Raw genomic sequence first — 72,089 nt, forward strand, 5'->3', positions numbered from 1 at the left:
CAAAATAAGACAAAAAAGGGAAGGTAAATAAAATGCCAACGATGTCAGACAGTTCAAATTCTGCCCGATTCGAACTTTAAGATACGTCAATTTTTTTTTTCTGGCTGCAATTTTGCCCAGGGTGAATTTGCCAATGTCGGTGTCGGTGATTAGATGTGTCAGTGTCAAAAGTAACATTTTTGTTTGCCGAAACGTCACATTTGACACAGACATATCTCATCCATACCGTTTCTAGATCTAGAGTCGGACCAAGAAAAGTCTGCAGCGGATTTGATAGCCCCTGCAGTGCAAGTGTTATTTATACGTCATAATTTCATAGAAGTTTGACGTTTAAAATAACAATGGCCCTGCGTGGGCTATCAAATCCGCTGCAGACTTTTCTTGGTCCGACTCTATTAATTGACGTATCTTAAAGTTCGAATCGGGTCGTAAGTCCCTAAAAACAAATTCGTCGCAAATTTTCAAGGTTTAAAAAGTCCCTTAACGACTTTTTAAGGGCCTGAAGTTTGAGGTCCCTTAGTCCCTATTCTACCCGTTATCGGCGACCTAGCTTATCTTAAAGCCTAACCAACTTAATCATAACCAGAGACAAGAAAATAGTATAGAATGTATCAATACTTTGTAAATGGGATTTTTTCTTGACATTTGAAAAGTTACTAGTTTTTAGAGTATAGAGTATCCTGTCCAGCGTGCCCGCATGCCTGCTCTGAGCAGGACCTCCGTGTGCGACAGACAGGGCGATCAGTATTGCCACCTTCTGGTCCTGCACAGTCTGAAACCATCGACACGAGAAGAACAAGAGAAAATCCAAATGTTAGTCAAGAGAAAAGGAGAATCTAGTGAGACGAGTAGGTACTTTTTATACATTTTTAAGTAAGTATCACATCTTTATAAAAATTTAATATTTTTTTATAAAATAATAGCATCAATAACAATTACTATCTAGATGATATTTGTGCTAATTTGAATGTGCTCGTTGCTAGGCTTACATAAATATATAGATATCATTTTGATTTTGAATGGAAAGAAAATCGATACGTACAAACAAAAACACATGTACTTAACGAAAATAATTTACGTAACTTAGGTTTCATTTAATGTCTGAGGATCGTAATCACCATAATTTCCTTATATTTTTTCTCTTCTGTGAAAACGGTGTGTAGGTACTGTTAACTGGTCTCTGGTAATAACAAAGGATTTCGTTATATGTATCCCCTAGTGAGCTATTGGTCTCGCGATGACATTGTGATATGAAAGATTATCTTCACTCTGACCGCCATCTTCATGAAAGCTGTCTGTACTGTTAACTGGTCTGTGGTAATAACGAAGCATTTCGTTCTATCCCCTAGTGAGCTATTGGTCTCGCGATGACATTGTGAAATGAACGATGAAAGATGGAGCATTATTGGATTTAGATGAGGATATGGGATATTATTTTACGTTAAAATTAATATCTATCTAGGTATCTAATCTAATATAATTATCTATCTAATCTAATACCTTTAAACGAGCAATTCTAGTATATTTATTTATAAATATATATATATATATATATTTCGGAGACCTCGGAAACGGCTCTAACGATTTCGATGAAATTAGCTCTATGGGGGTTTTAGGGGGCGGAAAAGCGATCTAGATAGGTCTTATCTCTGGTAAAACGCTCATTTTTGAGTTTTTATATATTTTCCGAGCAAAGCTCGGTCTCCCAGATATTAATCCCTATACGTTTAATTTGCATGTACTTTTTTAATGTCACTTATATTATTAAGGAAATAAAATGCTAAAATAAATAAATGTCACACATTTAACAACATTGAATTTAGTATGCAATAATAACTTTCATTATAAATGTTAGGATACACTCTATCTCTCTTATATACTCTCTTCCACGCTCGTTCGCTAGGTAGCGACAGCGATTGGCATATGTTGTCTACGGGGTCAGGTATTCAAAATTACTTTAACGCGACTTTATTGTTAAGAGAATAAGAGCGTGTCACGGTAATTGAACACCTGGCCCGCTTAGCAAGTTCTGCTGCTAACTGTACCTATAGTTTCGGCTTGCGTGTGAAATACGGTCAGAAAATTAATTAAAGTTTTCTAAGTCTATATTATATACCTGGGCATTTATATCGCCATATTTGAATCATGTTATTTAGTTATCGTGCATTTCGCTCATACTTGGACATGTATCCATTGACGCGAGCGAGGGGCACGATAACTAAATAACACGTTTCTAAATCGAATTTAAACTGTTGTGAGACATACTAACATTAATAACGGTTTAGACTCACTTGTAAGGCATGTACGACAGGTGTTAGAAAGGAATGGGTATGGTTGGAGACAGAGCCAGCGTGCAGCAGGTTCGTCGTCGGTTCGAAAGCCTGCTTACCTTGCTTTACTGTACGGTAGTACATTAAGGGAGTGACGGACGAAATTGGACGCCTATTACGCCGGAGGTTTAGCATTAGGACAATCTTCCGTCCTCATGTAAAAATTTGAAGTGTGCTGCGCTCTCCAAAGGACAAGGATCCGCTGGGTAACCCGGGCGTCTACGAGATACCATGCGATTGCGGTAAGTCCTACATTTGAGAAACCGGACGCAACGTGTCCACTAGACTCGTAGAACACATACGAAGTGTAAAGAAGATGGACTGCAGCATATCCGCCGTGGCAGAGCACGCCCTGGGTACAGGCACGTCGCACTATCTTCGATTCGACAAGGCGAGATTACTGGTACGTGGAAAATGCTACATACCACGTAAGATACGTGAAGCGATCGAGACAGTGTACATATTAGTGAGTTCGTGCTGTGTGTCGCTATAAGTGTTATGTGACCCATGCCCAAACACCACTATGCCCGCCTACAATGACAGCGGAAGACCTCCCCCAACCGGTTTACTCGGCGCGCGCGCAGCGTGCGACGCGGCGTGCCGTAGCACACGATACACGGCCGTCGTGAACGCTGCTCGCACATGTTAGTGCTTGAGAAACGAGACCTAGGCTCTCCGAAACATGTCGCGCGAGTGACTTAAAACAAGTGAGTCTAAACCGTAAAATTATTCAACGTTTCTAAATTTTAATTCTAATGTCAGTGTACAGTCGCCATCGCCATCAGATTTATCGGAGCGACCGAGGTGCTAAAAATATCTGAACACGGACTCTAGCGCCTTGACAATAGAGGCGTGTTCAGATATTTGTGAGCACCTTCGCCACTCCTATATATCTGATGGCGACTGTACTTTCGATTGACCTGTCGCTTTGAATATAGATCTTTCTGAACTTATTAAATAATTCATAAGAAAACGCTCAGTGATTTAATTCCACCAGGGGCGATAAACAACGGGCTGCATTTAGCGCCATCTATTATTCAACACATTAACGACGCTATGCTTTTAGCACTTTGGATTTATACACCGTATGCTGCAATAACCGCTAGCGTCCCACTAGGGAGTGCTCCCGGTACCGGTTTTCTATACAAATTAATTCCCGGTTCTCGCCATACAAACTCAGTACCGGGAGCATACCCTACGTCCCACTGTCCTAATACTCCTAATACTAGTATAACCTCCAATGAAATTTGAATAGTACCAGGCGTGGCTCACTCCGCGATTTCGTCGCGTCGCTCCAAGTACCTACAAGTACATGAGGCCCACACCAATTTTGGTGTCTAGCCCTATGCGGCGGCGGCTCGCGGCAACTACTATTAGTTGCCGCGAACCGCTACGGAATGGACGTCTGCTTGCGCTTGCGCCTCCTATCGGTCATATCTGTCATTAAACGCGTTTTGTTAGAGAGTGAATCTTCTGTACATAGTACTATTATTTATTCTGTGATAGTAAAGTATCAAAATGTGGCGCTCGAACCGGAAATCCTTTCTTTGTTAAAAAGTGTTATACAAAGAAAATAGAGCGAGTACAAGCCACCAAAAAAGTCATTTTCGACACACACAGACATATCTACCTATCTAAACAAATCCAGATCAAATAAATACATAACCTGTTATTACAAACTGAAATAGATGTCATACATTAAAGAAAAAAGTGTCGAAGCCCTCCAGTGGTAAAGGCCGGATTCGAACCGGCGTCTTTAGCAATCCGGGCTAACGCCTTGAACCCAGTTTGAACCCCTTGGCCACTCCGCCACGGTGGAACCCGTCCCAATTTCTGGACTATATGCCACCTTACTAAGACTAGGCGTCTTTGACCAACTCTAAGGGTAAGCAATATGCGCTTGCACCTCCTATACGAATTACGATATAGCAAGGGAGACTGGTGCTGCCATCTCTAAAAGAAAAAGTGATGTCATATATTGAAGAAAAAGTGATTAAAGACGCCGGTTCTAATCCGGCCTTCACCACTGGAGGGCTTCGTCACTTTTTCTTTAATACGATTTATTTCACTTTATAACTTAATATCTGGGTGACCGAGTTTCGCTCGGAAAACATATAAAAACTCGAAAATGTGCGTTTTCCCAGAGATAAGACCTAGCTAGATCGATTTTTCGCCCCCGAAAACCCCCATATAGCAAATTTCATCGAAATCGTTAGAGCCGTTTCCGAGATCCCCGAAATATATAAATATATATATAAATAAACAAGAATTGCTCGTTTAAAGGTATTAGAATCTGATTAGAATATATATAATAGTGTGACTAGGTACTTAAAAAACACAAATCAAAATATTTAATAAAAATAATTTGATTTGTTCCCAAAGCTGTTATTACAATCAAAATACGCTTCCAGACAAGAAAATTGTTAATGCCGAACTGATTTCCGTTTTCGATCAAATAATGGCGCCTTCCGTAACTTCAAAGGGTATCCTTTTCAGTTTGGGCTTTGGGCCTTGTTAACTTCACCTACCTGTGAGGATATTTGAGGGTTTATTGATACGAATGATTGGAGATTTTGTATCGGTGTATATACATATATGTGTGTGTTTAATATACAGATGTAGCGTCTGTTCGGAAAGAGAAGAGTCGTGGAATGTATTGGGCCGCATACATTCCACGACTCTTCTCTTTCCGCACAGACTCTAGTGCATGATTATTTTCACGGAAACGTACGAACGCGTCTTGCTATTTCAGTCAGTCTCGGTACAAAAAGTACTGAGGTTGACTGAAGTAGCATGACAAATACTAACGTTTCCTAGAAAATACGATGGAAAACAATTATGCACTACATTTGTAGTCGAGCTTTTTTAAGATAATTAAAGAGGATATTTGTTAAGTTACGATTAAAAACGCGATTTTAATATCCTAAATCGAATAATTTTCCGAAAATCGCCCAGAAAATCGGACGTCCAGGCGCGGGGAGCGAATGCACCCGTTCGTGGTTAACATCCCATTTGTCCGCACAAAACGATTTGCCTCGTCTTTTTTGGTAAGGACGGCTAAGGAATGGAATGCGCTCCCGTCATCCGTATTCCCTGAGAAATATGACCTCGGTATCTTTAAAGCTAGAGTGAATAGGCTATTACTGAACCGGTGAGCTCCATCTTAGGCTCTGTCTTCACTTTCCATCAGGTGTGTCTAGAGCCAATCGCCGTTCAGTTTAACATAAAAAAAAAAAAAAAAAAAAAAAATGTTCAGTTAATATCCTACAATCGGAAAACCTTTGGTTTTATAACCGCACAATTGCTTTTTTTGCCTAATGGTACCTACCTTCCCATGTAGACAATAATATCATACCATACCACATAATATACCATCAAAACATACCATATAATCATAGAATCAGTCTCTTATGCCGATACCACAGAAATAACTTTTAAATACTAGTCCTTCTGCGTCCAAAGTTAAAACGGCCGTTTTTGTTTTGAGTTCATAGATTGACGAATCCAGCAACATATAAACTAGTTTGATGTATTCAAAAGGTACTTTAATACAAGATACAGTACGTAGCGGCCCCCTTTTTTAAATATATTTCGTTAAATTTAAATAATCACGATTATTTAGCAGTGGCGCTAGTGTGCACGTTGATGGGCTCTTAATGAGCGCGAAAGAGGCAAACCACAAAGGAGGAAGAAAAGTTGGTTGCCAAGAGAAATTCAGAGAATATAAAAGTTGGACGAAACGCCAGAACACCATATTCGTTGAATAATCAGCAAAGCCAAGAATTTCAACAAAAACCTCCAACATTCGTACATTTTCAAAACAACTCAACACTAAAAAGGTAAGTACCCACCGTTATCATCGCGGTCCACAGCATATGAAACCGTCCACCACTAGACACTTCAATTTCGCAGTTTAACAAAATTAGAAACTTAATTTCCTTATCCATTGCGGAGTGAACGCTTAAAAAAGAAAAAGGTACGAAGTCAAAGCGGTAATGGAACGGGTATATGCGTGTTTCTCGTTAGTAAGTGGGAGTAAATATTAAGTCAGTTGTCGGAAAAGGGGTGAAAATATTGTACAAGCTGTTGTAGAGTAAATAAAACAGAGGGTTTAATGTTGAGTGTTTTTATTTATTTAGGGTAAGTGAAGTATCTGTTTTTGTTTTTGTCGTGAATTGTAGTATTTATTGTGTTAGAAAACCAGCTTTCAGACAGTTTCCATATTGCCTTCTGTATTAATTAGATTAGTATGTTATTTTATTATTCTCTTTTACATTATAAAGTTAATTCATAGTTTTTTTTTTATATAATTTGTTTCCCGCTCGTAACTTTATTAATGAATTAATCGAATATATTCGAACGAAGGCATAAAGCCATGATTAATATGCAATAAATTGTAGGTATAATAGCCAGGGAGGAAAATGGGGACTACTCGTACGTTTGAATGGAAAAGCGGTATTCTACTATCCTTTTAAGGGTTTTTTGTTGATAAGTACATTATATTATTAATATTATGGACATTTAGAAACAGATTGCATACCTATACTCAGCACCATCACTTATTTTTTAGGGTTCCGTACCCAAAGGGTAAAAACGGGACCCTATTACTAAGACTCCGCTGTCCGTCCGTCCGTCCGTCCGTCTGTCACCAGGCTGTATCTCACGAACCGTGATAGCTAGACAGTTGAAATTTTCACAGATGATGTATTTCTGTTGCCGCTATAACAACAAATACTAAAAACAGAATAAAATAAAGATTTAAGTGGGGCTCCCATACAACAAACGTGATTTTTGACCGAAGTTAAGCAACGTCGGGCGGGGTCAGTACCTACTTGGATGGGTGACCGTTTTTTTTTGCTTGTTTTGCTCTATTTTTTTGTTGATGGTGCGGAACCCTCCGTGCGCGAGTGCGACTCGCACTTGGCCAGTTTATGTACATACCCATTTTCTGAGAAAAGTTTTAGAAACCGTAGTCCCACTAGAGAAAACGCTGTCATAACTTATTTCAGTACCTATTTCAACGTCCCGGCTTACTAGATTAATTTAGAAGCAAAAGCAACTACATTTGTGTCTCAAAGTGCTTTTTCAAAAGTGCCCAAGTGCCTTTGTGTCGCGAAGTGATTTTCACGTTTCTTTCTTAACGTAGTTTCAACGTAGGATCATACCTGAGAAATTTCATTTTGAACCAAGTTTGTACAGTCGCCATCAGCTATATCGGAGCGGCTAAGGCCCTCACAAATATCTAAACACGCCTCTATTGTCAAGGCGTTAGAGTGCGTGTTCAGATATTGTGAACACCATGGCCGCTCCGTTATATCTGATGGCGACTGTACTAAGTTCAGTCCAGTTTTATAGGCGAGACAGACGTCCCTTTTATTAAAATAGTAAAGTTTAGGAGAACTAATAAAAATATTGCTTCTATAAAAAAGTGAGGTACACAGGTTTAGAATGATGCTTACGTTTAACACATTCACCGCTGAGCTACGGTCGTAGTGCTATGTTGTTGCCGATAACATGAGTTTCCCAGTATGTATCGAAAATTTTATTACCTATTTAATATTTTATTTTATTAGAAAGTTGTTAGTTGCTCCGGCTCTACTCATGCGATTGCGATATGATTTATACCATTGTGTGGGATATTTCAATGCTACTTATGTCCATGTTTTTTTTTTAAACTAATGCGTTTTTTTTTAATGAAAGCTGTTTTGTATGGAGTTATAAATTGATAAGAAAAAAATGTCATTTTTTTCACAATTAAATGAATTTCGTATTGAGATCTTTAAAAATCGGACATATATTTACCCGGGTCTAATTATTCGGTTCCTTCTGCCATTTTCGATATATAATTGATAAATAATTTTATATGATAACGCACATTTTTACGTAATAAAACGGTCGAGATTCGCAATTAGCAGCAACTAAAAAATCTAATATGATTTTAAACCAATAATGATACCACATAATGGAGTCTCAATTACTGATCATCCTGGCTGATGGTTAGTATTCGGCACGTCGAAGAAAAAACTAACTATTATGCGTTTTCTAAAAATTAATTGACGTCACCTCTTTACGTACTGAAATATATATGCAATCGCATGAGTAGAGCCGGAGGGAGCAGCTAACAACTTTCGGATCAGCCCTCGTATTGGGTTGAAAATAATTGAAGAATAAAAAACGGAAGTCTTGACACATGTAGGTATACGAACATTTTATGAGTGAAAAGGCAGACTAAAATGAAAAAAACGTGACCACTCTTAAACCTCATCCCAGGTAGCAAATTGACGTCAGCGACGCACAGGCGACGTCATTTATAGGTCATAATAAGGTCGGTCATTTATTCGTCGAGAATAGACGTTTTACTGACGTCCATTTGGGGTCACTATCAGGACGTACCTTTTTGTCACAAAATTGACGTTTTAATGACGTCTATTTAGGGTCACTATCAGGACGTACTATTTTAGTCACAAAGTTGACGTTTCACTGACGTCTATTAGGGGTCACTATCAGGACGTACCTTTTTGGTCACAAACAAGACGTTTCAGTGACGTCTATTTGGGGTCACTATCAGGACGTACCTTTTTGTTCACAAATACGACGTATCACTGACGTCTATTTGGGGTCACTATCAGGACGTACTATTTTAGTCACAAAGTTGACGTTTCACTTACGTGTATTTGGGGTCACTATCAGGACGTACCTTTTTGGTCACAAATACGACGTTTCACTGTCGTCTATTTGGGGTCACTATCAGGACGTACCATTTTAGTCTAAAGTTGACGTTTCACTGACGTCTATTTGGGGTCACTGTCAGGATGTACATTTTTGGTCACAAACATGACGTTTCAGTGACGTCTATTTGGAGTCACTATCAGGACGTACCTTTCACATAATTCATTTATAGATTATGGTTATTTTTGTTGGCAATTAACTCTAAAATATTTGTAAAATTATTTGGAATAACATGTTTGTAATATTTTGCATTAAAATTCACAATTTAGCAAATGTAAAATTTTGTTGTTATAGAAAATTTATTACCAAATAAGTCAAGAGATGGCGCTTTGTTCCCAACGCGTCTGTTCTACAACGCGGTGTTAAGATTTTTCCGGGCTTATATATAAGGTTCGAGGAACCATAGGTCGTCAATTCAAAAGCATTAGTGAGTGTTGTACAGTGTACAGTAGTGTAAATAGTAAATGAAGTGGTAGTTTTATACAGTGTTATTTTTGAACCTCGTACATGGTCCTTCGAACCGGATAGTTGGCTATTCGGTCCTAGGATTCGACAGCAGAGCGCGTTACTCCAATTTCTTGGCTGCCCTAATACGTACGGCCCAGTAACGTCCCTATGAATCCAGTATATGACGTCACTCCAACGTCAGTGGCTGCCCTAATATGTACGGCCCAGTAACGTCCCTATGAAGTCAGTATATGACGTCAGTATTACGTCTGTAAACTGACGTCTTGAGGCTGTGACAAATTGACGTCATCTGCTGGGACCCCCCGACGTCAAGAAATGACGTCTCTTACGTCGAGCAGTACCGTAAACGGACGTCATAATGACGTATAAATGCTACCTGGGATAGTGGCCACCAGCGGCCGTTTGAATGTACCAAAATGTAAGAATAGGGACGGACGAACAAATGGACAGGAAAATACGAAAAGCTGTATTCAGGAGATACGGTGGGTGATTAAAATGATATTGAAGGCCAATTCTACCATACAATCTGACATTAAAATGATTTCTATGGGCTGATACAGACGGACTGCAACCCGATTGCAATTTGTATGGGAAAGTCCCTTTCTAACAAAAGCTGTCAAAAAGTGACATCCTCTTGTATTACAAGTTACAAGCTTTTGAGAAACGGGCCCCTAAAATACACCTCCCTGACTTTTGCTACTGAAATGTTAGGTACTTAACTTCATTATGAATCTCACACAAGTAACACTGATTTAAACTTTCACGATTTTTACACATTATTAACGGGGACAACGCCGTCCTCGAAACGTCGGAGGTAAATCTTAAAAACTTAGATACGCGATTAAGTCCCGTTGTACAACTCACACAAGTACTTATGCAGTCTGTGCTACGCGGCGTAGCTGGGTTACGCCGTAACTCGTAGAGGTGCTACGAAACCGCAGCCTTGAGGTTTCGCGAACATGGCTACGAAATTCCTCATTTACAAGTATACAGGGTGAAATAGTACAAGTTATAAAATTTTATATTAACACAAAATGGCTGGTCGTATGTGGATTGTGGATTCATGTAAGAATATTTAGAAATTGCAAGGTTAACATGTTTTCTAAGGGGAAGTCCCGAAAATGAACGAAATGTAACTTAAGTCAGTCGAAAAAAAATATTTTGACTATAACAATAAGTATTTTAGACACAGAATAATTAGATTTCATTATTATAAAAAAAAAACAACGGGTTGCACTCCGGGAGTGCCGACAGAAGTGAAAACTCAATGACTAGTCCAAAATGTCTGCAGCACTATGTATAATTGACCCATCCTCCTTTCTATTGAAAAACTTTAGTTCCGAAATTGCTGGTCAGTGAGCTTGTTTAAAATTCGAAATTCAAATTTGTAGCGTTAATTGTTTAAAATTCGAATAGAAATTGTAAAGTTACCTTGCAGACCTCGCATCTAAATATATTTGGTCATGATATTTTGAGTTTTATTAACCAGTACTAGAGTTCACTTTTATTAGCGATTTCATCAAGATGTAGCTTTATTGAATTATATTTGAGTGATATAAAGTTAGAATGTAACTGTGAGATCCTCGTATTTCAGCCCGTACAAGATTATAACCTTTTTCATGTAACGTCAATGAGTTTTTATTTATTGACTTAAATGCCATCTAAATGAGTGGCCATCTAAATCTTACGGTCACGTGATCGCCTTACGCTGTCTCGAGTTTATAATTTTTCCCCACCTCAAAAAGTGCCCAGCGCCGCTAAAGAAGTTTTCACTTCAAAAATATTATAAAATTATTATCGTGGCCAGATCATAAAAAGTAATCATTTCATGAAATACCAATTTAAAATTGAGTATACTTCATGAGTTAGGTTAGGTTATCCTTTTTCATGATGCGGTTATTTAAATTTCTTGATATCATGTTACATACATTGTTAACTTACGCATACACACAAGTATAACCATATACTGTGGAAACTGGATAAGTGGAATCGCAAGGGACCGGCTGTTTAGTTCCGCTTATCCAGGTTTTCCATTTATCCAGTTTTCCACTTAAGCAGGTTCAAATAAAACTTTTTCTCACTTACAGAGGCTCTCGCTAACAGAGGTTGTGGATGCTAGTAATGTCGCTTATAGAGGTCACGTATAGTATGGTCAAATAAAAGATCAAGACTTAAATAATCATCTTTTATTAAATATGTATGTATTAACAAAAAATAGGTGTGTAAGTCTGACTTTAAAAAAAGCAATAAGTAGGTACTGTAAATAATCCACAGTTCAAAATTTCAAAAACAAAATCAATTAAACAAAATCACTCCTAATATTTATTTATGCAAGAGAAACCAGTATGGTTAAATAAATCAATGTACCGATTAGGCATTGCTTATCTAACAGCACGGCACTGCACCACGGCTAAAAGAACCAAACTGAACGATGTGTGATCTCATACAAAATACGTAGTTAAAACACGAACCATAATGTTAACGAAATAAACTACCCTCCTTGTGACGGTTTATTAAAAATACAAATTTTATAACGCCGAGCTATACCACTCATAGAGGTTTCGGAGACGGCTGCTTCCAGTTACAGAGGTAAAAATAAGAAATATTCGAAAAAATGGATTCCGCTTATAGAGGTCCCAAAATTCCACTTATAGAGGTAATTTGTTGCCAAGGGACCGGAACCGAGAACTTGGGTCCACTTAAAGAGGTTTTCCACTAACCCAGGTTCCACTTATCCAGTTTCCACTGTATTAAGTATTTCCACACGTCACCACCAAAGCTTTCAAAGAAGAAACTTGGCATCATTTCTCAAGTGAACAAATATGCGAACTTTGACAAGTTATCGAGTTGACTTCACCAACAGTTATGACACTTCGAAGCTTGAAATAGGAAGTTACGTTTTTGTTTTTTATAGCTGGCACAAAGAGTATACAGGGTATTCTTTTATAGTGAACAAATTCAAAATTATTTATTTCATGTGATTTACACACATAGCTATATACAACAATAAACATACAAGAATTACACATAAACACAACATATACACATTAGAACTGACGCATAGATATAAGTAATACAGTGGTAGCCAAACTCTCAATTTTTGCTACCACTGTATCACACTTGTAGGGGAATGTAGTCCCTCACAGTGGAGTATTATGGGACAGTCTGGTTTCTCCGCTATCATTCTCAAGATGGTGTTGGGACTGTCCCTCACCCGGCGTATCAGGGATGCGGCGCGCCCACGCAAGGTCGCCTGAAAACAATCGACGCCCGCCTCAGCAAACATCCCTGATGCGCTACAGAAGCGAGGCAGTCCCATCATCACCCGGAACGCGTTATTATATTGGACTCGAAGGGCCCTATAGGCCCGTTGCGAATACTGAACCCAAAGGCTGCAGGTATACAGGGAAGTACAGAACGCTCTAAAGAGAGTGATCTTTACCTCCCCGGAGCACCCCGCAAACCTTCGTGCTATCATATTTGCCCGCACCGACAGGGCTCTTCGTTCCCGTTCAATATCCATATCGTCCTTGAGGTCGGCCGCAACAACATGACCTAGATACTTAAATTGGGTTACTCGATCCATTGGACTGCCATTCAGATAGATTGCGGGAAACTCTGAAGACCTGTTGCGGCCGCTCTCAAAGACTACATATTGGCTCTTTTTCTCATTATATTTGAGACCGTGACTCACCGCATAGTCCTCACATATCTTGAGCAGCTCACGCATGCCACAGACCGAGGCGCTCAGAAGCACCATGTCGTCCGCGTAACTGATGTTGTTTGGCATAGATATGGCATCCGACATGGATGCTGCTGAGCTCCTCGATGAGTTCGTTCACATACAGGTTGAAGAGCGTTGGTGAACTCAAACCCCCCTGCCTCACCCCGCACTCCAACCTGTACTCGTCCGATAGCGCATTTGACCATCTAACGCAGTTGACCTGGTTTCCATACCAGTACCTAAACATACGTACTGTTTCCGGCGGTATACTGGTTTTCCTTAATTTTTCCCATAGTATGTCATAGGAAACCAGGTCAAATGCCTTAGAAAGGTCCAGGAAACATGCAATCACTGGGGTCTTACTCTTGGTGTAATACTTCACATTATGCTTCAGACACAGTATTGCAGATTCTGTAGACAAACGCGGTCGAAAGCCAAATTGGTTGTCATGCAGTTTTATATGCTCACTTAGCTGTGAATTAAGCACACTGTCAAAATAAATACTTTGGCTATAATCGTTGCCAGTCATATCGGTCTGTAATTGTTTTTGTCTGCCAAGTCCCCAGTTTTGTTTTTAACTACAGGAACCACGATAGTGCGCATCATATCATTAGGCCTTCGATCAACACGGGCTTCCGACACGTCGGAAGGGATAGGCCCAAGCGATATCTTGACATACACATCATTCTGCCATTTTTCGCGGGGGGGGAACGTGCACACAGTCGCACTTCTCACACACTTAGTACAAAATCAAATCTGTAATGACAACACAAATACATACAAAATGACACCCTACACAAACAAATCTTGCACACCTCGATCTGTTTTTGTGTACGGACGAGTCACAAGTGTCACAACACGCACACTAACACATTATCGTCAAAGAATTTTATTGTTTTCTGAGAGATGAGAAGTCGGATTTGTCGCTCGACCGATCCGCAATTTGTACTGGGCGAGGAAAATCGATAAATCCAGCAATTACATGAGACTAAAATATAATAATTGTGTTTAAATGTAATTAAACCTATGATATGTAAAAAAAAATGTTACATGTGAAATGTAACACCTTCTTTTTGTAAATTTGATGTCCCCGACCTCTTTGTACAACAAAAAACCAAGCAATTAGGCATTTTTTCTGCTGCTGTGTTCACTCGCGCGTCTGGTATCGGTCTAGTTAAAAATCCGAGCGCAACTAGTTTTATTACCCGCGCTAGATCAGTTAATCTTGTATCTAGGCAGTGGGGAAATAGTGCGAATGCCGCATCCCTTCCGTGTTGATCGAAGCATTAGGCAGATATGAATGCCTCATACACACTGTAAAAAACATTGCCAATACCCTAGATATGTGAGGACCAGCGTTTTGGAGGTGCTCGATACTGAGACCGTCATGACCCGGGGATTTGCCTCTGGACATTGATTTAATTACTTTATCAATATCCTTGACCGTAAACCCCGGGCCTGGTTTTTCATTGGAGGTCTCAGTCACAAGCCCCCCCATCAGCGATGGACCTAAGGGGATTTCAAAAAGAAATGGTCTTTAAACAGGTTCGCGACACTTTTGGGTTCGCTTACGCCATCAACACTGACCGGGTGGCCAGCCATAGGCTTCATTTTGCTTGTGGATCTCCAGAAACCACGGAAATCTTTTTTAGAGTGATGAGAGGTGATTATGTTCAGTTTAATTTGGTTTTGATGACTTTGACACCATTTTAACCGTGATTTAAAGATCTTACGACTCTCCACCATCTCTTTAAAAAGACATCCGCTTTTAGGTCTCCCACCTAATGTCCATTCATGAAACCGTTGCCTGGCAACCCTATGAGCGCCACTGACAAACTTATTCCAGCCCACTACCTGTTTTTTAGTCCTAGTTCCTCTCTCAATCCTCCCTATAGTCGCCGAATTCCTTAGAGCATTAATTATGTCACTATAGAGATTGTCCAGAACTTTTTTTGCCCATTTTGACAATAGTTGTCCGCACAGCTCCTTAGTTCAGTTGACATTATTATTCTTGTTTAGAGGAGCCCCACCAGTAACTCTGGTAACTAAAATATTCAGGTCACATTCCAGAAACATAGGGAAATGGTCAGACCAGGTAACACAGTTGTCTACAAAGACATTTTGTACGGAAGACAAGGCAGCTTCAGTTACCACGCAATGGTCCAGCCAGCGCTCACACAAATGCGCGTCACTAAAAAAAGTATAGGTATTCGATGTAATCCCTAGCTTAATGACGTCTACGCAAGACCACTTTTGCTCATCACAATAATTAATTCTCGCTCGGTATAAAAACGTTCATTTGGGTGAGCATTAAAATCCCCCATTAAATAGACTGCTTCTACGCCGTAATCGTCAATCAATGCACTGACCTCAGCTAAACAATCCGTGAATTCCGCAACATTGTCACTGCAATCCGTGGGCATGTAAACACTCACCACTATAACCAGTTGATTATCAGCAGTCATTATCTTTATAGCACACAACCGCGCGTTTTCGCATTGCACCACACTCACACTTTGAAACGCAGATCGCCGCCACAACAAACCAACACCACCATATGGACGCCCGCGCAACATTCCCGCCGATGTATCCACCGCCGAGGTCCCCGTCGAACAGAAATTCTCGTCAATTGTATTTAGGTATGGTATTTCATCCCAACAGAGCCACGTCTCTTGAAGAGCTATAATGTCTGACCTTCGACACAAATCCTTAATACAATCGACTGAACGCTTTACGCTCTTACAATTGAAGGTACAAAAACGATATGCCATAATTAATATAAATAACTATGTATGTAAATAGAATTCATTAATATCTCACAATTAGGGTTTGCAATCCGGATCCGGAATGTATGAAATTATCCGGATCTGGATCCGGAGCCGCGGATCTTTCCATACATTTCGGATCCGTCGTGCAAACCCTACTCACAAGGAGGTTTTGTGTTTTTATTGCCGTGTTCAGAGTTTTCGCCGATCGTATATCTGTATTTGAAATGTATAAATTTGCGAAAGATTATTCCTTTAGGCCATATACTTTTGTCTAATAATTTTTAAGAAAAAAAACCGACTTCTATGCGGCCCGACTTGGTGCGCTATGTAGAAAAGGAGGTAAAACCACCCACTTTTCTAGTAGCATTTTGTTTCTGTAAGGCTGCGAGCCTAACCTAACCTAACCCACTTTTGTTCGGTTCTGTGAGGATAGCAGTTCAAACCTAACCTAACCTACTTAAGGGCGCATACCGCATACGGTGCGGTGTACGGGGGTTTGGCCTCATCATACTTTATACCTACATTTTATGGTAGGTAATCATAGTGGTTTATTTAGTTTAGGTATCATAGTGGTTTTCCGGGTCTGAGTCCAGGTCCGAGTCCGAGTCCGAGTCGAGGTCAGGGTCCGGGTCCGAACCGGATCCGGGTACGAGTCCGGATCTGGATCCGAGTCCGGGTCCCAGTCCAAGTCCAAGTCAAAGCCAAACGTCGTTGAAGAGTTCTGTTCTGATCATCATCAGAACAAAATGATGAAAATACAGAAAATTCTATACGTGTGCCTTTAATATTTGAGGAGTTCCCTCGATTCCTCATGGATCCCATGTTCAGAACTTGAGCTTGACATAAATATGGCTTAAAAACCTAACTTGCTTAACAAACATAGCGAAGATGAAAAATCGCCAAACGCGAAGAGTTTCGTTCTGGTCATCATCAGCAGTTACACTTCCTCAAATGTTACTTTTTTTAATGTATATGCTTGATTTGTTGATAAAAACACAACAATCACTATATGTGTGCCTTTAAGATTTGAGGAGTTCCCTCGATTCCTTATGGATCCCATCATCAGAACTCGAGCTTGACAGAAATGTGGCTTAAAAACTAAACTTGCTTAACAAACATAACGAAGAGGACAAATCGCCAAACGTGAACTATGGGTCGTTGAAGAGTTCTGTTCTGATCATCATCAGCAGTTCCACTTCATCAAATGCGACAGTTTTTAATAAAAAAGCTTGATTTTCTGATGAAAATACAAAAATCTCTATACGCACGCCTTTAAGATTTGAGGAGTTCCCTCGATTCCTCACGGATCCCATCATCAGAACTCGCGCTTGACAAAAATGTGGCTTAAAAACTTAACTTGCTTAACAAACATAACGAAGAGGACAAATCGCCAAACGTGAACTATGGGTCGTTGAAGAGTTCTGTTCTGATCATTATCAGCAGTTCCACTTCATCAAATGCGACAGTTTTTAATAAAAATGCTTGATTTTCTGATGAAAATACAAAAATCTCTATACGCACGCCTTTAAGATTTGAGGAGTTCCCTCGATTCCTGATGGATCCCATCATCAGAACTCGCGCTTGACAAAAATGTGGCTTAAAAACTTAACTTGCTTAACAAACATAACGAAGAGGACAAATCGCCAAACGTGAACTATGCGTCGTTGAAGAGTTCCATTCTGATCATCATCAGCAGTTCCACTTCATCAAATGTCACGTTTTTGAATGTATATGCTTGATTTGTTGATAAAAACACAAAAATCACTATATGTATGCCTTTAAGATTTGAGGAGTTCCCTCGATTCCTCATGGATCCCATCATCAGAACTGGGTTTTGACAAAAACGGGACCAATCTGTATGCATATACATACAATCACAAAAAGAATTTTCAAAATCGGTTCAGTAATGACGGAGATATGGAGTAACAAACATAAAAAAAAACAACCGAATTGATAACCTCCTTCTTTGAGATTTGGAAGTCGGTTAAAAATAAAGGCAATTTACTCAGACAGACAAAGAACTTGTACGCTTTATGGTTTGTTTCTTTTTTAACCCTTAAATACATGATTTTTTCGTTTTGCCCGAAATTAATATATATATCACATAATTGTTTGCCGTTTCTAGGAAAAATAGTAAAAAAAATTATATGATCGATTTTCACTGGGAAATCAGTGTTAAAAGTTGCATAGTCTAAATCATATTTTTGGAAATATATAGCTATTAGTAAGGGGTATAGGAAAAATCTTAACTAGCAACAAAGGTACACTATTTGTGATGTTCCTATGATAAAATTTGTAAATATAAAATAATTACAAACCCCGAAAAATCTGCCCAAAATCACATACTAAAAATCATCAACTTCCAGGTTTTTCCAAGTTTTCCGACATTTCGTCTATAAACAAATGTAACTTTTATAAATTAAAATACTGCGTAAATTTATGTAATAATTCGGAAAATTTATTAGTTTTACTATTGAAATAATATACAAGAACAAATAGAATTTGTTTAATAATGCATAACATTTGATGTTTATGTTGTGTTCCCTTAAATGCATCACTATGCATTTAAGGGTTAATGTCAATTCTCTCCAACGATACACACACTTGCGTTTTAGCCATAATATGTTCAATTATGTCCTCCTCACGAGTGTCCTTATGAATATTCGAGATAAACATTGGAATATTACGCTCCGCAGCTTTAAATTTCTGATTTGACTCGTTTGCTATGCCAAACTGGCCTCTATAGCGATATTTACGCTTGTCTTTTTTGTACTTCACCTCTTTCCATTCCTCTTCACCCGAATGTAAAATAGCATTTTGATTATGCTCGCTATTTAATTTTAATTTTTCATCCATAAGCGCCTCAATACCGGCCGGCGCGGGCCCGACCGGCTGATCGGTCAGCTGTTCATTGCGATGACTCATCTCGTTCGCTGTGCTAGTTACCAACCGCATATTATCATCACTCTGCGCTGTGCAGTTATTATTTTTACCCTCATTTACGCCTGACTTGCATTGCATTTCGTCGTTTGTTCGAATAGGAGACAGAGTGTCATACTTAACAGAGCCATCACTATCCCTCCTCGTCGAGTCATGTGCATTAAATAGTCCGTGCGGGCCACTATTCATACACCAGGCCCCTCGCCTATTGTTTACATTACAACTACACATCATCGACAAACGTGCAGGCGGGCCTACACTGCTTATTTTTTGCATGTCATTTCTTAATTCTTCTAGATCTTTTGACGTAGCATCTCTGTGACGGTCTCCAAATCGGTTTGTAATCGCACCAGATCTTTGAGCAACTTCGTACAATCCAGGTGGTCAAAGGTTAGCGGTGGAAGTTTTTCTAAATTCCGTGCAACGAATATAGGTATCTGGTAGGGATCCGTTGTTTTAAAAAGCTGGATAACGTCATTTATTTCACGCTGAGCCTTTCCGTCATCCTTTCGTTGAACGTTTCGTCTAGTATTCGGTAGTGATTCAAACAGTAACGTCTTTGATGTTTGAATTTCATCACTCGTGAACGATGTAGTGCATAGGCGCACTAGACTTTCTTCGCCCATTACAGAAATCTTGTTCTGTATATACGATAACATTTCATCGATAACGATATTACACTTAGTACATTTCACCGTACTCGTCATTTTTACAACACTCACGCGCCGACAGCGACACCGCACAAATCGCACAATAGCCGGAGAGCTAGCCACGGCAATAGGTATGCAATTTATAGAGCAACGAAATCCCTCTAGTTAGTATGCCATACTATCATTATTAATTAAACCGGGCGCCTGGCAGCTGTCTAGTGGTGGGTGTGGGAGTGGATGGGCAACAAAGTGGTTGTAAAATCAATTGAAGGTGTGCAATTTATAGAGCTCTGTGTTTGCTGTGATATAATAGCTAATTATGTATTTAATTCAAATATAACAATGCCAGGCGTTTTATTTGGGGGAAAAGTAGTGCCAGGTGATAAAAATCGATAAAAATACACAATTACTTGTGCGCCTGTAGGAAGATCACGAGCAAATTGCACCTGACTCACAATCTATGAGTAAAGCAATTGTGAGTACTTCCTGCAGGCGCACAAAGTGATTGTGTATTTTCATCACCTGGCACTACTTTTCCCCCAAATAAAACGCCTGGCATTGTTATATTTGAATTAAATACATAATTAGCTATTATATCACACCAAACACACAGCTCTATAAATTGCACATCTTCAATTGATTTTACAACCACTTTGTTGCCCATCCACTCCCACACCCACCGCTAGACAGCTGCCAGGCGCCCGGATTAATTAATAATGATAGTATGGCATACTAACTAGAGGGATTTCGTTGCTCTATAAATTGCATACCTATTTCCGTGGCTAGCTCTTAGACCACAAGAGAAACCGTGCGTCACCTACGGATGCACACGCGAGACTGAAATAATGAAAGTTTTATTTATTTTATTTTATTCTGTCATCCTAAAAAATCTTATAACGTAAAAGCTCAATATAAAAATAAAATTTTTCGTTGGTGTCTTAAAAATCTGACGGGACCGCGCTTAAAAAAAGTCTTAAGAGGAAAAACACCCGTGAAATAAAAGAATCGCGGGCCGATACAGAAGTATTAGGTACGTGTGAATTAGTTTAAAACGTATAAAACAGGTTTAACTTATTTTAGTAGACATCTTAACCCCTAATGTAAATTTCATTCGATAGCCTGACGTGCGTTCGCGTTATGTCTATTTTTGTATGGGATTTTGAACAATGCACCAAGCGGTACGTTTTGGAAACTCAAAATCCCATACAAAATGACACTTAACTCAAACCCGTACGTCACGTCACGCTATCGAATGAAATTTACACTAGGGGTACTGAACACGCCATGAATGTAGTGACAGCATAATCAACGCAGTACCGTCGGCACCGTAAAGCTGCAGTTGATTTATGCACTACAAATTCATCAGATGCAGCTGTGGTCAATTATACTAGACCAGTGCGGTGATTCACTGTCTCCGAATATTGTCACTGATTCACATTAATCATTGCTACGGTTTTTCGTGATTTTGATGATATCTCGACTATAGTTAAATTATAAAGACAACTAGCGACCCGCCCCGGCTTCGACAAATTAAACATAAACCTTCCTCTGCCTATAAAAAAAACCGTTGCGTAGTTTTAAAGATCTAAGCATGCATAGGGACAGACAGCGGGAAGCGACTTTGTTTTATACTATGTACAATAATTATAGTGATTTCACGAAAATACTGAAAAAATGGAGTGTCTTGAATTACACCAGTTCTTCATTATTCATTATCCTAAGTGTAAGGCCTGAGTCTACGCTCGAGTTGGGCGTACAGCGGGGCGGGGCGTGCGGCGTGCATGTTAAACAAATGCAAGCGTATAGGAGCGGCCTTAGTGCACGCCGCTGCTTAAATCACTTGCGATCCCGACGCCACGCTGCACGCCCCGCCGAACGCTCCGCTTCGAGCGTCCACTCAGGCCTTACACTAAGGCCGTAAGCAAAATGAAATATCGAGACACGATCAGTTTACGTTCATTACGAAACCAGAGGTCAATGACCCCGCGACCTGTGATGCTAACATGTTAGAGATAATTCGAGATAAATATATACTGTTTGGATAGCTGCGGTTTAAATTCATTAAAATGAAAGAAAAACTGTAAAAATGTCATTTTAATTTAAGTACGAATAAAAATTGTTGCCCGAGTTCTCTTTTTATCTGGACAAAGTCTGGTTTTACCGCTTGATTTGCCATCAGCAGCTTGAAATTGCAGTCTGCGCTAAATTTTTAGGTCAGCACAACTGGCTTTCTATGAGTAAAAAAATTGATTTCTTTTTCTTACTTACACTTCCTTACAAATCTTATCATCTTATAAATATTGTTATTTAACTTTAATATTATACAATACAAAAATAAACTTTGAATAAATGTCATATACTAAGAAAAAGTGACCAAGGCCTCCAGTGCCCCAGGCTGGAATCGAACCAGCGTCCTCTGCTATCGCGGCAGGTGCCTGAGCCATTCGGCCACCGGGCCACAGCGGCATAGGTCGAATTTTTCCAAGTATATGCACTTCTTACTGAAGGCTTATGGCGCCCCCTGGCTACCTCTAAGGTAGAACAGTATGGTTCGACCTTTCTAACTGGATCATCTCAGGTGATACCGAGTTAGTCGAGTTATTCAAAGTTTATAATTTATAGTAGTGTGTCTACTTGAAATAAAAACAAATTAAAATATTTTCTGAAAATAATTTAATTTGTTCTAATACAATACAAAAATATTTAAAAAAACTCAACGTTTTTATGACATCCTGTATTACAACCCTTGTATTTTTTACTGATTTAGAAAATAAGAACATTTTTTTTAGTTTAGTTGATACATATAACTAGATTCAAGTAGGCCAGCAATCCAGTTGCATACCTGCATTGCCGGTGAGGTCAGGGCGTTTTAATCTAGCACGCGCAGGAAATTAAAGCGCAATTTAGTTCGCGTGCACTCCGGCGGTCACTACTGCCGGCGCTATTCGACATGCTACTAAATCAAATGCTCTAGATTATACACCGAAACTATATGAGCCACAAAATCATATCTTCCACTAAGAAAGATCCAGAACTAGGTTAAACAAAGTACTTAGGCAAAATATAAATATACAGCCATATTCGAACTTTAAGAATCGTCAAATATTAGATATTGAAACGATATGGATTGGATAGGTATGTCAGTGTCAATCAAGTGTCAAAAGTGACGTTTTTGTTTGACGAAACGTCATTATTGACACTTGTTTGACTCTGACATATCCGATCCATATCGTTTCAATATCTAATATTTGACGTATCTTTAAGTTCGAATATGGCTGATAGCTTTAAAATTCCTTTGTACAACGTTTAGTGAGACGCAAAAGTTAGTATGTACTATATAAAAAAAGATGCTTAATATTCAATTGTTTTCTACTATTTACTACATTCGTTTCATGCCGCGTCGACAAACTCAAACGCATTTCATTCAAAAATGAATTCAAACTGGTTTGACATAAGATTGGCTTCAGAATATAAGGGTTGAAAGAAAATGATAAATTGTGACAGCCACTTGGCATGGGGTAGTAAAATTTGATGATATCAAGCGGCATTCAGATTTTGCAATTTGTTAAAATTTTGATATTGTTATGATACCACCCTTTAAATCATAATATTTGATAATATAATTTGATGTGTTCCCAAAGTTGTACAAGTGGTACACATTTTTCAAAAGTTTGCAAACCTCTATATCTAATATAAAACTAGAACAAACGTAAATAAAAAAATAAGTAAATAATAAAATAAATAGACATGGCTCACGACATAACCGCCATGTGGGATGTTGATTTGACGATCATTGTCCCGATAGTCGTTTTAGTGAACGGTCTAAGAGCGAAGAGTCTCGCCCGACATCTTGAGAGACTCTCGCTAGGTGGTTGGATCAAGGGCCAGATGCAGAAGGCGGTGATCTTGGACACGGCGCGGACAGTCCGCCGGTTCTTCTCTCTGCGGCCCTGACCACCGGTAGCTTGGGCCTTGCCCCGCTGCTGGCGGCACCCTAGGTTAGGTTTTTTATAATGTGTTATATGTATTTTTTATTGTTTAGTAAGTGTTTTTATATTTTACTTTTATTTTCATATTATAAATAACCTAACTTACGACGAAAAATAAATAAATATTGTAGGACATTATCACACAAATTTACTAAGTCTCACAGTAAGCTCAATAAGGCTTGTGTCGTGGGTACTTAGCGATACCAATATAATAATAATAGGTATATAAATACTTAAATATAAAGAAAACTCTCATGACTCAGAAACAAATAATAAAAAAAAATCTGTCTGAGTATCATAACCATAACAGATATAATAATCCGAACACCACCCCTCCAGGGGTAATAAAGTAGGTGTTGCTCGCGATACGGGTTGTTTGACGTGACGTGACGTCAATTCACGTCATTCGCGGGTTTATTGACGTGGGGTTGGGGACTTTGAGAAACATTGAGTTTATGTTGATTGTAGAACAGGTAGTCTAATATTTTTCTTTAGTGTAGAAGACAAAAAAAGGAATGATACTTTAGAAATACGGAAGTGCATATTTGATAAGTAGGTACAGTCAGCAAAACACACTAACGCGTAGAAATCCAAAAGAAAAGTCATGGGAAGCCTATAAGACTGACCTTGAAAACCGTCTAAAGGATGTACCAAAATATGTAAAATCACCAGACTCTCTCAACCTAACAGTCAACTTAATATCTAAAGGCATACTTAGGGCCTACGAGTACGAACAAAGCTGTCCGTTGAAAGAGACTAAAACTACTAACACAACGACGTGGTGGAACAAAAGGCTAGAAAACCTCCGTAGATCCACACGTCGCATATTCAATCACTCGACCACACCGAATGAGTGGAAAAGGTATGGTAGAGCGCTGACTGAATATAATAAACAAATCAGGAAGGCAAAAAGGAGGTCATGGAGAAGTTTTTGTGAAGAGATTGCCCAAACTCACAAAGGAGCACGAATTCACAAAATACTCTCAAAGACACCGACCAACTATCTCGGTCTTCCTAAAAGACCAGATGGCACTTTTACGAACACAGAAGAGGAAACTCTAGACTTGCTCAGAGGCACCCACTTCCCCGGTTCGTACACAACCAGTAACACACAGTTATGCGCCCAAAGGAATAATCAAATCCACAGGGCACGCAATATCGACTGGAATTTGGCAACTTATATCTTCAGACCAAACAAAATTAAATGGGCATTGGAAAAATTTAAACCATTTAAATCAGCAGGAGAAGACGGAGTGTTTCCAGCGCTTTTACAGCAAGGACAGGACCTCCTCCTCCCGCATCTGGTCAGAATATTCCGAGCAAGTTTTGCGTGGGGAATTATACCAGATCAATGGACTAGGGTCAAGGTACGCTTCATTTTTTTTTGGTATGCCATGTTGAAGTATGAAATTGTTTACAAAACATTTTGCAACCTCTGTAAAAGTTTTAGAAACAAGGGGATATGCACAAACGTATTTGGATAGTTCGCATTGTAAAATTAGAATATTGTTTATTTATTTATTGACTAACTTACATTTACAGTTAAACCAGACATGTAAGTTATTAAACATAACAAATTATTTAATTACTTAGTACTATACTATAATATACATGACTATTAAATTTAATACAAAATTATGAGGGTATAGTCGTGGGTGTGGAGATTGACTCCAAATACCGAGTTGCAGTGGCTAGGAGTCTCGGTTCCTTCTGTGAGAATATGTCTGTCTGGGGGTCGAAGAGAAGGATATTATTTATGTGGTTCAGTGCTACATACAGAGGGCTAGTGATTAAAGTTACTGTGTTGGTGCTGGGAATTATAAAAAGAAGTGTGGGGCGAGGTCGAAGAGTAGTTCTCACAAATGGCGTAGGTACTTTAAAAGTGACATATTGCAGTAACCACGGATTTGTGATTGATCCACGTATTAATCTAAGGAAGTATTTTATGACTGCAAGTTGTCTCCGTACCTCAAGACTTTGATGACCGACCATTCCTAACACAAACTGCGTAGGATACATATAGGGATAGTACCCATACTGTTTCCAGTACAAGTATCTTACGAATGATTTCTGAACCTTTTCAATCAGAAGTACGTATTTCTTTTCGTGTGGGCACCAGACAATATAGTTACTTTCCAACAGGCTACGTACAAAGGCATTATATAATAGAGTAATGACGTGGTGGTTATGAAAGTATTTGGGTTGACGTACTACGAAACCAAGAGCTTTTATATATATGAATGATTATAATTATCCTTATCTAGAGGGCCCACTATATCTAAGAATATTTTTTCAAACGCAGAGTGCGCTGTTGACGTCACGACCATAGGTTCTTTTATCTGAACCGTATATTTTTGGCGCTGGCACTTTTCACACTTACTTACGAATTCTTTAATATCGTTTTCAAGGCCAGGCCTGTAATAGTACTTTTTCAAATTGTTATACATTCTCCTTATACCCGCGTGGCCACTCGTGGGTAAAAGGTGAAAATCATTAAGTATGACTCTTTTATCGTCTTTGTCATATATTCGCTTTACTTCATTTAATATGTGTAGTTGTGGTCTGGACCAATCCACCATATTTTGTATTTCGCTAACTAATTTCTCGACAAATATATTATTATATTTATTTTTAATGAAATATATGTCTTCAACTTTTATTTTCTTACATAACTCACTAAGTTCTCTCACAAAAGCGGCTCGCGTCAGTTGTGATTGAGATACTTGTTTAATATAAATTGTCTTTCTTTCCTGGCTATAACATAATGTTTTACTCTCGTGATTAATTCGTTTTTCTCTTTTTAACCTATCTATACTTTTTATATCTAGAAATCTCAACTCTACGGAATCCTTCGGTTTGCTATGTGTTGCTACAACTCTTGGTTGATCAGACCTGTTGTCAGTAGAAACCATATCAACCGGGGATACCGCATCCATCCTTCTTTTCTGCGCTCTAGTCATCACGTTAATTACATGTTCATTCATTTCTTTCAATTCCTCTGACGTAATGCGTATCCGGGACAATGCGTCTGCAGCCACGTTGTCCGTGCCTTTCACATATTCAACCACGTAATCGTACTCTTCTAATGCCATTCTAAATTTTAATAATCTACTCGAGGGATCTTTCATATTGAATAAGTACACGAGAGGTTTATGATCGGTACATATTTTAAATTTACGCTCGTACAGATATGGCCTAAAATGTTTAACTGCCCAAACCACGGCGAGCAATTCCTTTTCCACTGTAGGGTATTGAATTTCTGCTTTATTTAAGCTCCTACTTGCGTAAGCTATGGGTAATCCATTTGAATTAGACATAATTGCACCTATTGAAAATTTGGAAGCATCTGTTTGTATAATATATTCATTTTCCTGTGAAAAATTAGGATATTGTAAAACTGGTGGTGATACCATGCAGTCTTTGAGGCATTCGAATGCTTTTTGACAGTTATCATCCCATTGAAACTTTATATTTTTTCTACATAACAAATTCAAGTAATAAGCTTTTTCGGCAAAATTTGGAATGAATTTTCGGTAATAATTTGCGAAAGCTACAAAACGTTTCACCTCGTCTGTGCTTTTAGGAACTGGATAATTCTTCATAATTTCATCTCAACGCCGTTTTTAAGTTAAACTTCTCCATCTCGGACATATTAGTATCACTACACAATTCTAAAATTTCTGCATACAATGCATCAAACTGGCTACAAAATTTCTTTATAGTTATAAGATCGTCGTTTTTTATGCTCTCTTCAATTTCTTCTAAACTATCCAAAAAAGTAGAATAATCAGCATGCACAGCTTGTGCTTCAATCAACTTATTTTGAACAATTTGTCCTACTCTTCTCTTAGGACCGATTTTAATTAAATATTGTCTTATAACAGTTAACTGCTTAATTAAATCTAATAATTCATCTGCCATACTAATTCATAATTAATATTAAAAGATATATTCGCCTTAAGCTATTGCTACGTGATATGCTAATTATATTATAAACCAATTAAGTTCTAATCTTACTCATTGTCCGGTGAGTAGGTACAGACGGCTACACATGGCACAGACGGTTACAACGCGCACTACACTTTACACTGCACTTTTTATTTCGACGCTTACATACATATACAGCTCAATGAACAACATTGAGCTGTATATAGTCCGTATTCCGCTACAAAAGTTCAAACACGCACGTAGTTAAACCTCGTTTTCCGATTTCGGCGTCCGGCGAAAAATCGAGCTCCTCAATGCGTGCCCGCGTATCTCCTCACGTATCCACCTTTTGTGGCATCTTCTATAAAAGTAGTATGCAGCACCCAAGCATATGATACCAAAGATGCATACCACCACGACGAGCAGAATATTTGTGGTATTTATACTCTTAACCACCTCGGCGCTGTTGCTGGAGCCCCCGGCAGCATTCTGGGCTATAACGACCTCTTCTTTTGTTTGCGAAGACCCCATCTTCGTTCCACACTTATAATTTCATATTTGCAATGAGTCCCATGTTGAGCACCGTCTTTAATTTTGTTTTTCACAGCCAAATATTTAGTCCTTGACAAATAAATGTAACACTTTCGCGCGCGGTAGTCACGGTCGCGGACGTCGCGATAGGCAGCGCGCAAAGCGCTGCGATGGCATGATCGCCATATGAGGATGGATGTCGGGAGGTGTATTGACACAACCAGATTCTAAATAAGACTACACTTTATTCATAAAGATCATTGATTATATAGCATTGAAATACACGTATATAAGCATCTATAGTTCTATACACTACAGCCCTAAGGAGTTTTAGAGACGAAGCAAAACTATCTCAATTAAAGATTGTCTACTACGCATTGATCGAATCCAGGTTACGATATAGCGTCAAGTTTTGGGGTAACAGTTATAAGTACAATATACAAACAGCTTTTGTGGCTCAAAAAAGAGCAATAAGAACGATAGCTAGAGTACCACAGACAGAGTCCTGTAAGAGCTATTTCTTGGAATATGAAATTCTCACTGTGCCTAGTCTGTATATCTTGGTGGTACTAACAGATTTAATTAAGTCTATTTTTATTATAGAAACTCCAGAGGACAGAGAACTCCGTCTAGCTACTAGGAGAAAAGACTTGCCACAAACAATCACGGCTAAGCTTAAAGTAGTGAAGCACTCAGCAAGCTATCAGGCCATTATTCTCTTTAATAGATTACCTGTTGAATTGAAGATGATCGTCAATGTAAACATGTTTAAAACCAAGCTCAAGATATTTTTGCTAAGCAAGTGTTTGTACTCAATGGAAGAATTTTGTCAGCCCACTAATTGAAATGCTTTTTGAATTGACATTAAATATATACACTCTAATTAGAATTCATGTGACAATATAGTTGAATATAGGTGATATAATTATTCCGTACTTGACATATATTAATTTTTTGTATATAAATTTCGACTGACATTCTATATTTTATTGTATTTTTTTAATTGTATTTTTTTTAATTACCTAGTTAATTATGTTTCTTGTTGTTGGGCAATTGCTTGTATGTTACTGTGTATTTCTTTTGTGTTAGCCAATTTGTATGTATAATTTCCAATGCGATGTAAATATTGCTTGTGAATAAATAAATGAAATGAAATGATAATATAGGTAGATAATGAGAAGATATTTTTTTTTGTTTGTTCAAGATCTCAAATACTTTATAGAGTCAGATCGAGAAAAGTCTGCAGCGATTTTGATAGCCCACGCAGAGCAAGTGTCATTTTAAACGCCAAACTTCTATGAATTTATGACGTGTAAATAACACTTGCACTGCGTGGGCTACCAAAATCGCTGCAGACTTTTCTTGGTCTAACTCTACTATTTTTATATAAAAACGTCTATGGGCAGAGCAGTTCTGCTGACGTAGTGCCAATAATGTAGAATATCGTTGTTTTTGATACAATTACTTTAATTTGAATGTTTTTTATCCCGACTTAAGTCCCAAAATCCCGAAAAATTTATATGAATTCCCGATAATAGCGCCTTTCGATCTGGCAACCCTAACCGCAAACGAGAGAGTCGACATTTTGTTATCTAACCTCTCTATCACTCTTGCATATTCGAGCGATAAAGAGGCAGATACCTGAGTTTCGATTTCGCGTTTCCCGGGAGGCCCTTTGTATGCAAACCGCCTTGATATATTAATGTCATATTTGATTGTCTGTGAAAACTTGTCAAAAAACAGTTTAAGGTACAGTATGCAGAAGTTACTCTATGGTATTATACTTAAGTCACTAGTGCTGCACTCTGGCGGCAAAACATTGCAGTAATACTCCCTATTAATACCTAATAATAAGAAAATTAATAATCATCCGGGTAATTACGTACTTATATAGTTTTTGAAGGCGGTGCCAAATCAACAAAAAAATTATTTGCTGCCAATCATAAAAACGATTACGAGTAAGTAGTACAAGAACTAAACTAAGTACCTAGTCTTTTTTATGCAAGTACAGCGTTCTTCGTTGGCTAAAATATCGGTTCTCTAAAATTTGGTTTGGCACCGACTTACTCAAACGAGGAGATTTACTCAAACGCCAATGTCAACGATACTTTTATTGACTTAGAAAACTTATATATAGGTGCATACATTATCGGGTTCATACAAAACTGGTTAACGCCTAACTAAATTAAATCGAATAGCAGACGGCAAGGTTGAGCACGCCTACTCGCATCGATATGCAAAGAGCCAAGGGACAGTCGGGACGGGACCTATCGCCAAGGCACTAGCTAAACCTAGGGAGGAAGGAGAAGACTGCAAGTGGCTATCGAACTCCCGACCCATAGAAACTAGCCAAAGGACAGAGGTGTACCTATGGCTAAGGCTTGCTAGCTAAGTCATTTGATGCGGCGCGGACTGCGCCTTTTATTCGGTCCGCTCGGCGATCGTCGTGCGCGCTCGGTGCTCCTCGGTGGCTGGCCGGTGTGACGCAGTACTGTGCGAGCGAGAAAGTATTCGACCCGCGCGCCGTGAGAATTTGTATTGTTACAGTATTCATTACTTTTTGGTAGATTTTTTTCAAATTAAGAATTACGGTGATAGAGTCAGACCGAGAAAAGTCTGCAGCGATTTTGATAGCCCACGCAGAGCAAGTGTCATTTTAAACGTCAAAATTCTATGAATTTATGACGTGTAAATAACACTTGCACTGCGTGGGCTACCAAAATCGCTGCAGACTTTTCTTGGTCTAACTCATGGCCGTGAGAATTTGTATTGTTACATTCTCCCCCTCTGGTACTCGATGACGTCCATTGAGAGTACCAGCCGGCCTAGCCAAGGTTACAATCGCTATCGCTTCGACAACGAAACGCTTTGTGTCTCTCTATCACTCTTCCATATTAGTGCGACAGTGACAGTTGCGTTTCGATCGCTACGAAGCGTAAGCGATTGGCATCTTGGCTACGCGGCCAGGATCAGTATTAGTTACATTCTCCCCCTCTGATGCTCGATGACGTCCCGTGAGAGTACCAGGATCAGTATTGTTGCATTCTGTCCCTCTGGTATTCGTATGCCTCCATTGAGAATACCAGGACTTGTGTAGAACGATATCTCCTTCAGTTTCGCCAAGTCGACTAGTTGGCACTATTGAACAGTACCGCTTGAGAAAGTGTTCGTCAGAACCCTCCCCCTGGAGTGAAGCTACTCTGATAGCATACATCAACTGGATTGGTGTTACTGTGGATACTTCTGTTGGTACTTTGTCTTCAAATTGTGTTGTTACTACCTTCTTTATGCATGATTCGTCGTTTGCCTCCTTATTCATTCTGTACAGTCCCATTTTACACGTAGGGTACTTTAGAAAAATAATGTCGGGTAGGTGTAACTTCTTCATTAAAAGTGCGGGTAGTTGTCATTGTTGAGCGTGACAACTCACAATGTAATAAACCAAGGGACAGTCTATGAACCTATCGCCAAGGGACCTAGGTAAGTCTGGGAGAACACTGCAAGTGGGCTAACGAACTCCAGACTCATTGTGACTCGCCAAAGGACAGAGATGTACCTATCGCTAAGGCAGTTGCTAGGTGTCATTTGATGCGGCGCGGACTGCGCCTTTTATTCGGTCCGCTCGGCGATCGTCGTGCGCGCTCGGTGCTCCTCGGTGGCTGGCCGGTGTGACGCAGTACTGTGCGAGCGAGAAAGTATTCGACCCGCGCGCCGTGAGAATTTGTATTGTTACAGTATTCATTACTTTTTGGTAGAATTTTTTCAAATTAAGAATTACGGTGATAGAGTCAGACCGAGAAAAGCCTGCAGCGATTTTGATAGCCCACGCAGAGCAAGTGTCATTTTAAAACGTCAAACTTCTATGAATTTATGACGTGTAAATAACACTTGCACTGCGTGGGCTACCAAAATCGCTGCAGACTTTTCTTGGTCAAACTCTACGCTCTTGGCGAGCTCTTGGCCGTCCGCGGCCTCTGTCTCTTTCGCACTCATGAATTCATAGAGTCTGTGCGGGAAGAGAAGAGTCGTGGATTGTATTGGGCCCATATTGGGCCCCATACATTCCACGACTCTTCTCTTTCCGCACAGACTCTAGTAATTTAAGTCTAGTTGAGGAGTGTCTTTTCAAAAGGGTTTATTTTTTTCTTAGCGGTACTTGTAGAGAGAACCTTTCTCAAGAAAACTTAAAGTCCATTTTAGAAATAGATTCTCAGAAAAAATAAACCCTTTTGAAAAGACACTCCTCAGTTGTAAGTTTGTAACTAACACTTTACGGATCTTAATCGTCCGAAATAAATGATTTTTTTTTAATATACGTGATGGCTTCCCTTTCGCACACTTCAACTGTCTGTCAAGCGTCAGCGATGACATTAATGTCTGTGCATATGACGAAGTTTTAATTGTCTTGAATTGTTAAAACTCCTAGTGAGTATTATATTATTATATTATACTGCTTATAGTGCACTGCCTTATGGGAATATAGTTCAGATCCAGAGATCGCTACCAACTTTTAGTATGTTTAACTATCTCTTCGACCGTTTCCCACAAGGCATAGTACTATTACTTGATGGAGAAAACGACTAGGTACCTTTTTTGTTCCTGACAACTACCTACGTTGTCGTAGCCATCGCCTCCTAGATAATGATGGAACCTTTCACGCGACTGCACACCAGGCGGTCTAGCATGAGTTGCGCGAGTCCATACTTGAATCCGCGCCAGGTTAAGGTCCCTTTTTAGAGTTTTTCGTAAATAACTCTTAAACGGCGGCCCATAGCAAAAAATGTTCTACTACATAAGTAATCCATATAAAATTTCCTACAAAAAAGGTTCAGTACACTTTTTCGCTAGGATCAATATTTTAAAATGACTTACTTGACTTATTTTCCTATGTCCCCTAGATGGGGCAGAGGGCGTCCACAGTGCGCCGCCATCTGGATCGGTCTTGAGCTTCGTGCTTGACTTCGCTCCAAGTCTTCCCAATAGCCTCTGCCTCTGCAATAATAGTCCGGCGCCAGGTCTGCCTTGGACGGCAACGTTTCCTCTTTCCTTGGGGATTCCAGTCTAGGGCTTGCCTCGGTATGTGGTCAGGATCCCTTCGGAGTGTGTGCCCAATCCAACTCCATTTCCGGCGCTTGATCTGCTAGTTGATCGGAGTCTCATTGCAGCATCTCCACAGGTTGGCATTAGAGATTTTCTCGGGCCAGTATATACCGAGAATGCGGCGGAGGCAGCGGTTAATGCAGACTTGTAGCTGTCGCGAGATGTCTTTTGTGACCTTCCACGTCTCGCACCCATACAGCAAAACGGTTTTTACGTTTGACCGGAATATTCTGAGCTTAACTCTCCGTGTCAGTTTACTTGATTGCCATACGGGGCGGAGCTGTGCGAAGGTTGCTCTTGCTTTGGCTATTCTCGAAGCGATGTCCTCTTCGGTCCCTCCAGTTTCCGACACGACGCTCCCGAGGTAAGTAAATTTGTGGACTTGCTCCACAGCCTCTGTGCCAATAAGGAGCGGCACAGTACTTGCCGCCCTGCACCTCATCTCTTGGGTCTTCCGGGTGTTGACTTTGAGTCCCATCTTCATTGCCTCACTTCGAAGGTCGTCCAGCTTGGCTTGCATATCAGCGCGTGTGTGGCTCAGCAGGCATAGGTCATCAGCATAGTCCAGATCTTCTAAGATGTTGGAGAGTCCCCACTCTATGCCTCGGCGCTTATTATCAATCGCATGATGCATGATGCCATCGAGAACAACAAGAAAGAGGAGAGGAGAAAGAAGACACCCTTGTCGCACCCCCGCATTCACTGGAATATCCTCCGAGACAAGGCCATTGTGCGTCACTCTACAAGAGTAGGTCTTGTAGATAGCCTTTATGAGGTTGGTGATTTTCTCGGGGACACCAATTTCATGCAGCCGGTTCCAGATACAGGCCCACCTTAGCGTATCAAAGGCTTTTTCGAAGTCTACAAATGTTAGGTACATTTCCCTCTGAAATTCAGTAGCTTGTTCTAAAATGATACGTAGCGTGTTGACCTGATCTGTGCATGATCTGTGCGGTCGGAATCCAGCTTGCTCTTTGCGTATGAGAGGTTCTACGGCCTTCGACAACCTATATTTTAAAATACATATATTAAAGTGGGAGAGTCACGTATAATTTGTTCTAAGCTCGTTATTATTTAGTTTTTCCTAAATAACTCGTAAACGGTAGCCCACAGTAAAAAAATATCTTATAAAATAAATGCTACTTTTATTCGCTAGGATGAACATTAAAAAAGATATTAAAGGGAGAAAATAAATTCTAAGGTCCCTTTTTTAGTATTTCGTAAATAACTCGTAAACGATAGCCAATAGCAAAAAATGTGTTATTACATTAATATAATTAACATAACATTTCCTACAAAAAAGTTATGCAAACTTTTTCTCTAGAATCAAAATTTAAACTACGCTTGTCAGGCTACACCCCTTCCCCTTTAATATTTTTTTTAATATTGATCCTATCGAAAATAAGTAGCATTAATTTTATAAAAATCTCAAATAGATTATTTATGTAACAGTTATCTTTTTGCTGTGGGCTACCGTTTACGAGTTATTTACGTAAAACTAAAAAAAACGACCTTGTAACAAATTATAGGTAACTTTCCCACATTAATATATTTTTGAAATATTTATCCTAGCGAAGAAGTGTACTGAACCTTTTTTGTAGGAAATACTTATGTAGTAGAACATTTTTTGCTACGGGCCACCGTTAAAAGTTATTTACGAAAAACTCTAAAAAGGGACCTTAAAACACCATTCCCTACAACTATGCCAAAATTGGCTTACACATGTATTATTTCCGCTGTAAGTAATTCCCTCTAGTCGAGAGTGAACAAGAGATTTCCTTTGGCAGGTTTGGTCCACCGAGTCAAGTGGAGCCACCGAGATTTTTGATGTAAATTCTGGCTCTCAACTTTATCTTGATATCTAAATAAGTACATCATTTTAGTTACTACGCCAAGTTTGGTATCGTTTTCGTATAAATTGGGGATGCCGAATTCATTTATGATATCATAATGACACCATTTCGAAGTTAAAACACATAAAATATTAAATAAATACTTTTTTTTTAAATTCCTCTTCACGCTTAAACTGCTGAACCAATTTACCTAGTTGAAATTTGGTATAGAGATGGTTTGAGTCCCAGGGAAGAACATAGGATACTTTTAATCTCAACAATAATCCCTTAAGGGTGTGAAAAAGGCGGTGGAAATTTGTATGGGGATTCAATAACCGCTGAACCGATTTTGATAAAATTTGGTATAGAGATAGTTTGAGTCCCGAGGAAGAACATAGGATAGTTTTTAGTCCAGAAAAATCCCCTAAAAATGAAAGGTAAGGTGTAGGTTTTGTACGGGGAATCAATAAACGCTGAACCGATTTGGATGAAATCTATGTCTACATCTTTGATTTAGTTGAAAATGATACTAAACTATGACTTAGAACCTAAACTAAACAGAATTATTAACCTCAAACGTCGCAAACGCTTAAGGGCGTTTTTTTTTGTTGTCCCCTACACTTTTTTTTCAAAATTGGGATTTTTTATGTTATTTCTACTCAGAATCACGAGCTCTTTCTATCCTAATAGGAGAAAAAAAGTGTCCTAAGGTTTTTATTTCCATTACGTCACCATTTTTCATAGACTTTGTATGGCGGTCGCGGAATGGAAAGATCGAAAAATTTATGGAAATTTTGGGACACTTTTTTTCTCCTATTAGGATAGAAAGAGCTCGTGATTCTGAGAAGAAATAACATAAAAAATCCCAAATTTGAAAAAAAAGTGTAGGGGACAACAAAAAAAAAACGCCCGGAGACGGGGCGAAAAATCGATCTAGCTAGGTCTTGTCTCTAGGAAAACGCTCATTTTTGAGTTTTTATATGTTTTCCGAGCAAGGCTCGGTCTCCCAGATATTTGCTTACTTAATTTTACAGCACATTGGCGCCCCTTAGCTGTAATGCTGTAAATTTTTATTTCCATAAATATAAAATATTCTTTTCACCACACCAGCTCGGAAAGGCTTACTTTGCACTTCAAAAACTGATAGCAAAGTTGCATTTTATTCACATGTGAGGCAAAGTAATCAAATGCAAATTTTGAGTTGTTTTCTTATGTTTGCTGCTAGAATTGACTTTTAAATGATGATTTTGGATGATAAATATTTAATAACATTCATTTGGATTTGATTTGGTTTCATTTTGTTTGATATTTTACATTTAATATTTGGTTCGGGTTGGTGTGGTGAAAAATTTTGTGTTTCACTCGAGGGCAAATTTTGTTTAACCCTCGTGCTTTGAAACCCTCGCAACGCTCAAGATTCCATTTTTCGAACCACTCGCTACGCTCGTGGTTCAATTTTGGGATCTTTCGCTTGCTCGGGGATCAATATTAGCACGAGCGGTTAAACAACAACTTTGCCCCCTTGTAAAACAAATAACTATTTCACCACACCAACTGGTAAAGGCTCTCTTGATTGTTCAAAAACTGATAACAAAGTTGCATTTTATTCACATGTGAGGCAAAGTAATCAAATGCAAATTTTGAGTTACTTTCTTTTGTTTGCTGGTACAATTGACTTTTAAATGATATTTGTTTCACTCGGGGGCAAATTTTGTTTAACCCTCTTGCTTTGAAACCCTCGCAATGCTCAAGATTCCATTTTTCGAACCACTGGCTACGCTCGTGGGTCAATTTTGGGTTCTTTCGGTATCTCGGGTATAGCACGTGCGGTTAAACAACAACTTTGCCCCCTTGTAAAACAAATAACTGTTGTGTTAAAATAACAGACATTTTTTTTCAGTTATCGACTCCACTAAACATTTTTTTCCTTTATTTGGAAAATATTTAATTTTCTTTCATTTATACTGGTTTCCTTTACTGTCATGATACTTTCGAGTTACCTCAAAAAGAATCTAAAAAAATATATTTCGGCTGTATTCCTACTCGTAGTAACGAATGACTTCTTCCGTAATAGTTATGGAATTTATAACTATCCACACGTATCTGGCGACGCCATAGACTCGGTTCTGTATAAAGAAGTAATTTCTACCGTTTTAAAGAATAACAGACCGAACTGCACATATGAAGATGTTCTAAAAAGTGCACATACAATTCACGCTTGGCACGTGCGAAAGAGTTACCACGACTTTGACGCTAAAGGCATTGAACGCGGGACATTTTCACCGGCGCACTGCAACCCGCTCTTCAGTGTGGCAATACTGGTCACATATAGAAACATGCAAAAGCAACTTGATATCTTCTTGCCCTATATACATAACTTTTTGAGGAAACAAAATATTCATTACAAGTAAGTAGTTTTGTAAAATAATGTTAGTAGTAGATCAGAATATCCTTTTCACCACATCAGCTCGTAAAGGCTCTCTTTATCCTTCAAACACTGACGAGAGAGTTGCATTTTATCCACCTGGATGCCAGCTTGGACCCTTCGACTCATTGTCAGTCCAAGGGCACGCTATACATTGTTTGACATGATGCCAATTAACGACCGCTTTCTATCACCGATTCACCGCACCGCTCGCCGTCGGTAGGGTGTTCAATACTCACCCTAGGGCCTAGAACCTAAATGGTCGCGCACTGTAGCACGGCTTAGTAGAGTTAAAATTATTAGAAAATAGCGATTCGCCCTGGCTTCGCACGGGTTAACAAATTATACATAAACCTTTCTCTTGAATCACTCTGTCTATTTAAAATAAGTTTTTGGCAAAAATTAAATTTTTGGTACAAGCGTTTATCGCTGACTGTACTTTTCTTACGACAGACAACTAATACTCATTGAGACAATTCTAAAAACCCCTAACACAATTAGGTTGCGTTGTTTCATCACGGAGTTCCTATGGCCACCTCTTGTCTCCATCATCAGATCAGTTCGATAGTACCATATTATTGTATTGTCATCAGAAATACATACAGCTGCCAATTTTCATGACGCTACGATCCTTGGAAGATGGTTAAATTAGTTACATTATTAGATTCCATTACATGTTAGTTATATACAGGTCGAGAGTTCCTATGGCCACCTCCTGTCTCCATCATCAGATCAGTTCGACAGTACCATACTATTGTATTGTCATCAGAACTACATACAGCTGCCAATTTTCATGACGCTACGATCCTTGGCAGATGGTTAAATTAGTTACCTTAGATTCCATTACATAGTTAGTTACATACAGATCGACCTAATAAAAGCTTGTTAAAAACCGCATCAAAATCCGTTGCGTAGTTTTAAAGATCTAAGCATACATACTTAGGGACAGACAGACAAAGGGAAGCGACTTTGTTTTATACTATGTATAGTGATTTAGCTTGTTGAATATACTTACCTACCTCTTTGGTACTATACATCTTATCATCTTTGTAACTTTACCGCCATGCAGGCTATATTTGATCGAGCAGCAAGACCTCAAACCCTTCAACAGGGGTCTCCTGTACAACGTGGGCGCTCGCGCCGCCATGGCCGACGGCTTCCCCTGCCTCCTCCTGCACGACGTGGACCTGCTGCCCCTCGACTCCGCCAACCTCTACGCCTGCACGACGCAGCCGCGCCATCTCAGCGCGAGCATAGACAAGTTCCGATACCTGTTAATCTATGAAGGGCTGGTCGGAGGCGTGCTGGCCGTGCGGGCGGCGCAGTTTGAGCAGTTGAACGGGTTTTCTAACAAGTTTTGGGGGTGGGGAGGCGAGGACGATGATTTTTATAATAGGATGGAGGAGCAGGATATGAAAATTATCAGGTAAAGCTGGTCAAGCAAATCTTGTCAGTAAAAAAAGGCGCGAAATTCAAATTTTCTATGGGACGATATCCCTTCGCGCCTACAATTTTCAAATTTACCGCCTTTTTCTACTGACAAGATCTGCTTGACTAACTATATTTGTTGTTTTTAGGGTTCCGTACCTCAAAAGGGAAAAACGGAACCCTTATAGGATCACTCGTGTGTCTGTCTGTTCGACCATTCCCCTCCCCCTTTATCTCCGAAACTACTGGGTATCAAATTTTGAAAAAAATACACAAAATAGTTCTTTACCTATAGATGACAGGAAAGCCTATTAGAATTGTGCAGTTAAGCGTGAGTCGGACTTAATGTACGGAACCCTTGGAATGCGAGTCCGACTCGCACTTGGCCGGTTGGTGAAGATAACGTTGTAAAAAACTGTTTAAAAAACCTTTGTTTGTTATCAGTATCATTATCATTTATTCACAAGAACATATGGTACATGGGATGTTACAAAAATACTGAAACTTAATACATTTCATTCGCTAAAAGTACCTATGCATGTGCCAAAAATATTGATCAAGTGTGTCAATGAAATCCTATAATTACCTAGAGCAGCCATTCTCAAAGTGTGTTCCGCGGAACCCTAGGGTTCCGCCACACCCTTGCAGGGGTTCCGCAAGAATTTAGAATAATTTAGAATAATAAAATAAGCATAATTATTATGCTTATTAATAAAAAAATACACTTCTAAAAACTAAACAATAGTTTTTAGAAGTGTATTTTTTTATTGTAGGGTTCCATCAAGTATTTCGCTTTCCAAAAGGGTTCCGTCAATAAAAAAAGATTGAGAACCGCTGACCTAGAGGCATGGCACACTGCGTCCGTCCGTCCGTCGTCGTCTGCGACAGACGGACGGACGGAAAACAAAATTATCCTATAAGGGTTCCGTTTTTTCCTTAAGAGGTGAAAAACAAAACGTATTTTTCCAGGTTCCATCGTTCAATGTCCCGCTACACGATGCTGCGCCACCCACCGTCGCAGAAGAACGCAGCCCGCTTCGAGCACCTGGCGCTCCACCGCGCCGAGCCTGAACCTGCGCGCGCGCACGGGCTGCGAACGGCGCAAGCAATCGTACGCAGGGAGGAGCATCGACTGTTTACACTGCACGCGGTTACTTTATAAGGGTCATATATATTTTTTTTTTCATTTATTTATTAACACAAAATATTTACATTCAAAAAATTATGACAGCGAACAAAGCCCCCTGAGGCTTAACTGCCGCTGTAATCGCTCTTATATTTAGTCTGTCAAATGTGGTTGGTGCAACTGGCTCTAAATTATAAAGCGGGACTTAATCACGTATTTAAGTTTCGAGGACAGAGCGCCCGCCGAGCGGGTTCCCGACACTCAATGTGTTAATAATATTTAGTGTATATGTCGCAGTACGATAGATAAAGCCGTTATATAGTTATAACCCTAGGGATATAATTATATGTCGTAACGAAAGCGATTCATTACTATCTTACTAGGAATATAACTATAATACGTCTTTAGTGATATAGTTATATTACTGGATTAAGTTTAGTGAAATAATTGTAGGTAGGAGTGCGGCGGTGCGGCGGAGGTATTGCATAAGTCACTTAATCCATAAGGTTATGGAAAAGTGATTGAAAATTCCCAAAAATAACTAGAAAAGAAGTTTGGTAGAGAAGTGTATTTTCTCGTCAAGTCTTTCTTAACTAGAATAATCTTCATTTGGTTCAGTCGTACCTATGCAATAAATCTGCCATTGGTTTGCTGAAAAATGCCAATAGGTACCCGACGTATTCCTATAGGTAATATCTGAGGTCATCGAACCTCAAAGCCGCTTGTCTACAATGGCAACCAAAACATATTATTGATAAGTAATAGACGATTTATAACATCTTAACCCCAAAATATTATTAGTTTATCCTAACTGTTCCATCATCATCAATGCCTCATCATGTAACTTAACCACAAGGTACCTTTTCTTTACGTACAAATTATTGGTATTTTTTCTTTATTATGACGAGGAATTAATTAAATTTGTGCCACTGCCGTGTCACGCGCATGTCATGTAACTTTAAAAGTTGAGTTTCGAGATAATTACTTTTAAAGTTTTAAAGATATACAAATGCTGTTATCGTTGACGGTTCATCGTAATTTTTTATTTTTTCTAATCTACATGTAGGAAATATGGTCACAGAATAGGATCTTTAATCTTTTTTTTGCATAATTGAATAGTTTTAATTTTATTCGAATATGGTTTCGCATGACCAACACTTCCATACTATAGTGGTCACACGAAGTCATGTAAGTCAAGTTACATGACATACGCGTGATCAGACGTGGCACGTATTACTTTACCAATAAGTTTCCTGACTTATATTATTTTCTCTGCATTTGAAAAACGATTGTACCTGATTCAAGTCTTCGTTGAACACAAATTTGTCAACAATTTAATTGATCCTTTTGTGTTACGCATAAAATGTCATGAATTGTGCTTGAGTTTAGTAAAAGGTACCACTTTGTCGGTTGTTGATAAGGTTCCAAATTAATCGTTATGGCTAATATTAGCGTCTTATTGACAGTCAGCATCAGAAGTTGCTAAGCGGTCCAGGAGTTCAAAATGATCTTGACGCTACTTTATTGTTAAGATAAGAGCGTGTCAAGGTAATTTTGAACACCTCGCCCGCTTAGCAACTTTTGCTGCTGACTGGACAACCGACAAAGTCGTACCTTTAGCCGAAAAACGTCACAATTTATGGGTTTAGTGAAACAACGGAATCAATTAAATAACTTAAGAAACGATGATGATATTTTGGTTGTGTCAGTCATGCATGCATGTGTGGACATGGAGGTTGAGTCAAGTTAACTGAGTTGTGTTTGACGCCATCGGCAAAAAAATGAAGTTACATGAGTAAAGTTAGTCATATGCTTTTCTCAGTAAATAATGAAGATTTTCAAAATTTTCTTTTAGAAGATGGTTTTTAAGACGATTTAGACTGGTTATCCGTAACTCATGTAACTCGAGTTAACGGAGTTTTGGCGTGACACGGCATAAATTAATATTTTCAATTTACTAAAGATAAACTTCAATATAATTTATGTTTTGTAGCGATGTATTATTAAATTTATTTCCAGAAGGTACCTTTTCTTAAATGTATGGAGCAAATACCGTTATCGTTATGTAAGTTTAAAGTGGCATAAGAGGTTAAATATATTATTTAGTTGCGGTTTTAGGATTTATTTCATTTGAATGACAGAATGTCTTTCATATGTGCTCAGAAAAATTGATTGTGGGTCACATTAAAAGTAACAAAATATTCAGTTTTGTGATTTTACATGAAAATATCAGAAATTACATTTTCACCTTTATGGGTGAATCGGTGTTTTTTTTTGCTTAAAGTTTCTCTCAGTATCGTTAACTAATAGATAAATATAAATTTAAAACTTGAGAGCTCATTGCAATCAATGTGAAAATGAAACAAAACTTTATTTTTAAGAGATTGGTCAGTATAGGTACACATAAATCAGTCGATATCAAAGGTTTCTATTTGTAGTACAGAACAAGTAGTATTATTATTTGTAGTCAACTATGTAACTTACTTCAGGAACATGGTTTTTTAGGTGGCTAAACTTAAAATGTCTATATCGTAAAGTTGCTCATTTTACAACATTTCATTTCAAAAAAATATATCGTTGTAACTACACAACTTAGGAGGTTGATCTTTCGTGTTATCGATATTTATTGTAGAATTACTGGGATATGCACAACTCCATACCCGCGATAAGTTACCTTTGACCGTGGGACGTCACAAATGTGTAGATTTTGAAATAGAGGTCGGATTCTACAGGTCCAAAAAGCGTAATCGTTGCCAATAAGGCTTCTGTTGATTACCGAATGTTAAAATATTTTGAAACAAACCTAGTACCTTTTTTATTATTTTGATACCTTATGGTGATCTTGTTTTATGAGCAAATAATTAAACTAAAATTTCACACTACGAAAACATTTTCTGCATTGAAATTTCGAAGCCTTCGATTGACTGACGCTCTACAGTGTTATTCCAATCGCACAGTAGAACGACGCCACAGTTGTCTTGTACTTGGACATGAGAATTATCAGTTTATCCACGAAAACTTTTTGTCTTAACCAAAAACTATGAAATTTTGTTATTATCTTGGAAATCTGTTCCTTCCACAGACTTAAATATACCATAGATCAAGCAAATATCACGATTTGTATTGAAACCAAGCGTGCCGACTTTTTACCACCTACTGTGACGTCACAGCCGCAATTTAGTGATGGGAAATCCTAACCGATTCAAAGACGCCGGTGCCCCTCTGCCCCGCTACGATTCAACTGTCTTGCTCATACTCATAGATTTTATATCTGCGGTCACGCTCGCTCTCTCCCCGCTCCCCCGCGAACCACGCCAAAAATCACAAATCGATTGTCATGAATGACATCGATTTTCTGACAGACGAATGATAAAAACAGACGAATGATAAAAACAGACGAATGATAAAAACAGACAAATGATTTTCTTCCCAACTTTTCCCTTCAATGAAACTGGTATTTTCAAAATCTATGACTGGATCATGTGGAAAACAAAAATAATGAAAGTTTTTTTAACACAATAGAAATTTATAACCCTACTAAACGTATAGGCAGACATATAATCGTATGTGGTTAAATTACCCTTCGTTTTAAAGGTGTTGTGTAAAATTAGGACATGTTTTTTTATCAGTAACTATAATAGTTTTTAGGGTTCCGTACCCAAAGGGTAAAAACGGGACCCTATTACTAAGACTCCGCTGTCCGTCCGTCCGTCCGTCCGTCCGTCCGTCCGTCCGTCTGTCACCAGGCTGTATCTCATGAACCGTGATAGCTAGACAGTTGAAATTTTCACAGATGATGTATTTCTGTTGCCGCTATAACAACAAATACTAAAAACAGAATAAAATAAAGATTTAAGTGGGGCTCCCATACAACAAACGTTATTTTTGACCGAAGCAACGTCGGGCGGGGTCAGTACTTGGATGGGTGACCGTTTTTTTGCTTGTTTTCCTCTATTTTTTGTTGATGGTGCGGAACCCTCCGTGCGCGAGTCCGACTCGCACTTGGCCGGTTTTTTTTTAATAGTTAATATCAGTAATCTGTCCGATATCGATTAAAATCGATTATTAGAAGCGATCGGTAGAACGAACAACACTAGTCGCTAAATTTGACGGACGAATGATAAACGGCCTGTACCACGAAGTCTAAGCGATGCGCGACAGTATCGCTAGTTCCGATATTCGTCGTCTCTTAACTCACAACGTCAGATCAAACGCTCAAAGCAAACGCGCAATGTAATGTAAATATAGTTTTCTAACGTTAATCTATAGTTACTTAGGTATATTATTGGAATCACAACTTGGAATACTTAAAAAATCGTTTTAAAATGAATTTACGCATATCATTTTAAAATTACTTACCTACCTGTGATAGGAAATATGTTCTTGCCCTTGGGTGCTTGCTTTTGGGTTGTTGCAGTTAATTATCACGCTACGAGGCTTTTTTTAATTTTTTACGGACTACCGGCTGCAACAACTGGCGCGCGTGGAATGTCAATAGCGACGGCCAACCTCAACGCTTGGTCGGGGTTCGGACACGCAAAGTAGATGCATTTGCGTTATCTAGGTATATTTAAGTCTGTGGTTCCTTCCCAAATATTACGATTCATTGAAACTCCAGAAATTATTATAGAAAAACGTGTCCAAATTCAAATATAGCGTCGTTCCACGGTGAATCGTTTACCAATAATGGGCGCAGCATGGTTACATTTTTATCGCCTGTCAGAACGTGACAGGCATGGTGACAAGCGATAAAAATGTGACCGTGCTACCGCCGCAAGTGTAGTGTCCTAAAATTTGTACGTGCAGGTGCCCCAATATAATCAGTGGCCCTTTATCTGTTATTTGACTTTGTTCTATTGTCAATAGAGATAGAATCGATATTCGTCAAACCTTCAAGATGGTTCTAGCTACATACCTACTATATTTCCGTATTTTGCGGTAAACCTAACAATTGCATTGTATTCTAAAGTACGCTGTGAAATAGATTGGCCAAAAAGAAAAACAAAACACTACATATACCTGTCTTCTAGTGTTAATTTCATTCGATAGCTTGACGTGACGTACGCGTTTGCGTTAAGTGTCATTTTGTATAGGATTTTGAGTTTCCAAAACGTCCCGCTTGGTGCTGTTCAAAATCCCATACAAAAATATACATTAACACAAACGCTAACGCTCATCACGCTATCGAATTAAATTTAAACTAGGGGTTTTGTAAGCACAGGGAATATAAATTCAAGTGATTGACGTGCTCGATCGTGCATCGGCCAACAGCCAACTGGCACTTGCTTTGTCATTACAGTACGTATCTTGGTACGTGCAATAATAACAGAGTGGCAGCAAAAGTGCTGGGATTTATGGATGCGATTTTCGTTGGCGTATGGAAGGTTGATAACAGGGGGGTGTTACTGCAATGTTCTGCCACCAGAATACAGCACTAGCACCCATCGTAAACCATAGAGTAACTTATACATACTGTGCCTTAAACTGTTTTATGACAAGTTTCCACAATATCGAAAATCGAAACTCGGCTATCTGCCTCTTTATCGCTCGAATATGCAAGAATGATAGAGAGGTTAGATAACAAAATTTCGACTCTCTCGTTTGCGGTACACACTCAAATTGTGATAAATTGTGGTAGACGCCCTATTGTGATGATGATTACCTACTAAACATTTTGTATTAAAATACTTCCATAAGGGCTAAAACACACCTAAAGTCGAGGTAAAGCTTGACAACGGCGTCAACGGCGCTGATAACTCGGTTAGTACATGCTTACAGCAGAGAGGAAATTGAAAGCTCTTTGCTCTTATAACGCTCAGCTCGGCGATGCTCAAACTTTTGCTGCGCAAATCCATACTATAATAATCTATTCTAATATTATAAATGCGAAAGTGTATCTGTCTGTCTGTCTGTCTGTTACCTCTTCACGCTTTAACCTCTGAACCGATTTAGTTCTAATTTGGCATGGAGAGAGTTTGAGTCCCTGGGAAGGACATAGGGTAGTTTTTATCACAGAAATCACCTTTTAAGGGGATGAAAAGGGGGGTGGAAGTTTGTATGGGGAATCGATAAAAAGCAGATTCGATAAAAAATAAGCTACCCAAATTACTAACTCCACGCTGACGAAGTCGCTGGCAAAAGCTAGTAAAAATATATTAAAAATGAAGAAAATCTTATATTATCTTATCTAACGTAAAATTGTAAAATGTAAGTTGATATATTATACAGTTGAAATTATATAATGTTAAATTATAATTTATACTTACTAAAGAATTAAATTAACAGGTAATTGTACATTAAAAAAGAAATAAACTAACTTAACTAGTGGCTCTGTGAGCTGTAGACCTCGCGAGTAGACCTTAAAACTAAATAAATGTATGGCAAAAATATTTTTTAAAATATAGGTATAGTACATGTAATATAAACAAAAAATTTAAAACTACATAAAGCTACAAACAAAAATTAAACGAATACGCTTAACCCGCGCTTGATAAATAAAAAATACGAATTTTTTAATTTTTTCAAAATAAAAAAATTAAATAAAAAACAACTATACGAAATTAAGTATAAAAATAATACAAAAAGTTATGTAGTAGTATACAATTACTGGGGATGGAACCAGGGACCTCCCGATGCAAACAAAAAAGCGAACGTTTGCAAAATACGCCATTATAGTTCTTACTAAAGCTGACGAAACTTAGCTACTCATTCTCAAGTTAAAACTAAATATCTAAATACCGCCAAAACCAGCGATACAAATTTTCTGAATTTTTGGCCATTTAATCTATAAACATATCTCAAAAAGAAAAAACTCTTATGATACCTATACGACTATTTGTTTAGGCGGGAGCTATCACTACTCCGCCATTTTGAAAAATTTCCAAAAACCGGATCGACAAAAAAAAATTATTTAGTCATAGAATTCGGTCACAAAATTTCACGAAAATCGGTTAAGAATTGCGACCTGTAGAGGAGAACATCCGGACATACAAAAGCAAAATGCCCGAGTCAAAACGTAGACCTTCGCTACGCTTCGGTCAACTAAATAAAATCTAAACGAAATAGTTGAAATTGAATAGAAATAGAATAGAAAAATCTTTATTCAAAAACGCTTAATTTAAACTTAACTAATAAAAACACTGACATAGATTGGTTATAAAGCGTTCCTGAAATGGTCTCCACTCAGCTTCATGTCAAGGAACCTTTGAAGTCCCCGACGCTGGTCTTCCGTGGAAATTGATAATAAGGAAAGGCTCTTTTGAAGGAAAAAATTAACGTAAAAGTAATGAAAAAACTTATTAAAGTTGAAACATTTGTAAAGCTTATTATTATTATTATAGCGTTATAATTCTCAAAGATGTAATCTCATTTTCTAGTTCAAAGATCAAAGTTTTTTTATTTGCGACGGAGTAGTTTTTTACTGGCTTATAATATATTATAAATGTTAACTGCTTACGATTTCTTAGAAAAATACGTAATTCATGCAATCTGTTTTATTTTCAGTTTATAATTTTTATGACAAATTTATTCAAATGTAACTTTAATACCCAGACTAAATTACATAACTTTTACATTTTGCAGAGTTAAATATTTATCTAATTTATCTTGCACACCGTTTTATCTTTTAATTCGTATTTACAAAGATATTGTTAGACGGTTCTTATTAACTTTGTTAATTAAATTTTTGTTTGTTTCATGTCTGGTCTGTGACATCGAATCTTTTGACGAGTTTTTAAGTGTATTTTACCTAAATAGACCATTAAACAAGGTTTTAATTAACTTACTCTGTTAGTGGTTGGTTGTTAGTTAGTTTGGACCAAATCAAACCTTGGTACGCTAAAGAATTGCTACCGTAAAAACCAATTTTAAGTAAAACGTGTTTTTCCAATGTTAAAACTTTTACCCAGGCACTGTTCAACAACTAGTTTTGACTAAAAAATCCAGTTAAACTAGTTTCCTGCGAGATGTTTTGGGAAACCAGTTTTTACAGTCACATAACCCCTTCCATATAAATAAATACGAAACGATTTCTTTACAATGAAATCGCTGAATCGATGTAAGTAATAGTTGGTGTGGACATGGAGGTTGAGTCCCGGAGAAAGACACACTTAGGATACATTTTATCACAAAAACCATAACCAGCAAGCGTATTATTGATGGCTCTATTCACGTGATAAAATGACCATTTAACCGTTTTATCACGCTGTCACGTAGACAAAAACGACCATCATTATCCATACTGTACCTACTGCTAAGATGGTCGGTTTTTATCATCTGTCATCATGTCTGTTACATTCTAACAAGCATGTAAGTGCGAATTGACGCATGACATGACAAGTGATAAAAATGCGACCATGATACCGCCGCTGAAGTTAGTTGTTCTAATTTGAATTTATTTACTTGTCAGAATGTGAGAAAAACCTAAATGATATTGCAGAAGAGATGACGCGTAGGTAAGTAGCGTAAGATTGATGATTTTACTTGGCAATGGGTAATACTCGTAGACTGATTTGATTGATTGATATCGGGGTTTAATGATCTGTAGGGCTATATTTTATCAGATTAAGTACTATTCAGAGGACGCAAGAGCGTGCAAAGTGATTTCGTTACATTATATTGCTGATCGATTAATATTACTGGCGATATATTTTTGTATGTTACATGCCTAGGCAGTAAAGTAAGAAACTTGTCGGCCGAGGCGAATCTGAGATCGACAATAATAATATTACCTATAATAGAATTAAATAGAATACTCTTTATTGCCACATCTCATTAAAAAAAAAACAGAAAAAAAGCAATTGGTAGAGGCATACAACAGGCGACCTTATCGCTAAAGAGCGAATATAATCTGAAGCTTTTCTCTATATTCTGCTCGTTGGAGCCGGAAAGGGGCAATTTCATTTAGCATAGCGGACCGAAAGTTGACGCTTTCCGAGTAGTTTTTCATATAACAATGAGTCATTATCAACTTCCTCGCGTTGTCCCGGCATTTTGCCACGGCTCATGGGAGCCTGGGGTCCGCTTGGCAACTAATCCCAGTAATTGGCGTGGGCACTAGTTTTTACAAAAGCGACTGCCATCTGACCTTCCAACCCAGAGGGTAAACTAAGGCCCGTATTGGCATTAGTTCGGTTTCCTCACGATGTTTTCCTTCACCGAAAAGCGACTTAATATCAAATGATATTTCGTACCTATAGAAGTTCCGAAAAACTCATTGGTACGAGCCGGGGCTCGAACCCGCGACCTCCGGATTGCAAGTTGCACGCTTTTACCGCTAGGCCACCAGCGCTTCAGCGCTTTTCATATAACGATGAGTAGGGTCACTTGTCGAACATTGAAACTGTAGTATGTGTACTATGCCTCACCCACACACGTACGTAGTGGTAGTATATAATAGCATGTACGCGTTAGTTTAACAGAATATATTCGTATTTAGACACCAACAGTTGTATCATTGACGCCACACCTTACATGGCGATCCTGCCAGTGCGGCCTCGCGCTGCACTGGCAGCGCGCTGCGCTTGCCAGTCAAGGACGTGGACAAAAATCAAAATTTTAAGCTGAAGGACTATGTTAAACAAAATTGTGTCGGACATTTGTGATTAAATCAGAGCAAAGTGAAAATGGGATAAGTGAATATATTAAAATCGTGCATAATTGGACAGTAATTGCCAGGACTAGATACATATTATTTAAAACGAACTCTACACGCGGAAGGTTGTTGTAAAACATTGATGGATGACAGTATTGCGGATTAGTATCCTTAAAAGCGGTAAAAGTGGACAGTTTTGATACTTCAACAGAAAGACTCCAATAAAAAGTAAAATGCTGACGGGGGCAAAGCTAGTAATGATGGTTTGCAGCAGGCAGTTGTTGGTGTCCTTGGTCGAGTGTGGCGTCTGGAGGTCCAGGGACTACAAGGAAAGAGTAGGTTGGTGTGTGGAAAAACGATAAAGTGATAAGTGTAGTTTAGTGCTGTGCCGTGCAAAAAGTGATATTTAATTATTTTAATTGTTTATTTTTTATGTTAGCTCCATAGTTAATTTTTTTTTAAATAATAGTTACCTACATTTTAACGTTTTTGTTGGACTTTATATTAAAGGTCCGTATGTTAGTTTTTTAATGTGACTATTGAATAAAATCCTATTTTAGTAAGTATAACTATGCCGCTTGATGACAAAACCATAATATATGGGTGGTCTAAAATACATACATGTGATAGTTTCGTTTTATTAAATTTCATATATCTTATATTTAGTAAAATGACAAAATGACATGCTTTTATTCCTTATAACTTACAAATATATAACATAACGGCGGCGCGTGCACTCCTTAAAGGGATCGGTATGCGGCGTCTGTTATTTCATCTCTAATTTCATAGTTCGTGCACTGATTTAGATTACATTATTGTAATGATATTAAATTAAAAGAATAAGTAGTAAGTAATAATTAAAATATTTCAAATCTCAGATCTTAAAATATAAAAGTATGTCAGTACCGACTTTTAACCATAAGTACTTTATTCGAATTGTGTTTTTTTTTATGATAGCGAGTTACAATTGTATCGGACAAGAATTTTTTTTTTAATTCACGGATCTGACATATTTATAGTTTGTAGCTTTCTAATAGAGCCCGATGGCTAATCCTATTGTCTATTGTTAAGTAAAACCGCTCGTGCCACGTGCCACAACCACCTGCATAAAAAATCCTCGTTCACTTTACCCAGGTAATTGAATTACAACTCCTATGGAAATTGCAATAAGATTCAAAATGAATGAATGATTCAAACTAATGGATAAATATTTTGTTACGATGTGTGCGGTCAGACTTCGGTTACTGAGTGCCGGCGAGTCGAACGCTACAGAACCAGTCTAAAATGTGTCATCGAGATGCGTAACAAAGGCGCGTTATCGGAGAGCGCACCTACACTGGTTTTTTGAGCGTTGGACTAGCTCGCGCTCAGGTGCCAAATAGAATAATGAAGACCCTTTTTTGCAGGTAAGTAGCACGTGCGGTTTTACTGAACAATAGACAATAGAATAAGCCTTCGGGCTCTACTAGACTTTTAAAGTAAATAGTGGTATTGCAAAGAAGATCTGTGGTATTGTAGGTATGGGCTTGTTTAAGAAAAGATTTAACGTTGGTTTTAAAGAGCGCAAGTTTCGTATAAATGTTAGTAAATGAATGTTTGTGGTAAGTTTAAGAAAGGTAAGGAATGTGAAATAATGGTTAGCATGGTTGTCGATTGTATTATTAGTAAAATGGAATTTGTATGTTATTGGAAAAGTGATAAAATATTGATGTATGGGAAAACTTAAACACGTAAGTTTTTCAAAGGACGATTAGCCTGATCAACTAAGAGTTGCTGAAATTCTTATATGTTAAAGTTTTCATGGTGTTTGAGTTATTATTTGGTTGCATTTTGAGTGATGGTTTATTTTGAGTGGGAAATGAAAGAAAGTCATTGATAACAAATAATTATGTACCTATCGCATCTTCGGTGGCCCGAGAGGCGGCCTTGAGCGATTAGGTTAGCAAGGGTACGCCAGGATACAAGGCAGGCACGGAATCCTTGGAGGTCTGACCATGATTCGGTCGAGTATCAATCGTGGAGACTCCTTGGACACACGGAATGATATTATGTATGGATGTGTTAAAAGAACTGCCTGTATGAATAAATAAATAGTATGTGTGCGCGCTTAAAAGCTTGTATCCTGAGCAAATAAATAAATAATTATAGTAAGGTCGGCCGACCACGTATGTAAAAGCGTTGCGTATCCTTGATCTTTGATTTCAGTGAAGCATAAAAGATATAGACTATAAATGAATAAATAAAATAAAATAAAACAAAGAAAATATATTTAAATGAATGACGTCATAATAAAATAACTTGCAAAGAACTGATAATGTACAATAAAAAATTAGAAATGATATTATAAGGTACCAATGACGAGTAACAAACCTATGTTTGTAACTAAGTAAGACTTTAAAGGACGAAGAAACGAATTGTATTGACGAATACACTACCAAATTTGGAAATAGTTCTGGTAATTTTTGAATTTAGTTCAATAAATATGTCTAGTGTAGTTTTTAAGTGTTTATCTTTTTTTTGTATTTTCATTTTTATTAGAGTTAACATATATGAAACAAACTCATTATTTTTTTAATTAATTAAAGACTATGTCCGAAATTTGTGAAACTAAAATACCATGAAAATTGATAATAATTTGTCTATTATATGACAAAATATAAGATATTTAACTTTAGAAATGGCTGAGATAGGATAGTTTATATGTTGAATGTTTCATTGATGGCAAGGTTAAGGTCACATGTCTAACATTGAAACAGTAGTTTATAAACACTATGTCGCAAGAAAGTGTATGATATCGAGCATGAAGATGCTTAAATCCCTCCCGCGTCCACCTAGTTGGCAATCATGCTCCGTGGACATAAAAGGCGCCTTACTCGCAGCATGCCGTAAGTGCCGACCAGATTTTCGATTCACAATGAAACTTAGGTGTGCGTACAATGAAACAAGTCTTTCGCTTTTAGATATTTCAGCAATCTTATAACGGTTCCATATTTCGGAAACCTTTTAAATAACAAATTTCAGCCTACCACTATTTTCTCCTTTCCTTTCAATCAAATCATTAATTGATTGAAAGGATGTATGTATTAATGTAACTTATTTATTAAAACGTTTCAATGTTTATTAACGATGTTTCATGGTAGACTATATATATTACATCTGTTTCACTGTAAAAATTAGAGTGTTTCATTGAAAACATGCACAAGTACACAATGAAACAAAACTCATTTTTCAAAAAAAGGTTTACAATACAGAAACTGTTAAAGATAAGTAGAAACCTTGAATGCCATACGATAGCCAACTAAATTGTTTATCTTCATGCGAAATGTCACACTTGTAACTTTAAAAACACCAGAAATAGAAAGGCTTGAACTTTTAGTGTTTCATTGATCAACAACTAACCCTACGGAATCCTAAAAATCACGTACAAATTCAAGCACCGTCTAACTTATCGCTTATTGATAGGTAAAGTTTGAGAAGCCCAGACACAAGACAGCGGCACTATTACTGTTAATGAAACCCCGGACTCGGATCGACACCTACTACGCCGTGTCACGGAAATCCGGAGAGAAAGTTTTCCCGACTAGAATACCTACTTTAAAACTTGTCGGAGAAAAATATTTAGAGACGGGTGAAGTGACGTCGTAGAGAAATAAATAAGACCAAGCTAACTCTAGTTGGCATTTGAAATGAAAAAGTGTGGCAATGTCATCCTTAATGATAAGTTTCTATTAAAATTATGACGTTTATATTGACACTCCTAAACTTAAAGCAACCTGAAAGCAACACGGAAGGGACGCGGCATTCGCACTATTTCCCCTCTGCCATAGAGAAGAAAATACATAGAGTGCTCACTCCATACATCAGTTTTAGTACCAAAAAGACTATAAGCATCTAGCATCGAGTAGCGGAACTATCAGTACTGCTACATCTATTGTCAAGTAGCAGTACTGATAGTTCCGCTACTCGATGTTAGATGTAGACACTGAAATTAATAGTCTGAACTGATGTATGGAGTGAGCACTCTTGTCTTACTATATTTCTCTATGCCTCTGCCTAGGTACAAGATCAACTGATCTAGCGCGGGTAATAAAACTAGTTGCGCTCGGATTTTAAACTAGACCGAGTCCAGACGCGCGAGTGAACACAGCAGCAGAAAAAATGCCAAATTGCTCGGTTTATTGTTGTAAAAAGAGGTCGGAGACATCAAATTTACAAAAAGAAGGTGTTACATTTTCACATGTAATATTTTTTTTACGTGTCATATATACGTTTAATTACATTTAAACAATTATTATATTTTAGTCTCATGTAATTGCTGGATTTATCGATTTTGCTCGCCCAGTACAAATTGCGGATCGGTCGAGCGACAAATCCGACTTCTCATCTCTCAGAAAACAATAAAATTCTTCGACGAAAATGTGTTAGTGTGCGTGTTGTGACACTTGTGACTCGTCCGTACACAAAAACAGATCGAGGTGTGCAAGATTTTTCTGTGTAGTGTGTTATTTTCTATGTGTATGTGTCGTCATTACAGATTGGATTTTGTACGTAAGTGTGTGAGAAGTGCGACTGTGTGCACGTTCCCCCCGCGAAAAATGGCAGAATTATTTGAATGTCAAGATATCGCTTGGGCATAGGCCCAATAGCCCTTCCGACGTGTCGGAAGCCCGTGTTGATCGAAGCTCCTAAATAAAAACTACCAAGTTAGGAGTGAGTTAGACATCTGAGGGGCCTAACACAAAATCTGGGGGCACGGCAGTGCCCCCGCCAAGTCGAGCAAAACAAAGAGGCACGGCCGTACCATCCTTTCCTGGAAGCGATTCAGGCCATTTTCGACGTCCTGTAATTTTGTGCTGCCTGAAGCTAGAACCCTGAATTTTCAGTGACATATAGGGCTTAACATGCTTAAGATACATTCTCAAAAACATTAAATCTGAACTTGTAGTTTAAGAATTATTGTACGTCAAAGCTCCTTAGTTTCGACACTGACACACACATTTATACACTCACCGATCATCATTCTCGATCTCATACTTCTAGCATACCCACAAGTTTCAAATTTTAAACATAAGTAGTTTTTAGCTTATCAAGCCATAGAAAACCTAAAAATATTGCAATATCAGTCACGTTTTAAAGATCTAAGAACTGCATAAGTAAGTTTGTAATCCTATATAAATATGTCGGAGCGAGACACAAGGACGTATTGCAGTGTTACAGTTCATAGCTTTAAACGCCTGTATAAAGTCAATTAGCAATGTTTGGCTACGTATTATTTGCTTGTAACGAAATAATAAAGTTGCGTAGTGAATAACGCCACCATCTATTGACGTATTGTTGAACTACGATGACAGGTAGAAGGCTTTGGAACGTCAAGAGGTGTATCTTGAGTGAACGTAGGCACGAGTGGGCATTTTTGTCGTTATGTTGGTAGACTGGTCAGGCAGGTTTACCAACTTGAATTGGAGGCGGGAGCAGTTGGCTCCGCCGCTGGAACTGGTACTTTCTTCTTGATCGGACGTTAGCCAAGCTCGTGCCTAATCCGCTACGTTCCTGAAGGCTTATACCTGAAGGATTATTCTGAAAGCTTATAGATTCTCACGTTCTTTAACCGTGTAGCTAAGTGTTTTATTCTAAGTGTTATTTTGATTTCTTATGTGGCATTAGAAGCTTACTTTTGTAAAAATAAAGAAACTATGTGTTGTTTGCAAAAGATGTGTCCCGCCGAGTTTGTTACCGGGTTAAATCTTCTCGGGTCAGAGGTGTAGGGTTGGAACCCGTTTAGTTTGACTTAAATAAAGATTTGAACGTTTTATGTGATCTTTTTATTTTAATTGAATCCAAATAGTGATTGGTCGTTTTGATTATTTAGTACTGAAATATAGTAGGCACTAGTTAACGAGTCCGAATGTTTATTTCATGCGTTGGTAGCATACCTACTATTTTGGCTGTGAAGTAATACATCGAGGTACCATGCCCACCACCCGCCAGCGCTCGCAGTTTCCGACATCAGAAGTGGGATATCAAGTCGCATGTATTGCTTGTACAGCCACGTGGGAGCGCAGGTGTATTTACGGTTTGTATTTCTGGTGACCTACATTCCATAATCTGGACACGTGGTAATGGTAAGCTCACATGTCTAACCTTGATTGAATGGTGAGTGTAATTCATTGTTATTTGGTGAGAATTATTGTGAAATTGTGAATTATGATTGAGGCAGTCGAGCATAGCGGTCGTTACGTGACGTCATCTCTGGGATCGTTACGTTTCTTTGTAATTAATTTTTGTAATCCATTTAAATCGAAGCGATCTTGATTTATTTTGATTTGAAATCCATACTGTTAATTAAAACCAAGTATTAGCTATCACGACGTGATATTATTTCATCGCTCACTCGTGAATCTACCCTCAATAATTGATTTTTCATGAAAATACAATTAATTTTTATAATCCATTTAAATCTAAGTGATCTTAAGTTATTTTGATGTGAAATCCATATTGTTAATTAAAATCAAATATTGGCTGTCGCGACGTGATATTATTTCATCGCTCACTTGTGCATCTACCCTCAAAAAAATTTTTTTTTTTATGAAAATACAATGCACCTTTAGAAATTGATTCTGCTGATTTGCCAATGCATAGGTTTATGTAATCTTTACCCTGTAACGTTTAGTAATTAATAAAATTGCGTAGTGAATAACGCCACCATCTATTGACGTATTGTTGAACTACGATGACAGGTAGAAGGCTTTGGAACGTCAAGAGGTGTATCTTGAGTGAACGTAGGCACGAGTGGGCATTTTTGTCGTTATGTTGGTAGACTGGTCAGGCAGGTTTACCAACTTGAATTGGAGGCGGGAGCAGTTGGCTCCGCCGCTGGAACTGGTACTTTCTTCTTGATCGGACCGCGCTAGAGATCGGACGTTAGCCAAGCTCGTGCCTAATCCGCTACGTTCCTGAAGGCTTATACCTGAAGGATTATTCTGAAAGCTTATAGATTCTCACGTTCTTTAACCGTGTAGCTAAGTGTTTTATTCTAAGTGTTATTTTGATTTCTTATGTGCCATTAGAAGCTTACTTTTGTAAAAATAAAGAAACTATGTGTTGTTTTCAAAAGATGTGTCCCGCCGAGTTTGTTGCCGGGTTAAATCTTCTCGGGTCAGAGGTGTTGGAACCGGTTTAGTTTGACTGAAATAAAGATTTGAACGTTTTCATGTGATCTTTTTATTATAAATCAAATCCAAATAGTGATTGGTCGTTTTGATTATTTAGTACTGAAATATAGTAGGCACTAGTATGGTTAACGAGTTCGAATGTTTATTTCATGCGTTGGTAGCATACCTACTATTTTGGCTGTGAAGTAATACATCGAGGTACCATGCCCACCACCTGCCAGCGCTCGTAGTTTCCGACAAATATATGATATTACAAAGTTACTGTTGCAGTTCCTACAAATAGTAGGTAAAGTAAAGGTACACAACGATGTACGATGTGAGTATGAATGAAGATGTGTTTAAATATGATAGGTGTATACATAGTATGGGTATGAGTGCCCGAAAAGAAGGACTGTCTTCAAAAAGAGATGAGATCCCATCAAAAACATTACATGTAAAAAGGTGCCAGTCTCGCACCGCTTTTACTACAAAAAAGTTTTGAGATATAATGTGAAACCAAGTCGATTATTTTAATCAGTGCCAGGGGGTGTTAAAACCGTATCAATAAGATATCTTTAATTTGTAATACATATAATGACTTGGCAATCGCACATAATGCTTTACTCGTACCGTACTCGTAAATATGTGTAATGCTCAAACTGCAATTAGCGCTAGCGTTATGTTGAATTAGAATTATTTTTAATAGGTGTCGATGATCCTTATGTAATATGCAGCCGTGCGATGGCCAAGTCATTATACATTAGGGTCGTTTCTCAAAAAGTTGGCACCACCAGGTTAAAATTTATGTTTTTCAAAAATTATGCATTTTTGCATTTTTTTTTAATGAAATCGTTAAAAGGCAACTTAAACTATTAGAAAATGTGGAAGGGAAGCAATTCCTTCAATTAGTTTAGAAGATATAGGCGTTTGAAAATTCAGGTGAAGGACAACAAGGACAGGTGAAAGATATTTTGTCCCCAGGTTATCGATAGTAGAAGCAGGTTATAGAGAAATAAGTACAAATTCCACTGAAAATATTGACAGGTTATCGAGAGGCTCCATTAACCTGTGTCCGTTGCCGGCTTCTTGTCATCATTCACCTGAAATGAATGTCATTCACCTGTCCATCACATAATTTTCAATGCCTTCTAAAAATAATTGAAAAATGTGTCATTTTCTACAAAAAGAGACCTTATTGTCCACTACGATGTTGTTTTGGTCATCCAACTCGTCTTGGTGAGCACTTGGGAGAGCAGTACCCAAGATAGCGCTGATGCTGGACCATCACAGTACCTAGTGGAATTCAGGTTTGGTGCAACTTAGGCACACCCTGTTTTGGTCATCCAACACTCTTGATGAGCACTTGGAAGAGCAGTACCCAAGATAGAGTTGATGCTGAACCCTCGCAGTAGCTAGTGGAACTCAGGTTTGGTGCAACATAGACACACGCTGTTTTGGTCATCCAACACATCTTAATGAGCACTTGGAAGAGCAGTACCCAAGATAGAGCTGATGATGAACCCTCGCAGTGCCTAGTGGAACTCAGGTTTGGTGCAACATAGACACACGCTGTTTTGGTCATTCGACACGTCTTGATGAGCATTTGGGAGAGCAGTACCCAGGATAGAGCTGATGCTGAACCCTCACAGTACCCACTGGAACTCAGGTTTGGTTCAACATAGACACACGCTGTTTTGGTCATTCGACACGTCTTAATGAGCACTTGGGAGAGCAGTATCCAAGATAGAGCTGATGCTGAACCCTCGCAGTACCTACTGGAACTCAGGTTTGATGCAACATAGACACACGCTGTTTTGGTCATTCGACACCTATTGATGAGCACTTGGGAGAGCAGTACCCAAGATAGAGCTGATGCTGAACCCTCGCAGTACCTAGTGGAACTCAGGTTTGGTGCAACATAGACACACGCTGTTTTGGTCATTCGACACGTCTTGATGAGCACTTGGGAGAGCAGTATCCAAGATAGAGCTGATGCTGAACCCTCGCAGTACCTACTGGAACTTAGGTTTGATGCAACATAGACACACGCTGTTTTAGTCATTCGACACGTCTTGATGAGCACTTGGGAGAGCAGTACCCAAGATAGAGCTGATGCTGAACCCTCGCAGTACCTAGTGGAACTTAGGTTTGGTGCAACATAGGCACACGCTGTTTTGGTCATCCGACACGTCTTGATGAGCACTTGGGAGAGGAGAACCCAAGATAGAGCTGATGCTGAACCCTCGTAGTACAAGTGAAATAGACTTGATGCATCATAGGCATACGCTGTTTTGGTCATCCAACACGTCCTGGGAGAGCAGTAGGTCTGGGTCCGAGTCCAAGTCCGGGTCCGAGTCCGGGCCTAGGTCTGGGTCCGGGTCCCAGCCCCAGTCCCAGTCCAAGTCGAAATCGAAATCGCCAAACGTGTACTATGCGTCGTTGAAGAGTTCTGTTCTGATCATCATCAGCAGTTCCACTTCATCAAATGCAACAGTTTTTAATGAAAATCCAAAAGTCTCTATACGCATGCCTTTAAGATTTGAGGAATTCCCTCGATTCCTCATAAATCCCATCATCAGAACTCAAGCTTGACAAAAATGTGGCTTACAAACTTAACTTGCTTAACAAACATGACGAAGAGGACAAATCGCCAAACGTGAACTATGCGTCGTTGAAGAGTTCCGTTCTGATATTCATCAGCAGTTCCACTTCATCAAATGTCACTTTTCTGAATGTATATGCTTGATTTGTAAATAAAAACACAAAAATCACTATGTGTATGCCTTTAAGATTTGAGGAGTTCCCTCGATTCTTCATGGATCCCATTATCAGAACTGACCTCTCTCTCTCGCCCGTCATCTCATCACACAATAAAAGAATTGAGCATGTTTTCACCTTTTTACAAAATATTTTAATATGTCTAAAACTAAAAACCCTCATACCTTTTCCCATGGGACGTCACAAATCTACTTAATCACTGTTTGAGTATATGTAACGTGGATTTAAAATAGTTATCGTTCACCTGTCATATGGCAAGTGAATGACGCTTCATTCACCTGCTATTGCATCATTCACCTGACTTTTTTGGACAGGTTAACGAGATGTAAGACAAAAGTACACAAATTTGAATAATATGCAGCTTTAACAGACAGGATAGTTTTTATTCCTAAATTAACACACAAAAGCGATATAACCGCTATACAATTATATAGTTACGAGTATTAGTTGTGGTATCAGTGACATTAACCTGCCGCAAAATCTCATCCACCTGGCAGTTTTAGCCAGGTGGACGATATGCAGGTGATGGGGAAAATGGCAGTTATATCGCGAATACACAAAATGTATTAGCTTGATGAACTCCATACTTAGGCATATAAAACTAAACTATTGATTACGTTACATATCTTAATATTAATGCGATAGGTTACCCAATTAGCAAGATATCCACGCCAGGATAAAGAGTACTTACCCATTACAAACTCCAATTTCCGATACTTTGTCGTTTGTGTTTTATTTGCCGAGCACAATAACCACGTCTTCGTCCTACCAGGTGATAGCTGATGACTGACGGCTTCGGCTCGTGCAGAGTGAGACGGGAAAGGTGCGGTGGAGGTTATACAATCGTCGTGAACGTGACGCGACAGGTGAATGTCAAGAATTGCCTTGGACAAACTTTGAAGCCGAATTACTTAAAATAAAAGCATAATATTGTTATGCAATAGTAATACTTTAAAAGTTAAGGATATATGTTAATAAAATACGGCAATGACGTTAAATTAAGTCAATAATTTATGTGGTTTTCATAGCTCGGAACATCAGTACCTCGCGTTGGGACACGACAGGTTAGCGGATAAACGTAGTTACAATAAATTTTTTTGTAATCAATATTTATTAAATCTTTTTCAAAGTATTAGGCCTCTGTGTAAAAAGTCTCTCTAAATATGTGTTAAAATTTTATATATAAAAATTATACATAATGAAAAAAAGTTCTAACATAAACCTATTGACAGGTGGCGGTGCCAACTTTTTGAGAAACGACCTTAGGTATACGAATATATTTAATATCGCCAATCATACGAATATCAAAAGCTTAATCGCGTTGACATGACCAATCAACCCAATCACACCTTCTTCAAACCTTCACATGTCATTTGATCAATCTGTCAATTTTCCTTAATGGCGTCTAGCTCAAATGTCACCCTTTGTCACAAAAACCCAACTACTCGTACTCTTCTTAAATCCTCCATGAATACTAATGCTAATCAAAATGTAACCCTAAAACGAAGTAGTAAGGTTAGTTTTTGTGTATAATGTATTGGCAGGTACTTCATAAATTTAGCTCTGCTAATCTAAATCCAACTCTAGACCTAAGTAGTAAGGTTAAGTTTTGTGTATTTCGACGTATTGGCAGGTATACCATAAATTGGTAAGGGGCAGCTATATGTTTTACGGAACCTGCGTAACTCTTTTTTCAGACGGATCAGTTTCAGTTTCAAAAATACGACCCGTATTTTTGATAATTTAGTGTATCTTGTTTAGTAAAGGGTCGTAAGTGACATTCTCAGACTATTTTATTCCAAATTCGGGGTGTATTAGTTACCAGCCACGGTACACATGTTAACTGTTTTCAGCATAGTTTACTGATACGAAGCTTAAAAATGTATCAAACGGTAGTTAATTATGCTAGGTATATCCCGATTACAGTTGTTATCTGGGGGCACGGTAGTGCCCCCGCCAATACGAGCAAAGCGAAGCGCAAGGGCACTACCTACCTTTTCTCGAAGCGCTTTGTCGTTTTTTTGAACCCTCTTAACTATTGGGTTTGGATTATAATACCAGATAAAAAAACTCTCGGGATATGATGTCAATAGTGGACTTATTAAGCATAAAAAATTTCAATTGTATAGCTCTTATACTTTGGATTTTATTAATGTCTAAAAAACCCCGATTTCGTCACTGACTCATTCACTCACTGTTGATCATCAAAACCTCTAGGGTACTTCCTGAAGTCCTAGGAAGCTGAAATTTGGTATGTGAGATAGTATTAGTCCACAAACAACAAAAAAATTCAAAATATTGAAATTATTAGCCCCTAAGGGGGTGAAAAGGGGGGTGGAATTTGGTATGTAGATAGTTATGTTATGGGGAAGGATATAAAATAGTTTCAACCCCAAAATCACCCCGTAAGGGTGAAAAGGGGTGGAAAAAGGTACGTATTTCAGGATTTTTAATAGTAATTCACCCGCAACCCTTTAAATCAGCAACTCTTGACTGACTCAGCAGCAACTTGTCATAAGCAACTTACAAAAAGATGTGAAATCCCACCAAAAACATTTTCATGTAAAATGTTGCCAAGACGAAACCATAAGGCTCGCACTGACAAAAAGTTATCAGATATCTTGTAGAGCCAAGCTTCTAACTCTACAGGCCCTACCTTCACAGACTCTACACCTTAGTCAAAATATGTGGCTTGGCCGTTTCATTATTACAAGAAATATTTTATAATAAAAAATAATTAATAGTGAATACATATTTCAACTTACGCCCATGTGACGAAGCGGTCAAGCCACATATTTTGACTAAGGTGTAGAGTCTGTGAAGGTAGGGCCTGTAGAGTTAGAAGCTTGGCTCTACAAGATATCTGATAACTTTTTGTCAGTGCGAGCCTTATGGTTTCATCTTGGCAACATTTTACATGAAAATGTTTTTGGTGGGATTAATACTTTTCTGGTAATATAGTAATAATAAAGAAAACACAATATTTTGAACCAATTATTTACTAAAAAATAATTAATTGCTCACAAAGTACCTAATATTCGGGAATGAAGGTAAACTAAATGTACCAGTGCTTAAAGGGGCCCACTCATTAACAGTCCGCTGGACGATATCGACATTATCGACCTGTCAGTTAGAACAAAAAGTTGACAGTTCCGAACAACTGACAGGCCGATATCGTCAGTGGGCCCCTTAACACTAGCCGCATTCAATCATTTAATCATAACAAGGGAAGTATTAGATCAGCTAACGATGATAAGAATTAGCATACCAAGCATTTGGACGTTTCCTTAGTGAATAAAAGACTATAATTCTATACAGTTTCAATTTTTCAAGATGTCTTATTTCAAAATACGAAACAAAAAATCCTATTTAAGTAGTAATTTCTGTGTTATTTAATCCCCGTTAACTGTAGCTGCAATAATTTCTAATTTCAATCACTTAAAAATATCTTCTGTTAGAACTATTATGAAACAAGTAAGTAAACGAATTAACTAAAACCGATTCGGTCATTAAGTATTAATTACCACTTCGTCCAGATACGTTCCAAACTTTGTGAGTGTGTTTGAAACGAAGCATTGTTCTTTATTTCAACTAGTTATTGTAGCCAAGCTCAACCAATGACACAAATAATTAAATTACGCACAAACAACAACTTGCACCGCTAAGGAACGATAATAAATAGTCATAACATAAACCTGCGCCAGTTAAGCTGCGTATCCAATGAGAATCAGGAGCGATGCAGTGGGCAATCGCTGATACACCTTTCTCGTTTTCCTAATCAACAAGAAATGCGAGTCGGAAAGGTTCAGAGTGTATTATGCACAGGCTAGTATGTTTTTGTCGCAAGACTATAAGAGTTCCACTGCGAGTAAAACAGTAATAATTGCGGAAAAAACGCTGAGCTGAGTTTTATAATTTGAAGGGCAAACATTATATTTTGGTAATAAAGGACCCATAAAACTACATATTTTATAGTAGATATAGTGCTACTTTACCGCCCTAGTGCGGTAACTAGTACAATACGTGCCTATGTCGAAAATATAAAAAGCTATATGTACTGTAAAACGTTGTACAATACACGTGCGAATAGGTAATTGGCAACTCGTGTCGATTTAAAACATTCCCTTCGGTCGTGTTTTAATTTCTCGCCACTCGTTTCGAATTTCCTCATTTCCGCACGTGTATCGTAAATAACTATAACATTTTGGCATTATAGACTTTTACGTCCATAACTGCGGAAAAAACTCTTAGCGTAAATGCTTTCAAATTTGAGGGCAAACATTACATTATAGTAATAAAGGTTCGAGAAAACGACTTTTTTGATAATCTACACTGCTACGTCCATGTTATTTGTTTGCAATTTAGAGTTTAAACGACACAAAAACTACAAAAGTCCTTTACAACCTTGTTCGCCTCGTATACTTAAGGTAAAATCATTTTTAGGACGGGTCGTAAAGGGCAAGTAACATAATTTCAATAGTCAAATATGTCCTTTACGACGATCTTGAGTCAAGATTCTTGACCATACGATATGGAAAATTATCATGACAAATGAAGGGCTTAAAGGACGACAAAGGATATGTTAGTCCTTCACAACATAATTTATATTTAGCGGTAACCTTCACGATACTATCTTTGAACTTCTATTTATAACTGGTCATTTACGCCCTTGAGCTAAGCTGTTTTTGCAATAATGTAAAAATTGGGTCGTAAAGGCAAATTTTTACGAGATATCGAAATTTTAACTATACAGAACGAAAGTGCTTGAAATTCTGAACAAAACTGAATATTTATTTATTTAATCGTACGGCATGCATGATTAGGCAACCAAAGTACAGCTTTAAGGTTGTTAAGCCAGGTATTAAAACTGTATTATATAACTCATTTTCGCTAAAATGTCGCCAACGGCTTTACGCTAATTGAACCCAAAGGTATGTTTATATATAGGTATATTTTTTGCTTTGTCCCACTAATGTGGGGTAGGTCTTTGGATAGGTCATGAGTCTTTAAAAACTAATAAAGGTCTCCATAAAACATTTTTTGATAAAGTTAATATTTTCGGAAATAATCGGTCCGAATGAAAAAAAATATGTGTCCCCAACTCCCCGCACCACTCTAACATTTGAACCATGATCCATTAATGAAAAAAATCGTATAATAAAAGCTTAATAACTACTTTCAATGAAAACTATAGCGAACATGACCGGTCCAGTCGTTTTTGAGTTATTGCAAAAAATCTTCTGTTCTTAGTAAAAATCTAAAAATACGTAGAAAGCGCTGCAAAGGTACTCCCTTGTAAACGTATGATACTAACTTATCGCCCCCGTTTGGCCTATTTTCACAGAACGATATCTACGAAACTCTACACTGAGCATGGCCCGACATGCTCTCGGCCGATTTTTATTTTTGAGTCAGATTTTGATACATTTAGGTACCTATGTATGAGGAGCTCCTGATTATGGTCGGAATAAATACGAAACCCCAAGATACCTCATTGGGTTCGGAATGATGTTTAGAAAAATGTATTCAAAGCGTTTATTACCACAGATATAATATCAAAAGTTATTATAAAACAAAAGTGCGTCTACTCAGCTTTATATGAACCAAGAAACAATAGTGTTAAACGGTATCCCCTGAGGCAAAAGTGCAATAGGTACTTCACTAACTTTTTTTTTTTTTTATATATTTAAATTTACATCTTAATTACTAAACTTTTATATTCTCGCCAAACTGTTACGTTTGATGGCGAGATGCGCTCAGTTTTATACACTTAACCTATTTAACTAATTATATACTTAGACTAACAGTTTCATAGGCCACACATAAATGTATTGTTTCTATAAATTGGTTTGTTTACATTATTTTTCCTTTTTCTAATTATGTTCACTTTACAATTTTTATTTTGATCAATTGAGAAGATCTTATTTTAATTTAGTTTTTAACATGGATTTACTTAATTTAGGACTTTGCCTGCGTAAGCTAATTTTATTTAATATTTTGGTACCAGGTACTTTGAGCTTCTTTTGCCATAATAGTTTTTAATTTTCGGTTGCACTAGCTTTTTCTCTCTTACACTCCTAGTATTATATTTATTATTAATTACTAATTTGTACTTTTCACTATAATAATGCTCTAAACCTATGAGGTATGTGACTTTCTTATCTACGGGTAAAATTTTACATAAGGGAAATACTTCGCCTACTAAGAGGCAAATTGCGACTTTGTTATGGTTTATCGATAACTTCTCACATCACTAGATTATCGACATTAAATGTCGATTATTGCCCATCACTTTTCTGTCTGTGTACGTATTTAGAAACTTGACCCCGCCCCTAAAATTAGTGCGATAGGGACAACTGCAGCTTAGGCGAAAAATCCGGCGTAAAAATCTCAAAAATCGAGGTTTTGTACCCGACTGTTTCCTCCTCCAAAACTTAACCAATCGTAACCAAATTTGGGAATATGAATGATTATGAAATTATCTGTGTCGGACCGTTTTGCTTTTTTGGCTAACTGGTATCAGTTTTGAATACCACGCCTCTCATTGCGGCAAAATAAATTAGGCCATTTTCGCCATGTTTGAAGGGCTCTAGCGCCTTAAAAAACTAAAATATCCAAAAAAGCAAAACGGTCCGACACAGATATTGATAATAATAATCTGTGTTGAAAAAATCATTGCTCTAGCTTCTAAAACCAAGGAGGAAACAGTCGAGTACGTTTGTATGGAGAAATGACCCCTCCTGCTGGCTCTTAAATACGTGCCTTTGTTTTATTTTTATACTATGTAGTGATACGACTCTTCGTGTTTCTGTTTCTCTAGATCATCGTTAAACAAAACAATACAAATACCTACTGTAATTTATAAATGCTGAATTTAATATGCCGAAAACAGATACTTTAAACTCTTGAACTTAATTAAATAAAGCCATTTCTCATTCCTAATATTACAAAGGGAAATAAAAAAAAATCAGGTCTCCGGCAATTTTATTTTCCGCGCTCTTTTTAATGGCCATAAGTATTATTATATTACAAAGTTTTTTATTTCGCGAGGGACAAGTTTTCGGATACAATTCAATATTCTGTGTTCGTTTTATTTTTTACTTTCTTTGAAACATTTTGTAAGGCTTGTTTGTTTAATATATTTATCAGTCGTTCATTTTAAGCAGAATTATACAGGCCAATTCGTACATATACTGACATTAGAATGATATTATATCGATAAACGGAATCAGTATAAAAAACCGGACAAGTGCGAGTCGGACTCGCCCACCGAGGATTCCGTACAAATGTAACAATTTTTTTTTACAAATTTACAGTTTTCAGACTTTCTCTTTATTTGTAGTGTAAAATGATATTACTTGCCAAATTTCATAGTTATAGGTCAACGGAAAGTACCCTATCAATTTTGATTCCCCTGAGAGTGCCGAAATATACATTTTTCTACTCCCGTACTTTTATTTGTCATTTAAAGGATCGTGCACACACCTTTAAACCCCTATCTTATAGTTGTCAAGACAAGTCTTTAGTCTATTCCCCAAAAAAAGTTTTTGTGCATACACGCAGTATCTTTTTGGCACTTTTACGATACCTACTTCGTGTAATCACCACTTAAAAAATATTGTATGAAATACATTGTTGCCAACCTAATTTTAATTGTCATCTCTGACAGATAGACATGTTTTATTTTTATTTCATTCATTCTTTTCCCGCCCGTACCATCCATTCTTTGCTACTTCTTGAATGAAAAATATTTATTAAATTTACAATTTTATTTCAAAGTAAGTACTTGGTCGTAGAAAAAGTATTGTATATATGCAACGTTGTTTAACTGAGTCAAAAATACTCGTGGCGTCTTTATTAACAATTTTCGGCTTCGCCTCAAATTGTTACTCACGCCACTCGCCTTTTTTGACCTCTCTTAAACAACGGTTGCATAAAATAGGTACTATTACAAGTTTGATTTTTCCATAACTTCAAGGGACCGTAGATTTGAGTATTATGATTCAAATTTCAACTCGATACCTCCACGCGTTTACGAGATAAAGGGTCTTGACAGACAGACGCACGGACAGACGGTCCGATTTTCTTTTGAGGTACGGAACCCTAAAAATGAAGTTTCAAAGTTTTTACCATCGCCTGAATCATATCATCACCCTAATAATAACAACGATCACTCATTGACATTCCAACCTCAACCCATGAACCTATAATATTACGGACAGAGTTTCGCTTACAACACAACTGTGATTCCAACATCCACCAGTTTCATAGTATTTACGCGTGACACACACACATTGACAGCCCACATCCACCAGTTTGCCGTCAGACGAATCGAAACGTCATTGAAGTAAACATGTCGAAGAAAAATATAAAATATCGCGGCATGCGTAGTTAAATCCTGCTAGAATTGTACCGATCGAAAGAAAAAAGTCACGGAATAACTTTTCATACTTAAGTTTATCAATTAGTACGTAAAATCACGATAATTTGTTGTTTATAAATTATCAAACTGCAAAACAGGAGTGTGACCAGGAACATGAATAGGGTAATTTCCCGAAAGTAGGGTAATTGATACCCTTCTTATAAAATCATTATGTATTAAGAGATCATTTAGGTAAATGGTTAAATTATTGATTGTGCATTTCAAACTAGGTTGGTATGGTAATTTCCCGATACTAAGGAGATTAGACGCTTACATGCATGTTTGATAGTTAACGTTTGTTTGTTATGTATTATATTTCTTTTGTTGAAAACCATATATGTTTCAAGTTAAATGTATAAATTAAATAAACATGACGAACTGATTTCATTACGATGCTAACTATCATTATTCATTAGGTATTGAAAATCATGTTTGCACAAAGTAATTGTGCAATATTGCGCATTTTCAAGACCTATAAAATCAGATACGTACACACCTTTTTTATTGTCTAACGTAAAACTGTCCTAATTTTTTTATTTGAAAACAAGGACGATATTAAAAATAATTGTTTCACCATTAGGGGAGAATTTGTGTTACATGGTAACACTCGTCTACACGCACACATTCAAACCGTCCGCCATTGCAGTGTCACAGTTTGTCTTAGGTGACAGTCCGTCCGTAATATTCTAGGTCCATGCCTCAACCCATACGTGTCTTTACTAGACCTATCTACATCTTCATAAACTTGGCATATTTTTTTATAAACATCACCAACCTAATACCTTAAAATATAGAGTTGAGATTTAGAAAAAAGCGTGTTACGGCATTGCGGCAAGCTGTGTTGTGTTTAGTAAGCATGAGAGGTACGATGTAAGGTTTTACGTGTTATGTTTTTAGATCTCTGATTTTGTTTTACATGTGTGGGTTACATATTTTGTTTTCATTTAAATATTATGGGATAATTTTATACAAATCGACCTAGCCGACGATTATGAAGGGTGTACGGAAATAACATGTCTAGTCACTTTAGTAATATTTTGAGTAATCGCGATTTTAAAATTTTGAAGGATGTCTAAACGTTTGGTAATTCCGTGAACAGATATAAATTAACTAAAAAAAAGTTGTGTTACATATTATATAGTGGTAGCAAAAGATATAACAGTTCATTAAGAGCTCTTCATTTTCAGAGTAAAGTCTCATTTTCCTAAAAAAGTGAATGGACATGTTCTTTCCGTGTACTCTTCATATACGTATAATAGGTAGATAGGTATAGATAAATACTTAAATACATAGAAAACGGGAACTCGGGAACAAATACCTTACCAGGATTCGAACCCGGGACTTCCTGCTGCGTAGGCAGGGTCACTATTGACGCTAAACAAATTTAAATGAGGAACGATAAATTAACCGCTATCATAAAGTGCACACAGATTAATTCCGTTGTTGTCGAAGTATTCGGTTTTCGGTCCCAATAATTGTGATTTATTACCCTGTACCCTATAGTAGCTGAACTAGCTGAGTGTGCGAAAACTAATGTTCATACAGGGTGGAATAAAGTTTCTCTATTTTTTTTACATAAATACGTTCATTACAATTTCGTACCTTGTCATAGTGACAATAGTACATAATTATAAGGTCCCTAGCGACTTTCATGTTTATTGTCACAGTGACAAGGAACGAAATGGTCGCAATCGCAATCTGTACCACGCGATCAAAACGTCGTAAGCACCGTAAAATTCATGGCGCTTACGCGTTTAGGTCGCGAGATTCACGCTCCGTTTCTATGGTTTGTTGTCAAAACAACAACTCAAATGGCGCGAAATACTGGTGCTTTGTGCCGGTTCTATACGTTAGTAATAATAGTTCAATGTAAATTGCAGTCTCCTCCCTATTGAAGCCGGTTAAAGCTTCTACTTACTGCCCGATTCCAACTTTAAGATCCGTCATTTAATAGATCTAGAAACGATATGGTTAGTGTCAAAAGTAACGTTTTTGTTTGAAGAAACGTCACATTTGACACTAATATCTATTCCATATCGTTTCTAGATCTATTAATTGACGTATTTTAAAGTTGGAATCGGGCCGCTACTCAATCGCCGTAAAGTAAAATCAATCTTGTTTTTATGTCAAGCAATTTATTTTAATACTCTGGTCTTATCGTAATGAGGAGGCTGATTCAGATTTAACTATATGCTACTGTTTTGAACTGGTTTTGATACCACCTTGACGATCGTCTTGATTGGTGATGGCGTGCGCGTTTAATTCATTTTGCGTGCATCGATCTGCTTTTAAGGGTTACGTAAGTACCCAATGGGTAAAAACGGGACCCTATTACTAAGACTCCGCTGTCCGTCTGTCCGTCCGTCCGTCTGTCTGTCACCTGTACGGCTACCATCAGTTTGGCACTGACATAAACGCCGTCGAGAACGTAATTTACATTCTATACATTTCGCTCGTACTCGCATATTAGTGCAAACGAGATGTAGGTATAGAAAGTAAATTACGTTCTCGATAGCGTAAATGGGTGATTCTTAAATTGTGTCCAGAATTTATTTTTAAATATATATTTTTATTTTTCACATATTGTTACATATATCAAAAGTACATACAAAAAGCAATTTTTTGATGCATATGGTGAAGCTTAAAACCCTCAGACAAGGTAAATAAAATTAGTACATAAACACGGTTGTGACAAAGTGTCCGTCAGTCGTGACATTTTAGCATTTTGGCGGCCAACTCGACTATTTTGATTTATATAATAATTTTAACATAGCCTAAGTCACTCCTACGACTACGACAACCCTAATGACAGCTCATACGTTGAAATCCGTCAAACTATAAAGGCTGTAGAGCGTGACAAAGAATTCGATACCTACACATCATACATACATACAAGCGAAAAACATTTTTTTGCTTTGGCAGTCGGTCAATAATAGCAAATGATCTGTAGCTAATAAAAATACATTTCTGAAGAGTTCATATGCCTCTAAATTAATCAAACGAATTAAGAATGTCACGACCATGTGTCTATACACGGTGGATTTTCTTTTTGGGTCAGTGAGGGCAGCTACCAGATCCCGTGCTGCTACGAGAAAACGGTCTAAGAAGACCTTCCCTCGATTTCAAATTAATGAAGATTGGCTTTTACAGATTTTGGAAAAAACATACAGGGTGCGAGAAAAAGGTCATTTTTGACAAACTTTTTTTTTGATGCCAATCGATCCCCTTCCTATTAAGGATCAAAAGCTTGTATGGAACCAAAAAAAAATTTCCGATGATGATAGCTACTATTCATAAGTGCTTGTTTCTAGGCCTACATCAATAAAGTATATTTGATTGATTATTTATATGACACGATTGAAAATTATATTTTTTCTCCATCCTCTATATATTATACTAATAATATAAATATAAATATGTAAGTGAGAAAGTAATAGGTAATGCATGTCTGTCTGTTATCTCTTCACGCTAAAATCCCTGAACCGATTTAGATGAAATTTGGTATGAAGATAGTTTAAGGCCCGGAAAAGGACAACGGGTAGTTTTTATCAATCTTAATTATTATTATTCCTTGCAGACAAAGTCGCGGGCAGAGACTAGCTAATAAGCATATAGCTTTATGCTTAGGTAGCACGGCCATATTGTTATTGTAAGATCAAAGACTGGGTTTGTATTTTGGTAAAACAATTTAATAAATTTCAAAGGTGTCAGGAAAATACAATTGAATATTAAATTATTAATTCCTGGGCCATCATTGTCTTAGAACTAAGCAGATTTTCACTGTTACGCCAACATTTAATTGTAATTAATATAGATTTTCCTTCTAAATTGTTGTTGCTTGAGAAATTTCACAATTTAAAATCACGCCCAGTTTTAGTAATACTTATACAGGAACTTAATGGGTATTGTAATTAGGGTTCCGTACCCAAAGTGTAAAAACGGGACCCTATTACTAAGACTCCGCTGTCCGTCCGTCCGTCCGTCTGTCACCAGACTGTATCTCACGAACCGTGATAGCTAGACAGTTGAAATTTTCACAGATGATTTATTTCTGTTGCCGCTATAACAACAAATTCTAAAAACTGAATAAAATAAAGATTTAAGTGGGGCTCCCATACAACAAACGTGATTTTTGACCGAAGTTAAGCAACGTCGGGCGGGGTCAGTACTTGGATGGGT

At 37.9% G+C, this 72,089-nt stretch overlaps 2 protein-coding genes across 2 annotated transcripts; one reads left to right on the forward strand and one right to left on the reverse strand.

Moving 5' to 3' along the window:
• Positions 1–13,776: 13,776 nt before the first annotated feature.
• Positions 13,777–16,022, reverse strand: LOC134662618 (uncharacterized). The gene is made up of 3 exons (XM_063518890.1): positions 15,617–16,022; positions 14,544–14,760; positions 13,777–13,867 (listed from the first exon to the last, which is right to left on the reverse strand). The coding sequence occupies exons 1-3, from the start codon at positions 16,020–16,022 to the stop codon at positions 13,777–13,779; spliced, it is 714 nt and encodes a 237-aa protein (XP_063374960.1).
• A 20,948-nt stretch (positions 16,023–36,970) lies between these two features.
• Positions 36,971–40,003, forward strand: LOC134662619 (beta-1,4-galactosyltransferase 2-like). The gene is made up of 3 exons (XM_063518891.1): positions 36,971–37,395; positions 38,483–38,839; positions 39,811–40,003. The coding sequence occupies exons 1-3, from the start codon at positions 36,971–36,973 to the stop codon at positions 40,001–40,003; spliced, it is 975 nt and encodes a 324-aa protein (XP_063374961.1).
• The last annotated feature ends 32,086 nt before the right edge of the window (positions 40,004–72,089 follow it).

The sequence above is a fragment of the Cydia amplana genome, chromosome 3, assembly GCF_948474715.1.
Source record: "Cydia amplana chromosome 3, ilCydAmpl1.1, whole genome shotgun sequence".
Taxonomy (NCBI): domain Eukaryota; kingdom Metazoa; phylum Arthropoda; class Insecta; order Lepidoptera; family Tortricidae; genus Cydia; species Cydia amplana.

Excerpts from the sequence above, each read along its gene's own strand:
- LOC134662618 (XM_063518890.1), bottom strand. The coding sequence starts at position 16,022 with ATGGCATATCGTTTTTGTACCTTCAATTGTAAGAGCGTAAAGCGTTCA. Across the intron at positions 14,761-15,616 it reads GGATTGTTTAGCTGAGGTCA|GTCCATCGCTGATGGGGGGG; the intron begins GTGCATTGATTG and ends AAATCCCCTTAG. Across the intron at positions 13,868-14,543 it reads TGTATGAGGCATTCATATCT|GCCTAATGATATGATGCGCA; the intron begins GCCTAATGCTTC and ends TGTTGATCGAAG.
- LOC134662619 (XM_063518891.1), top strand. The coding sequence starts at position 36,971 with ATGATACTTTCGAGTTACCTCAAAAAGAATCTAAAAAAATATATTTCG. Across the intron at positions 37,396-38,482 it reads AAACAAAATATTCATTACAA|GCTATATTTGATCGAGCAGC; the intron begins GTAAGTAGTTTT and ends ACCGCCATGCAG. Across the intron at positions 38,840-39,810 it reads CAGGATATGAAAATTATCAG|GTTCCATCGTTCAATGTCCC; the intron begins GTAAAGCTGGTC and ends GTATTTTTCCAG.